Source organism: Pinus tabuliformis, chromosome 3_1 (genome assembly GCF_031772625.1).
Source record: "Pinus tabuliformis cultivar Carrire ecotype Pingquan chromosome 3_1, CPIR1, whole genome shotgun sequence".
Lineage (NCBI taxonomy): Eukaryota > Viridiplantae > Streptophyta > Pinopsida > Pinales > Pinaceae > Pinus > Pinus tabuliformis.
Window position 1 is genome coordinate 98,711,602 of NC_142301.1, and position 72,089 is coordinate 98,783,690.

The window sequence follows — 72,089 nt, forward strand, 5'->3', positions numbered from 1 at the left end:
TTCTTAGAGATAAGCTACTATCGCCTGAGATATCTTATTTACATTATGTTTGTAAGCATAGTTCAATAATTTTATATTAATGAAATGAAGTGTTTTTTTGCTACATCATTGTATTTACGATTATATCTATAAGTTGTTGCATTCCTATGTAAGTTTAATTCACCAAGAAAATGTTGCACTATTGGAAATTGTTCAACAACTGTGAGATAAAATGAACAATTTGAGAGATAAAAATAAAAATTTAAGACAAGAACACGAACGAATTTTAAAAAGCTTATCTAATAAACAAAACGAGCGGGAACCCAACCCCAGCTTAGGTGAAAGAAATAAGACTGAAACCTTTAAATAGAGGCAGGTTCATGTTGAGTCTAAAGGAAGGTCTGAAAATGTCTCTTAGGGAAAAAATAAAATAAGAGACAGAAGATTGAGCTACAAGGGGAATTATAGAAGATTAAACCACTAAATTTTGATGGAGAAGTCAAGGAAGCAACAAAATCCTGGTTGATTAATATGAATAAATACTTCTAGATCTATGAGTATTGAGAGAATCTTAAATCTCGATTGGTGGTATACCATTTACAGGGTAAAGCTACCCTATGGTGGGAAGAAGTTAAAACTGTACAGAAAATAGAGGAACAGGAAGTGACCTGGATAGAATTTCAAAAACATTTTAAGGAAAAGTATCTGACCGAATGATTCTATGATGAGAAGGCAAGGGAGTTTCATGATTTAAGATTGGGTTAGTTGATAATGGATGAGTTCGTAACCCATATCACCACTCTACTAAGATATGTCCCATATATCCAGGAAGAAAAGGTAAAGGTTCAACGTTTCACTAGTAGTTTACCTTTGTTTATGAGAGAAAAAATGGAATTTGATAACCCAAAGACGATGGATGAGGCAATTTAGAAAGCTAGAATCTATTATCATCATATGAAACAAAAAGGATAAGGCATGCATAATGGCTCCTTTAAAAAAGGATAAAAAGGCCTTTTGAATAACATGAATATAAAATTACAAGTGGAAGGAATATTCACCGAAGAACCCAAACCAAATATAATGGGAAAGGCTTCCAAAATATTGAAACTCAAACTGAGAACAAGCAAAAAGAGGTGGTAAGAAAGCCAGAAAATAGCCAGCAGAAAAATCCTCTTTGCAATGTTGGGGGTGTGGAGAACCCCATTATTATAAAAATTGTCCTCATCATACACAGGCTGAACAGGTTGCTAATGTGCAGGAAGCTTCTATAGTGGGTGAAGTCGTTAGAAGCATACCTAGAATAAATGTAGCCTTGAATGATTGTCAAGCAGAATATTAGCCCACCATGGTTGAGATCGAAGGTAAAATATATAACCATTTTGTTTCTATTTTGGTAGACCCAGGTGCAAGTTTGAGTTACATTAGTCCAAAAGTAGTGGAAATCTTTCATTTACAAGTGATGAAATTTAAAAATCCATGGCTAGTGCAATTAGCTACATGAGAAAAAAAAAGAGTAAATGCTATAATTGAAAATTGCCTTGTTAATGTAGGAGGATAACAGAATCAATTGGACGTAAACCTATTACCTTTAGGATCCTGCTGGTCGGAATGGATTGGCTAGAAAAGCATTGGTGTGTGGTAGAATGTAAAGAAAAAATTATTAGCTTCTTAGATGGAGAGGGAACCCGATGAGAAATTTAGGGAATAAAAATAGTTGTCAAGCTACCACCCATTACATCCAACAAGTTGGGGAAATGTATCCAAAAGGGTTGTAAAATTTATTTTCTACAAGTCGGTTATACCAACTCTAAGTATAAGGCCCCCTCTCTAGAAAACCTTCCTATAATACAAGAATTTATTGATGTACTTCTGGAGCAGATACCTGGTGTACCTACTAAACAAGATATTGATTTTACCATTGAATTAGTTCCTAGGGTAACTGCTGTGTTCATAACTCCTTATCACATGAATGTGCCTCAGTTAATAGATCTCAAGATGCAGCTGCAAGAGCTTCTCGATAAAGGTTACATATGACAAAGTGTGTCACCTTAGGGAGCACTTGTTATTTTTGTAAGGAAAAAGGATGGTACACTACAATTATGTATTGATTACAAACAGTTAAATAAGCTCACCGTTAAGAACAAATACCCCATGGAACTTCATAGTTATCATAGTTAGTGTGAGTTTTCAGCAACTTGAAAGCGGGAGTCAAGCTGAAAGTCATCAATGACCAACAATGTCTAGTGGTGTTTTCATCAATGCCAAAAGGGGAGATTGTTAAGTGTGTTCTCAATTGTTGTCATTGATGTCAAGTTCAGTCATTGATTTCGAGCTCAAAAGGAGCTTGTTGAGTGTTCGTGCAATATTCTTATGTTCTTATTGATGTTTTGGTTGTTTTCATTAATAGTATGCTAATTTTATGATGAATTTTATTTTCTTGAGTAGCCTTTCCTGGATATCCTTCTCAGAGAACTTTCCACTGGTATATGACACTTAGTCTAACTCTCTAGGAATGAAGATAAAACTTCAGTTTGTGGTGCTAGCCCTTAAGAAAGACCTAATCATGGTTCCATTGGACAAAATTCTACCTTATCTAGATATCTGATCTTGAGCTGGGCGAATGACCGGTTGACCACGTCGAAATAGTTTCAAGGAATCTAGGAATCCATCCATCTAGGATGGATTAGATTGTGGAACAAGTTGGATACCGAATTAGCCAAATGAATTTCATTTTTGATGAAGTATGGTCTCTTCAAGTTCATTCAGGTATTTGAGCCTTCGGGATAGAAATAGAGAAATACACACAGAAAACTATTGCATCCCAAATTTCCCATCACCCAACACTAGGTGGACCCTAGTATGCCGTGGAAGCACACATGGTGATAGATGGAAAAGACATAGTGAGTGATGTGGTTAGGTTGTTGATGATGGCACCATAAGGTGTGGATATAAGGTAGGTGGATTCAACATTTTTGGGTGGCCAAATGGACACATGGTAGATGACATGTGGAAGGAATTTCACATCGTTGGACACATGGGGGTTCTTGATTGGTTGGCACAAAATACATGGCAATTGAGACAAGATGATGATGACGAAATATAAATGGCCTTAATTTACATCAAGTGCATATCTTGTGCATAGGATACTATGTGGGTTTTCCCACTATAGTTGTGCCTCTTTGTTCCTGAACTTCTGGTGGGGTGGTCGGTTGCAACTTTAACTGTAGCTCAACTATTTGCATTCGAAAATCGAAAGTCACCTTATTGATTTTATCCTTTGAAGCACGCACTCTAGCAGCCAATTTCCTCACTTTGGATTAGGCCTCTATATCCTCGGGAATATTTAGCTCAGGCACTGACTTGTAGGGCTACTCAATTGTTGTTACCAGGTTCTAGCGATGTGTCCGCAATTCCTGCTGTTCCTTCAGCGCCTAAGTTTTTTTGTGAAAAGCTTCTCATTGTTGACTTTAAACTCACTGACGACGGTGAGTGAACATTGTTCCCTAATCTCAAACTCATCTGAGACCCCCTGATGCAGCGCTGGAGATAACGTCAATAATATGAGGAATTGATATCTAATTTCAGAAAAATAAAGCTAAAATCAAATCACATCATACATAGTCCAATAGCTCGCCAAGTAGTCTAAGCTATGGCTCTGGAGATAACGTCAATGATATGAGGAATTTGATATCTAATTGCAGAAAAATAAAGCTAAAATAAAATCACATCATTCATAGTCTGATAGCTCGCCAAGTAGTCTAAGTTATGGCTCTAGAGATAACGTCAATGATATGAGGAATTTGATATCTAATTGCAGAAAAATAAAGATAAAATCAAATCACATCATTCATAGTCCGATAGCTCGCCAAGTATTCTAAGCTATGGCTCTAGAGATAACATCAATGATATGAGGAATTTGATATCTAAATTGACTGACAAGGCAAATGAATAAAACTGATATCAAAGCATAACTGAAATTGAAAAGCTAAGAAAAGCAAAGCTAGCAGAGAGGCTAATCTCATGTCACTAGTTATCATAAAAATTGTATGAAAATGCCCAGGCCTAGCCTATCCTGAAACACACACTGATTAGTGTTAGCAACAATATGCAATGCTTGAAAAATCATGTACAGGACTGTAACGTTAACATCATAACTATCTTATGAAATATACACAGGTGAACAAATTATGAAATATGTATAATGGAAACAAGGAAACAATACATAAAAATTTTACAGCAATAAAGAAAACAAAACCTCAGAGTGCAGGGGCCCTCTACACGGCCTTGGTCAACACGCTATCAGTCTGGAATTACGCTCACACAGTCATATAAAATAGAGTCTTGTTATATTGAAAAACAGAGGAAGACTCCTCTCGTTACAACAGCAAGACCAGTTCACGGCACAGTACAATGATTAACAGCAAAATGACATCAAAAACTAACTAGCTCTATGCATTTGCAAACGCGTTATTTATAAGGGAAATTACGTAACTGTTTTCTTATGAAACACCTTCAACAGAGGACACGTAAAAAGATAGCATCCGTGAGTTTAGCATGATTGTTGTTTAGATCATTCAATTTATCAAAATATGGTTGTTGGATTTGTGTTGTGGAGGCAGTCTACAGCTGTCAAAATGAACCCAGAGATCTAGGAATGGCCTCAGACCCTTCACGTGTTGAAAAACAGAGACCTGTTGCTGTAGGACTCCTTCGTTTGACCACCGTTTGACCACGGATTTCCTTTATGAATCCGGCTAAACCAATAGGACTTGATCCATGTCCAAATCATTCCTGAACTACCCACGTGCCTCGTTTTGCTTGATGACACCTGCAACCTAGAGATTAAAAAAATAGTTGCAGAAAGTTGAATCAGTTGCGGAAAGTGGTTGCATTCCGCAGCTAATGAGAAAAATATAATTCAAATAGCAAACACAAAAACATAGTTAGAAAACCACTTAAATGCACTTTTAGAATCAATATGCAATGATCTTTGATAGCTTATGAGGTACTAGTGAGGGGAAAAAGTCTAGGAAAATGTGTAGGAGAGATGTAGTTTCAAAGCTCAACATACCCCCACTATGAAGGTGTTGCATGTCCCCATGCAACTAAAACTTTGACCATCCTCCCTTCGATTCATGTGTTCTGAGACATCTGCCAACACATCCAACCTTCTTTTCTTCTTTCTTGGGACCACTGTCATCCTCAGCTTCCTCATTAGGCACTTGAATTTGAGGTCGATGAGAGCTCTACTCAACCTCCTGCTCTTTTTCTTCAATTTTCTATTTTTCTTCTGCCACAGCCCGAGATGCAACATGGTGTGGTGTTGTCGTGAATAATCTTATCCAACCTACTCTGTTCTCTCAATGTTTCATTTTCTCTTTTGATGTGTCCATTTAGGACCTCCAGCTCAAAATCTTCCTGTTTTAGTGATTGGATTAGAGCTTCCTGGGCTATATTAGGCTGGGCAGATGACGTGCCTTGATTTGTGGCAGTTTTCTCCATATAAACATACATTTCTTGCTGGGTTGGATCTATCTCAGGTGTAGTCTTCTTTGGGCTGTCCCCAAAATCTGGTTGAGAAGGACTGATCTCAAGATCTAGTTGAGAAGGAATAATCTCAAAATCTGGCTGAGGAATAGGAGTATGGTGTGGGCCACGGCCATGAGGGATTGCTGGAGGTTGTTCCGGTGTTTCCCCTCCTAAATCAATGAAGTGGGGCCCTTTAGTTTGTACTTTCCTCAATTTTCCTTTAAGTCTGGAGCTCCTCCTTAAATTTTGTGAGCTAGTGTCTTCTTTCTCCACACTCTGTTTTTCTTTCCCTTTCCTCTTTGCTGCAGCTGATTGTTCCTGAAGATAAGATAGTCTTTCAGAAATTATTTGGTGGTCCTCTTCTGAGGAAGGTTCTGGGGTTTGATAGACAGCTTCAATGTTTCTTTTCCCCTTTAATTTTCTTTGCTTCCTATCCTCAATTCTTTCCTTCCTACTTTCTGGCAGCTTTTCTTCCTTATTAGTTTCTTTAGCTATGTTAGTAGGAGTGTCCTGAATTCTCACACTTGTTTTCCTTCTCCTACTTTTCCTTGCTGAGCTACTCTCGGGTGTTTCAGGTGGATCTTGAAAGAAGTTTCTAACCAAAAACTGTTCCCAGGTGTCCTTTTTTTCCTTTAACTATTTTTCAATCAAAATTTTCACAAGGCTGTGATGGTACAAGTGGGGTTCTATGTACTCCAGGTTCTTTTGTACAATTATGGACATCTTTTTCAAACTATTCAATAAAAAGTAAGGCAAATTGATGGTTTGATTTTCTAGAAAATTCATTACCAACTGGGTGTGGTACATATACATGGACTCGAACTGTCCCTCACATGTAATAAACTTTTGGATTATCAATAATAAACTAGCCCACTTTTCTTCTAAAGCAGAGACAGGGATTCCACATTTGAAAATGGTTATATCCATACCTGGATTGCATAGGATAACCCTCCAGGCCCTCTCATCAAAGCTTTTGTTTTTGAACTATTATTCCCCTTCCTGTGGGAGTTCCGTTGCTACAGCGATAGATGCCTCTGTAACTGAAAATTTAAGGTCTCCAACCTCAACTTCCATGCCATTAAAATACCTCGCAAATGTCTTCGTAACTTCTTTGTTGTAGCCTCTGAATTTCTGGATGAACTGTAGCCACCGTGCCTTCCTTAGTATGTTTTTCAATTGGGGATACCCCTCCATGAATTTGGGCCCTTCCGGTTCTGCTCTTAGCAAAAGATCCATTCCTACCCCCTGCCTTAAAATATGTCTAAGTGAATAATGGATTGGCGGAGGTGAAATGGCCGTGTTAGCGGGGAATGGCAAAGGTTCGTGGAGGAAAACCAGTAGTCGTAAACGAAAGAGCAGAGAATAGGTAATGAGAATGAGTTCACAGGAGTGTAAACAAGCCGGAAATAACAATCGGGATAGTATGGGAATAGAGTGAGCTTATCTTTTGAGATATACGGCTGTGGAATAAGCGTGAGCACGTTCTCAAAATGGTTACGGAATGTGCGGCGGGATAGAGCCATGATCAAATAGATTACGTCCTCATAATTACCCGGTTTAGCAGGTGGAATGCCAAAGTACAAATAAACACGAGTTAAATTCGAGGGCGGATCATGAGCCTGTTAAAAATTAATCCAAGGTTCATGGAGGAATCATGTAAAGGTCATGGAGCGGTTATGGAGGCTATCAATGCTAATCATTACATATAATGGAGCCATGGTTTCATAACTATATAGAATGTGCTTTTTAAAATGCTATTTGAAATAAATCTTGCTCATACCTTGGAATTTTTGCCACTTTCATCCATTAACCTTTGATTAACTGCTTCATGTTAGTGTTTTAGGTGCTTTATATCTTCAAAATATTTTCCTTTGTCATACCTGCACTTGGTTCTCATCATTATTTGGCTAACATCTAATTGTCACTGCTGAATAACAGAGTGTTAGCTGCGGAATCAATAAACTGGTTGTGGAATCAGTTTCTAGCTGCGGAAACTGAATTCAGCTACGGAAACTGACACAGTGAACATATGACTAAATGGAGATGGATGGAAATGAATGATGACTGAGTGAATGATATATGAAAACTAGTCATGAAAGGAATTTTATTGGAGAAATGAGATAATGAAATGAAATGAGATGAAATGGAGTGAAATGAAATGAAGTGAAATGACATGAAACCATGAATAAAATGAGGAAAGATTTTTTTTGGAAAATATAGGGCGTCAGAAGTTTCTGATTTTCGCCCTATATTTTCTGTATAAGACTACCAATCAGTGATTAGTTTTCAGACTTATACATATTTATTTTTATTTTTATTTTTTTTGAAACAGAAAAGAACAAAGACTAGGCTGGTGGAGAAGAAGGATTCTTCTTCACCAGCCTTATTGCAGAATTATCTTGAAAGATTTTGACAAATTCCTCCTTTGAGAGTGGCTTATGATAGACCTTTAATCTATGGCCATTCACAATAAGAGGAGTTTGATGTTCATCAATGGTTTTGATTCTTACCGCTCCATTGCTAAATATTTTGTCAATCTCATATGGCCCAAGCGAATGAGTTTGAAATTTACTTTTGAAATATTTAAACTTGGAATCAAATAGCAATGCCCAATCTCCTTCTTGAAACTTTTTCTCCTTGATGTTTTTGTTATGCCACTTAGCTCTTTGATATTGAACTAGATTAGTTCTTAGGATTGCTTCTTGTATGATCTCATCTAGCTCATTCAACTGCTTCATTCTATGATTTTGGGCTTCTGATAGATCCATTCTCAACTGAACTGCCATCTTGAAAGTTTTAACTTGGAAATCAATGGGGAGTAGGACTTCTTTCCCATAAAAAAGCTCATAAGGAGAATGTCCTGTTGTATTCCTCCATGTAGTTCTGTAAGCCCATAAGGCTTCAGGAAGCCTTTCTGCCCAATCTCTTCTGTGTAGATGAACAGTCTTGGTAATGATGCCTTCAAGAACTTTATTTTTAGACTCCATTTGCTTGCGGATGGTAAGGAGTATATTTTCTGTGCTTGACCTTGTACTCTTCCATCAGCTTCTCCACCAGTTTGGATGTGAATTGTCCTACCTGATCTGTCACAATTGTTGGGTTGTGTTATATTCTTTCCACGACTAACCAACGTAGTTAAATGGGGGCTTAGAGGGGGGCGGTAGCCCCCCTTCGTTGCGCAGCGGGGGGGTCACAGGGGGGGCGGGTAGCCCCCCTCTACGGGGTCCGGGGCAGCGCCCCGAGAAATTTTTTTTTGGACCCTATATTAGGTTGGGCAAACCTACCTATGGTTTTGTGCATGATTTTCGCACATGGTATTGGACGCGATGGTTTTTCGGTCCATGGTATTGGATGCTTCGGCATGTATAAATATGTATTGTAACATTGAAAGGAACATAATGAAAAATCAAGCTGGTAGTCCCGGTTTGGGATCCAGGGAAAAATCTCTGTGCATATGTGTTTTATGGGTTATGCTCTCGCATTGTTTATTTTCTTTGTTTAAGAATTCGTATGCAGGTAATTTCTGTACAGGGTTAAAACCTACAACAATTTCTCTTGGAACACCAAAGCGAGTAAAAATATCCTCATAAAGAAAACTAACAACTGCATGCTCAGTAGCAGAAAATAATGCTTTGGCTTCTACCCATTTAGTGACATAATCAGTACATACCAATATATACTTTCTTTGTTTAGATGGTGGGTTAATAGGTCCAATAAAATCTAAAGCCCATTTTTCAAAGGCTTCGATGAGTACCTGTGGATGTAATGGAATTTCATTTGAAAGGGTAGGTTTCCCTACTCTTTGGCAGTTGTCACACCTTTTGACATATTGTTTTGCATCTTTGAAGAGGGATGGCTAATAATATCCTAAAGAGAGGATTTTATAGACTGTCCTTTTGTCAGCAACGTGTCTGCCGCATGGTTCATCATGGCATGCTTTGAGAATATCAGGCATTTCATCTTCCCTAACATCTTCTGATCACAAAGTCTCGCCCTGTTTTAAACAATTGATTAGAAATCCATGAATATTTTGAACTCTCCTGAATAATCTTTCTTCTTTCACCAGGAAATAAATGTGGACGTAGCTTCCCTGTAACCAAATAGTTAGCTATATCTGCATACCAAGGAGTCTTAGTAGTTACTGCAAATAAATATTCATCAGGAAACTTGTCCTCTATAGGAGAATCTTCTTTAGTATTCTGAATCCTAAACAAGAAATCATCTACTGTGTTTTGTTTCCCTAGACTATCTAACACAGTAATATTGAATTGTTGTAGAAGTAAGATCCACCTTGTAACTCTACCATTAGTAATGGGTTTGTTCATTAGATATCTAATTGCAGAATGATCAGCATGAATAAAAATTTCATAGCCTGTTATATAATGTCTAAACTTATTGATTTCATGAACAATAGTAAGAACTCTTTTTCAGTCACAGTATAGTTCAACTCCGTAGGAGTTAAATTTTTACTGGTATAGTAAATGGCATAAGGAACTAAATCTTTCTATCCCAATACAACCCCTAGAGTTGTATCTGAAGCATCTATAGAAATATGGAAAGGGAGTTTCCAATTTGGTCCTCTCAAGATAGGCGCTTCAAATATTCTTGTTTTCAAAGTTTCAAATGTTGATTGGCAATCAGAACCCCATTTGAATTCACAGTCTTTTGTAAGCAGTTTGAAGAGTGGAGATGCTATTTTAATGAAGTTTTCTATAAATCTTCTATAGTATCCCGTAAATCCTAGAAAACTTCTAACATCTTTTTGACAATTTGGAATAGGTAACTTGGAGATGACTTCAACTTTTGATCTATCAACTTTAATCCCATCCCCTAAAATATGATGTCCTAAAACAATACCTTCAGTAAAAATCATGAATCATTTTTCATGGCTTAGTGAAAGGTTTGTTTTTTTACATCTTATAAGGACTTTTTCAAAATTTTCTAATGCCTCTTCAAACGAATCACCATAAACTGTAAAATCATCCATATAAACCTCTACACAATCATGGATTAAATCAGAAAAAATTCCTAGTACTACTCTTTAGAATGTTGCGGATGCATTACATAATCCAAAAGGAAGCACTTGATAAGCAAAAGTTCCCCATGGACAGGTAAATGTGGTCTTACCCTGATCTTCAGGTGCTACCTGAATTTGATTATAATCACTAAAACCATCCAGAAATGAAAAATACTTGTTGTCTACTAATGTATCTAATACTTGATCGATAAAGGGCAAGGGAAAGTGACCCTTCAAAGTTACTTTGTTCAATTCCCTGTAATCAATGCATACCCTCCATTTACCATTCTTTTTGGGTACTATAACCAAAGGAGAAACCCATCGGCTATCTGAAATTGGGTAAATGAAATTTACATTGAGTAGTTTTTGGAGCTCTTCTTTCACTATCTCCCTAAGATTTGGATTCATCCTTCACTGAGGTTGTCTGATTGGTCTACTATTTTCCTCGATATAGATATGATGGATGCAAGTCTTAGGATCAATACCTTTCATATCAGTATACTCCCATGCAAATGCAGTAGAATGTTTTTGCAAGATTTTGGTTAGCTCTTCCTTTTGTGACTTTTCCAAATTTTTGTTGATATTCAGTGTTTTTCCTGGAAAAATCTCAATGGTAGAGCTACCAAACTCTTCCATAGAGTAAAGAGACATTTTTCTTGATGATATATATTCAATATCAGAATCTAAGTGAAATTGTGTGTGGTAATATTCTGAAGATGTTTCAAAATTTTCTAATGTGTTCAAAATTTGACTATCTTCACTAATTTCAGAGATAGTAAAGATAGGTTGTATAATATCTTCATCATCGACCCATTGATTGTCTCCTACTTCTGTAATTGCCTTTGCTGGAGGATACATATTGAATTTCTTTGTCGAACTTCCATCAGAAATGTACATATCTCCAGATCTACAACTAATGAAAGCATCAGTTGTGGCTAGCCAAGGTCTTCCTAAGATGAGTGGATGCCCTCCTAAATTACTCTTGGGAGTCAAAATCATGAAATCTACTGGATATTCCCAAGAATCTAAGGAGATTGAAATATCTTCTAGTACACCATCTAGTTTGATTATTGATCTATCTACAAGTTGCAATAAAGTGGGTGTAAAAAGAAGATTAGGAAGTTTAAGCTGTTCCATAGTCTATCTACTCATAATGTTGATAACATCCCCTAAGTCAATCAAAGTGTTTGAAATTTCTATCCCATTTATATGTGTCTTGAAAATTGGACTACTTGGATCTACATACTTCTGCATGGTAATTTTTCCCATCATGATATCTACAATTTTTCCTACCACGTGGATTCTTCTTGTATCTATTGGTTTCCTTCCTGGTCTTTTAAGACTCAACCCCTTTATTGTTTTTGCTAGAATAGGAATCTCTCTAATGGCTTGTAGCAAGGGAATCTTGATACAGACATTCTTTAATTCATCTAGAAAATCATAGTCAAGCAACAAGATTTGTTTTTCCAACCCTTTGTCAATTTGTAATCTTTCAGTGAAAGGAGGCGTGGATGAAGATGCAGGTTGCTCAACTATAGGAGTTGTGGGGGTTGACTCTTTTTCTTTTTCTTTTTGAATGATTGGGTTTTGAAGAGATGCTTCCTCAAAACCTTTATTGACTTTAAGAGAATCCTCCTCAGAAGAACCTTGCTCTTGAACATCTATAGAAGGTTTTTCTAAAACTCTACCAGATCTAAGTTAAACATCATTAGGAGGAACAATCATATAGGTAGGAAATTTTTGTCCTTCTACCACGTAAGCGTTCTGAGGATTTTTGTTGTTGGGATTTGGCAATGGCTAGGCTGGTAGTTGATTTGTCTTTTGTTGAAATGGAAGCAAGAGTTGAGAATTTGGATTTTGTTGAGAAGGTTGTTGTTGTGGGAATGGTAATGAAAGTTGCGGGTTTTGATTTGGAATTGGTGGATTTTGTTGACTTGGAAAAGATGGAGGATATTGATAAAATTGAGCAAATCTCCCATAAGGATTTTGTTGTGCCCATGATTGGTATAGATTTTGAGGTTGGGGCCAAGGTTGTTGCCAAGAATTCTAATTTGGCGGGAGCTAAAAGTTCATAGGATTGTTAAACCCTTGATTTTGTGGCCCCTACTATGGTCTTCTTGAAACAAAACAAAGGGACTCTACTGAATTGGATCTTCCTGAAAGACAGCTTTGAGCCCAAGAATTGAAGGACAATCCTTAGTCTCATGGCTTTCTGAGAAAATCATACATGTTTCTACAACTTTTGCATCCAAGGGTTATTCCCTTAGAGGATGTTTCTTTCTACATTTTGGACAAAATATGGCCAAGGCATCAGCTTCTGCTTTCTTCTTGTTTTGTATTTTAAGGGTGTCTAGTTGTTCACTAAGGCTCCCTAGAATATCAGTTTTGAATTCATCAAGCATATTGCCAATATCTGCCCTACTTATTGATCCAGTTGTAGATTTGTTTTCTCTAATAAGAGAAGGATCTCTCGGCCCTTTTACAATTTTAGATTTTCCCCTTGAGAGATGGACACATAGTTCTGCTATGTCATGAAGTGGAAGTTGAGAAATATCTCCCTTCCCCATCATGTTTAAAATATCTATCCATTCATCTCTAATGGCTTTCAATAGAAGGGCTTTCAATGTTTCCTCATCTAAATTACTCATTTTTGCTCTTTTTAAGTTGTATTGAAATCTTTCAAGTAAATCCTCCAAGTTTTCATCTTCTCTTTGCATCATCTTGAATACCTCATCCTTATGATTGGTGGGCATACAATAATCCAGGTATCTATTCAAAAATGTTTGTTTCATATCGTTCCAAGTCCTAATAGTTTGAGTGACTAATCCCATGAACCATTTCAAAGCAACTCCTTTCAATGTTGAAGGAAACAATTTGAGTTTTTGAGAGTCTTCCGTATAGTCATAGGTTCGGCACAAGACTTTAAACTCAAATAGAAATGTTTCAGGATCTTCACTTCGCAACCCATAAAAGTTTGGGAGAACAGATGGTGAAATGTTTTTCATTGTTGTATGAGTTTCCTCATCAGCTATAGGGAATCCAAATGAGTTATCTCCATCCCTATTTCCCCCATTGTTACCTCTACCTCCTCCATTATTTCCTCTTCCTCTACCTCTACCCCCTCCTCCAAATCCATCTACTACTTCCTCTATCATGATAGTTTCCTCAGAGTCTTCTGGTTCCTTTGTTAATGGTGAACGAGGAAGAGTTTCTTCCTCCTCTTCTTCAAGTGATTCTACTTCTTCGATTACAATATGTTCCCCTGTAGAAGTGAAGAAAGGTTCTTCTCTTAGATCAGATTTAGTAAATAGTGTGGGAGAATCTCCTAATTCGGCTGCTCCTTGAATTCCAGGAATCCTAAGGCTGGGAGTATGAGTCAGAGATGATGGAGGTGTATCTTGTCTATGCCTTGAAGTAGCTGGAGTTGTGAAAATCTAACTTTTGGCCCTAGCTATAAACCTTCCCCTAGAATCTCTTGCTCTATGCATGTCTTTTTTTTTTCTTTTTTTCTTTTTTTAAGTCGGGCTAATAATTCTCTTTTTGGTTTTCCAGGTCACACTAGGTGCAAGAAGATACCATAATCAAGAAATTATTGAACTAATAACTCTCTCTTCTGATCCTCCAGATCACACTAGGTGCAAGAGGAGAGCATACTTCAAGAAGTTATCGATTTTTCCCTTCTATTTTGAGATCGGCTACCTAGTTACACGTCCCCGGCAACGGCGCCAAAATGTTTAGTCAATTTAGTATGTCCTAAATTTCTACATTAATTATCAATCTGGGAGTCGTAAACTGATGAAGTGTGGCACACTGTATGTGTAAGACAACCTCTTTCTTACTTTTTATCAATTTTATCTTGTTTTTGGGGGGTTTTGTCTTGGTTTGTCTCCTAATGCAAATGATAATCCTATTCCTAAGTTTTAAGAATACTTTTAGAAGGCAATTTTGGGTATATATTTTAAGGCAATTGTGTCCTCTATAATGATTTCTAGAACTTAACACTTCAGAAGGTCTTAAAACATATTAGTGATGAAATTAATACTTGAACAAGAATGTGTTGTTATTCAAATCAAACAAATAATGAACTACTGATCATGAAATCACTATCTCTGCTTCTTATCTAAATACAGAAAGAAAAATGAGTTAAGCTACTGCACTCAAACAAATCAAAAACTGCAAAATAACAAAAGTAAAATCAATTCACTTCATTTATAGTCTGATAGCTCGCCAAGTAGTCTAAGCTATGGCTCTGGAGATAACGTCAATAATATGAGGAATTGATATCTAATTGCAGAAAAATAAAGCTAAAATCAGATCACATCATTCATAGTCTGATAGCTCGCCAAGTAGTGTAAGCTATGGCCCTGGAGATAACGTCAATGATATGAGGAATTTTATATCTAATTCCAGAAAAATAAAGCTAAAATCATATCACATCATTCATACTCCGATAATTCGCCAAGTAGTCTAAGCTATGGCTCTGGAGATAACGTCAATGATATGAGGAATTCGATATCTAATTTCAGAAAAATAAAACTAAAATCAAATCACATCATTCATAGTCCGATAGCTCGCCAAGTAGTCTAAGTTATGGCTCTGGAGATAACGTCAATGATATGAGGAATTTGATATCTAAACTAACTGACAAAGCAAATGAATAAAATTGATATCAAAGCATAACTAAAATTGAAAAGCTAAGAAAAGCAAAGTCAGCAGAGAGGCTAATCTCATGTCACTAGTTATCCTAAAAATTGTATGAAAATGCCCGGGCCTAGCCTATCCTGAAACACACACTGATCAGTGTTAGCAACAATATACAATACTTGAAAAATCATGTACAGGACTGTAACATTAACATCATAACTATCTTATGAAATATACACAGGTGAAAAAATTATGAAATATGTGCAATGGAAATAAGGAAACAATACATAAAAACTTTACAACAATAAGGAAAACAAAACCTCAACATGCAGGGGCCCTTTGCATAGCCTTGGTCAACACACTATCAGTCTGGAATTACGCTCACACAATCATATAAAACAAAGTCTTGTTATATTGCAAAACAGAGGAAGACTCCTCTCGTTACAACAGCAGGACTAGTTCACGACACAGTACAATGATTAACAGCAAAACGACATCAAAAACTAACTAGCTCTATATGTTTGCAAACGCGTTATTTATAAGGGAAATTACATAATTGTTTTCTTACGAAACACCTTCAACAGAGGACACGTAAAAAGACAACATCCGTGAGTTTAGCATGATGGTTGCCAAGATCATTCAATCTATCAAAATATGGTTGTTGGATTTGCATCGTGGAGGCAGTCTACAGCTATCAAAATGAACCCAGAGATCTAGAAATGGCCTTGGACCCTTCACGTGTTGAAAAACAAAGACCTGTTGTTGTAGGACTCCTTCGTTTGACCACCATTTGACCATGGCTTTCCTTTATGAATCCGGCTAAACCAATAGGACCTGATCCATGTCCAGATCATTCCTGAACTGCCCACGTGCCCCGTTTTTCTTGATGACACCTGCAACCTAGAGATTAACCAAAACAATTGCGGAAAGTTGAATCAGCTGTGGAAAGTGGCTGCATTCTGCAGCTAATGAGCAAAATCTAATTCAAATAGAAAACACAAAAACATATTTAGAAAACCACTTAAATGCTCTTTTAGAATCAATATGCCATGATCTTTGATAGCTTATGAGATACTCGTGAGGGGAAAAAGTCTAGGAAATTGTGTAGGAGAGATGTAGTTTCAGAGCTCAAAAAGTACCAGTCATCTTCTGAATGAAACACTCTTCGGCTACTACATAATAGTTTGCAAATGAGGGGCACGTCACAAATTATTCCCAGAATGCCTGATTCATACGCGTCAGACAACCAAATGCGCAAGAAACTCTTAGAATGTAAATTGTTCTCTGTTGGACCAAACCACTTAATTTATAGGGGGATTTGAATTCAAATTTGACCATTTCCCCAAATTCAAATAATAAATGTTGCTTTGACGACATATCTTCAAATATTTTCGAAATAAATAACGCCTACATACTCCCCTTAACTGTCGTTTGGCCATCAAATCATGAATAGTAACCCCAACGGTTACATCTAGACCCACCTGCGTGGTACCATCCTCCACGGCGCAGCTCATGCGACACAGTTTCTCCCTTCGAAGTTCTGTCACCCTACACGCAACCTGCAAATTAAGCTTTTCTCCTAGTTAGGAAACATATTTTATAGTCTTGTAATCCCTTGCAACTTCCTGGATTACTGAGACTGTCCTACTGCCATATAGTCATCATACAAGGGCAAGACCCCTTGTGTATAGCTTCAACCTACTTCCGTTTACTTTTCCAGGGAAGGGTTCCCCGTTCAACTTCATGATCTAAACTGTGCCACCATCTGTAATCTCTTTGATGACATACGACCCCAACCAGTGCATTTGAAACTTCCCCAAAAACTTCGTGAACTTTCGATCATATAACAACACCAAATCATTTACCTTGAATTTGCAAAGCTTGATATGGCGATCATGCCTGTGGTGAAGTAAAATTATGAGTGTAGACACAAACAATTCCTATAGCCCGATAATGGGTCTAGCCACAACTAATACATTCTATGGAATATTTCCTTAGGTTAGAACCAATTAAGAGGGCCTTCCACTTAGTATGCTTATCCTGTTTGATGATGTCCTTACTTGCTCGCTCCATCTATCTCTTGTTTCCTTCTTCAAACAACTGAAACAAGTAAACAACAACAAACAACAACCATGATAATAGACAAATTGTAATTAAACATACTTAAAAAGTCAAAAAACATTAAGCCATGAAAATGTAAGATGACACATCATGTGGGAAATCAATTGATATTTTCATATATATTGAATCAAGAAGATATTACAACCATTGTCTTGACGTTTCCGTTCTCATCCGAAAAAACCAGGTTCCCACACACTTATGCTAGCATTCCATGATGGCCTCAACAATGATAGTTTTAAGGCTCTTCCCTTTAGGCTTCACACTAAACCAAATTCACACTTCTCCCTCACACAACTAGAGAGCTACAACTATGAATAGCTTGTTGTTTACTCCAAACATAATTAGCACTAGCACACCAACATTAACACTCCAACACTCGCTTGTGCTTGGGAAAAATGGAGGTTTATATAGCATGAATGGATGGGAGATGGATCCTCTTCCAATGGGGGAAGTTCTTATCTCTTGAGGTAGTTCCATCCTTATAGGGGAAAGGAGCCCAAACTGACATCCTCAACCCCATCTGGCCAAACCATTTACCAAACTTTCGTTACAAAGCTTCTAGAGCTGGAAGCTTTGGCTCTTTATTTAAAAAACTTTCCATAAGAGGATCAACGTGACTGGAAAAAGGCTCAGTCGCTCCTGTCGGTGCTAGGGACAGTGTTAATCCCTGCATATTGGCGTGAGGAGGTCAAGGTTCATTAGTGTCGGACTTATAAACTGGGAACAAAAGAAGATGTTAGGCCCCTATAATACTAGTGATTCCCCCATTACTATTGTCATTGTATCCCTTATTGTTATTATTGTGCCCCTATTGTCCCCATATTGTTATTAGTATGCCCCATAGAAACCCACTATTGTTATTTTTTTGCCCTTATGTTATTACTGTTATGTCGACTTGATTATATTATGACCCCTTAGAATCCTATTTATAGAAGGGAGGTTTAGTCATTTGTATCATCTAAGAATTGTTCATTTGTGTAATGTAAAGGAGGTTTCCCCCTCGAAGAGGCCGAATTATAAGGTGTTGATCTATATTCTCTATCTTTTTGTGAGCTGGTTTCCTAACATTTGGTATCAGAGCTTTGGATTCTAGGGTTTCGTTGCTCCAAACAGGTCATTGTGGCATTTTCGGTATAAATTTTTTTATGAGACATTTCAGAAGCTAAAAAAAAACCCATTTGAGCCAAAATCATTTTGAACTTCGGGTCTAAATTTCAGAGCTTGTCTCGCTATGTTTGTGGAGATATGATCTAAGGAAGTTAAGGTTTTTGCAGACTCCCGAATTAGATTCCAAACAAGTGACCTAGGGAAAATCCTCATAACTATTATTTTGAGAATCAGATTGAAATTTCGTAAGAAGTTTCAAAATGAGGATAGCCTGTAGTTTAATTTGTATCAGTTTTAGGTACTAAGGGCGAAACAGTTACACATGGCACGTCATACAACTTCGCTCTACTGAACTAGTTTATAATCAGGTCACCATGGGAGATTTGGCATAACTCTTCCTTGGAGAATCCAATCTTGATCAGACTTGTGGGGTTAGAAAGAGGACTCAAAGGGATACTGTAATACGTGATTTCAGATATTCAAGATCCGCAGTTACAGAGATACAATAGACTCAATATCGAGCTCTTACAAAGTGAAATAAAAGGTGTGTAGTTTTTTTTAAATTTTTCATAAGATTGGTTTGAAAAATTAGTTCAAAGGAATTCAAAGGGAATAGTGAAGAATTATTAGCATTAATTAATGCGCCAAATAAAGAAAATGGAAACACCTAGTAAGAAACCTAAAAGTTCTAGCATGACTCGTGAAGAAGAGGAAGAAATGCAACATGATATATCAAAATTACAAGACCAAGTACAACAAATTTCACTCTCACTAAAGGTAAATGAAGCCAAGATGAATGGCGTGGAAGCTAATATGAATGGAATGCAAGTTAATATGGAAGCTAAGATGGATGGTGTGGAAGCTAAGATGAATGGCATGGACACTAAGATGAATGGCATGGACGATAAGATGGAAGAATTGAAGATAAATTTGAATAAGTTGCTACAAGAAATGGTCACTAATGGTGAAAGGGTAGTAAAGGAAACTCATGATGAGAACAAAAGAGATGTTAATCATGATTTCATAGACTCTAATGTTGGATTTAAGACCCACTATGTTCCAAAAATCGATATGAGGAAGTTTTATGGCAATGATCCCGGAACATGGATACTACAGATGGAGCAATTTTTCTATCTCCATAATGTGCAAAACACACAAAATGTATGTATTGCAACTTTATATTTGGAACCAAATCAGTTTGTATGGTATCGATGGTTTTTCTCTCGTAAACAAATTGTCACTTGGGCAATTTTTATGGTAGAAATGATAGCACATTATGAGGATACAAAAAGCAACATCTTTTTTAGCCAATTGATAAATCTCAAACAAAAGGGTTCAATGATGGAGCACATTGAGGACTTCCAAAAATTGAACATAAGGGTAAAATATATTCTAGAGGAGCATAGGATTGATGTGTTCATAGGAACTTTAAAGGATAATATCCAACATGAGATTTTCCTTTGGGAACTTGATTCATTGGAGAAGGCATTCAGGTTAGCAAGAAAAATGGAAAGAAAAATTATGGCAACCAGGAAGCCTACCACTCACAACTATAAGGATGGAAGTGTTGTTGCCCCTAGACTTCCACAACCTACAAGGTTGACACCACAACAATTGGAAGAAAAAAGAGCAAAAGTGATTTGTTGTAGTTGTGATATCAAATACACTAAAGGTCATAAGTGTGTTGAGAAGAAATTACTCTACATAGATTGTGAAGAGGAAGAAGAAAAGGAATAAGAAATGTCAAAAGAAGAGGATATACTCCAGGAACAAACCCTAGATAAAGAAGAAATGAATTAGACCATATCTTCTAATGCATTGGATGGAATTACCACTCCTCAAACTATCAAGATAGAAGGACATATCAAGAAGAAAAAGGTAATAGTGTTGATTGATTCGGGAAGTACCCATAATTTTATTCATTGTAAGATAGCAAAGGAAATGAATTGCTTCCTATATCCAGCACCAGAGTGTCAAGTGATGGTTGCAAGTGGAGGAACCATAAATTGCTCTGGAAAGTGCCATAATATCAAGCTATCGATTGGATAATATGTATTTAATAGCTCAATGCTTTCCAATCCAATGGGTGGTGCTGATGTTGTTATAGGAGTCCAATGGCTACAATCCTTGGGTATAATAACTTTTAATTTTCGAAATCATTTCATAAATTTTTTTGCAGAAGGAAAGGAAGTTGAATTAAGGGGTATTGCAGGGAAACCGGGAAAGATAATCAGCTCTAACGGTATGACAAAGCTTCTAAAGAAGGAACAACGAGGTGTAATTACACAATTATGTTCGCTAGAGGTTCCCACATCAAAATTATCTATTTCTCTAGATCTCCAAAAAGTATTGGACAATGACTCCAAGGTATTTGAGACTCCCAAAGGTCTCCCACCTATTCGTGATCATGATCATGCTATTCATTTGATTCTAGGAAGTGTTCCTCCAAACATCAGGCCATACAGATATCCCCTTCCCAAAAGAGTGAAATTCAATGTATGGTTGCAGAAATATTAGAGGTTGGTATAATTCAACCTAGCCAAATTTCTTTCTCTGCTCCATTAGTATTGGTGCATAAGAAGGATGGATCATGGCACATATGTTCGGATTATAGGGAGCTCAACAAGCTCACTATTAAAGATAAATTTCTCATTCCTGTCATTGATGAATTATTGGATGAATTGCATGGATCAATTTACTTCACCAAGTTGGATCTTCTTTCAGGATATCATCAAATCAGAATGAAGAGTCCTGAAAACATTCTGAAAACAACATTTAGAACTCATGAGGGTCATTATGAATTTTTGGTCGTGCCTTTTGGCATTACCAATGTACCTTCTACATTTCAAGGTTTGATGAATTCCATTTTCAAACCCTTCCTTAGAAAATTTGTGTTAGTATTTTTTGATGATATACTAATCTACAACAAGTCTTGAAAGGATCATGTTGAACATGTTGACAGTGTGCTCAAACTATTGGAGGAGAAACAATTATATGCAAAAAGATCCAAATGTTTCTTTGGAGTACAAGAGGTGGAATATCTGGGTCATATTGTATCTCATGAAGGTATTAAGGTAGACCCTAGCAAAATTAAAGCCATTAAGGAATGGAAAATCCCCACATCCATAAAGCATCTGCAAGGATTTCTCAGGTTGACAAGGTATTATCGCAAGTTTGTTAAGAATTATGGGAGAATAGCAGCACCTTGTTGATGCCTCTAAAATCGTTGCATCAACATCGGGGAAAACCACCCGGTCCAGACCTTAGTGAAACTCCTTTTTTGTTTGGTGTGGTGGCTCCGACTAGATATAATGGGACTAGTTTCCCAGTGATGTATGAGTTGATTGGTGATTGTTTTGTAATTTGTAACCAAGGTGATAAGTGTTTTATCCTACAATTCAAAGATATACAAATATAACTAATCTAACCTGGTTATCTTGTTAACAATACGATTTTTTATTATTTATATTAAACAAATAATCATATAGATGGCTTATTCGTAAAATAGAAAGATGCATTCATATAATGATTACTTTGTCTAAGAAGTTAAACAAAGTAATTATAAAAACATTATTGCATTCATCACAATATATCACTGACATATATATCCAAATGATAACAGTTCTAAAACCTTCAGAAATGATATGCTAAAGAATTGTCTGAAAACATATATATATCAATAATAGTAAGTTTTAAGAAATGTTCATTCACATAGAGAAATAAGACAAAAACAAAGATAATAGTACCGTAATCATTTGAATTCTCCCAATGTAAAAAACATTCAAATTCTGCTTTCCTATTTGAGAAAACCTTCAGAAGATCCAAAAGTGCAAGTCTCGCAAAAGCTTCTTTTAGAAAAATGTAGAACTTTTATCCACCTTTTGATATTAAAATATTAGAAGTATAGAAGTGCAACTCCCAAGTCAAGTTTTAATACAAATTGACGACCTTTTCTGAAATACATGAAAGGGTCTTAAATAATAAAAATAACAACTAACTATCAATAAAAATCGCTATGAGTTGTTCTAACTGTAGACATAAAAATCTAGGATTCATTATAAAAATAGCAGTGCAGTAGCGGTTGAATGAATTCATTGTATCAGCTTCTTTTCCTATGATTGTAGTTGGAAGATTGCAAGCATTGGCTTGATTTTTGGAGGTTGACTCATCCTGGAGTGTCGCTGGGTTGTATAGGTGGCATTAGAGAGTTCAGAGATCATGTAGTTGATTGCATCCGAAAGACATTTCATGGCCATCTGTTGGCTATGTGGCCTGACTAGGAAAGACCAAAATGTTTCCCATGTCAAGTTTTGGACTTCTCCAATCTATTTGTCTCTGTTCTCCACCTTCTATTTCCATTGATGTTCCAATGCCTTTGCTTTTGGGAGTTTACTTGAAGAGAAATTGGAGATCAAATTAGACATATGTAAACTATTATTTACTAATTGGATCAAACTGTTTGTTACAGCTCTGCGTCTAGTAGTTTCTCTTTCAGCTTTCATTAGCTAGGACTCCCATTCAAAAAACAGGATTTCCTTGTGTGATTCTTGTATTCTTGGAAATTTGGCAGCCATTCCTTCTATATAATCTTCCCAAGACAGAAAATTGGTTAATCTTTCATCCTTCTTTTCCAATTCAAGTTTAGCATCCACTACCTTCTCAATCAATGATGCAGAGATATCGCATAAGGGGTTGGCCAATGATATGTTGTGGCAAAGAATATTCAACTGTCAGGACAAGGCTTTGGTTATCTCCAAGGCTTCTGTTCTGAATTCACTTACCTATGGATAACCCTTGTACATTTCTATCTGTTCTTGTATTTGTGCAATTTTATCTTCCTTTGCCTTCTTTTCTTTCTCACTTATCATCTAAAGCCTGCTTAATTCCTGAGACAACTCCTATTATTTATGGAGAGTTTGCTCATCAATCCTCTGTTTCTCCAGTTTCAACTGCTCTCTCAGTCGCTCATTTTGATGTCTCTGCTCTGTTAACTGTTGTTCAAGTTGACTAATCTTTTGTTGTCCTTCTGTTGATTGCACCTCAAGTTGAGTAATCCTCCGATCCTTTTCCCTCATCAGATGGCTAACCTCTAAGGCTTTGTCCATTGTCATTGCTATGTAAGCTCCTGCATACTAAGATAACTTTCTTAAATCCTCAGAATGATTGACTTCTGCTTTCCATACCACATTCTTCATTTCTGCTTGAAGAGTTAGAAGAGTACTTTGATCAATTTTCCTCTTTTTCCTTTGTATTTTAACTACAGCCCTATGCATCGGACTATAGAATACATCTAAGGGTGGTATTTCTTCTGTTCTAAGTACAATCTCCTCTGTAGGATTTTCGAGGATGATCTCTATGTCCCGCTAAGTTCTGGGTAGGCCACTTGTCCCTTCAATCAGAATAGCAATAACTTCTGGCTTTTGCACTATAGACAATTTTGGTGTAGTGACCTCTTGGGATTCATTCGGGTTATTTATGATTAGGTTGAGCTACTCATATTCCTTGAGTAAAGTAGGATCAATATTGATATTTTTATCAAGGGGCTCACTAGTTCCTTCCTTTGTTTTCTCCCTTTCTGGGGTCTTTTCCTTTTAAGGAGTTTTCCCCATTTTTTCTCTCCACAGTGGCCTTCTAGTTGCACCATAGGGGTAGTATTTAACAAGTCTAGAAACAATGTTTGCAATCTCTATGTCCTAAACTTGAAAAATTCCTCTAGTACCTCTACTCCCAATTTGATTTTTGCTAGTTGTTTCACTTGAGAAAATAACTCAGCTGAAGCAAACAAATCATCATAATTATCCTTCTCATGTTCAAACTTGGCAATTTTGACATAAGAAGTGAAATTGTAGGGAACAGATTTTGGATCATACTGCCTCTTTGGGATGACTGCTAACTTTAACATTTTAATTTTCTCAGCTTCCTTCTCTGCATGCTTAAAGTCATGTAGCGTGTAAGAACCACATCGAAGGGGTAATGAAGGCCACATCTATTTTTTAGACTCCTTTAAGTTCCTTGACATCCCTTCTATTGTTATCTGATATGCTATTTCTTTGGCAAATAACTTATTAGGGATGTATAAGGGAAGGACATGTGTGTCAGTAGTGCTGCCAAAAAGTCTAGTGTAGGTGAAATTTTATTCACCAAACCAACTACCAATTGATGTTAGGTCGAGACAGGCTTCCTCGGACAACCTAGGAGCGGGTTTATTGAATATAGCATAATAAACGGGGAGGATGAAACCATGACAAATTCTATCAAGATGATTTTTATAATGGGTTTTCGATAATTCCTTATGATAGATATGAATGGGGTTCGGGTCTTGTGGAGTCCATTTCCAATCGAAAATGGGATATTCAGAATTGAAACAGATAGTGTCTAATATATAGACACTCATATAAAACGGGTGTATTACCCGGGTAGGCAGAAACTTGTTTTTCCCATAATCAAGTATTTGGTTGGCCATTTTAACAGACAAAATGGTCACCCAATCCATGATATAAGAGTTGACTGCAGCCTCCATTAAAGGTACCATCTCTATAGAAAACTTGGCCGAATCATGGACTCCAAAGAGTTTGCATATCATAGCACCAACATAACAGTAAAGAGATGCTAATGAGTCTACGAAGTACATACCCGATGATTCATGCTTGTGTTTGTATAGAAAATGCCTCCACTGTCTAATTAGGTCCAATTCCATGACATTTTCTTTGGCGAAAGCTCCCAAAAATGTTTTGTTATATCGCTTCTGTGGTTCAGGAAAATGGTACATTCTTTTGATATCTTCTGCTTTGAATAACCTGAACATTCTTCCATCAACCGTAAAGAAATTTTTGTCTATAATGTTGATACTTTCAATAACCCATCTGAACAAGTCATTATAAGGTAATACTTTGGCATGGGCTGGTATTCTGTGAAGATAGGAGCTGGCCAACTCTTTTAGAGTACTTTCTGACATGTCAGTGGAATCTGTTGTTCTCACTTCTTCTTCAATCTCTTCTGGATCCTCAGCTTCCAGTAAATTGTATATATTTTCCCATGAAGCCTTGCTAAACTGAGGTAGGTAGTATCAAATATCAAGACCTTACTAACTGGTTCCTCTTTGGCTATGACGAGGGCCTTTGGTTTCTTTGATTTCTTGGTCATTTTCGCTAGATTCATCAACTCAGACTTGCTCTACAAAAGAAACAAAAAACCGTAACAGAGAAAAAATATGTTCAAATCCAACACAGAATATAAAAGATTAATGGTAATTGAAGTGTGATAAGCAATACGAAATCTAATATTACCACGGATGAAACCCTCCAAGGATTCAACCATAACTTCTCTATTAATGATTTTCGTAACTTCCAATTGTGATACTTAAATGCCATAATGATATGTCGCATCGCTCATATTACTAACAATTCCTTAAAATGGATCTCGTGACTTTCCCGATCAACGATTAGCGAAAATCGCATATCGCAGATTGGGGGGAAAAAACGTTAAGCTTTAGTTGTTTCCATACGTAGCTCTGATTGCGATAAACAGTGAGTTATCATGGGGAGGCAGGATAATCAATAAATCATTTGTTTTTTCATTTATAATTGATTTAAGGTTTAGACCTGCAAAAATTTGTTTAATAACCTTTTATCGAAAAGCGCACTTTTCCAAAATGAAATCACATTGGCGGATTACAAATATACAATTATGTGTCTCATGTTTACAGCGATGGCCGATTGCGATCGGATTATCGCATCGGGAGATTTGAGTGGACTATTGGAATGTTTCTTTGATATCTTGCGATTTTCACTTTTCGATAGCATTATCACATCGGTGATTGCTGATGAGAGCCTTAAGTCTATCTTTTATACAGAGGGTGTGACACATTATTTTATATTTGTTTTATGAGAAGGTCTTGTTTAATATTTAAATTGGATCGGACCTTTTCATAAAGACTTTCATGTGTTTATGGATTCTGCAAAGTTTGCGATTGTTATTGAATTATTGATTTTAACTAAGTCCTAAAAAAGGGGCCCCATTTCTTGTTAATGTTTTGGATGAAAATTTTGAAATGGGGAGGGTTGTTGTATAGCACAACAATTGGCGATTCACTAGGAGAAATAGTTATCTCTAAAAAAGTAATGCAATATCTATAAATTTCTTAATTTGGAAACCATTGAGGATAAAGAAAACAATCTAAGAATAGTTAGATAAAGATTAACTCTGAATATAATGAAAAAATATTTTTGTAATTCCTTTTCCAATCTTAAAAATAAAAACATTCTGGGCTTATTCAAGCTTTCATTGGTTGGTATAGATAAAGCAGGGGGCTTCTCCAACTCAGCTTTTATGTTTACTCTGTTGTCATAGGTAGTGTCTCTGCTGCTAGCAGACATTTATAGTCTCAATAGGGTTACCTTTTAACCATTAATCATTCATTGTCCCATCCATCTAAGAGTATAACTATTGAAATATAAATTCAAAAAGATATGTTTACACATATTTTTTCTTTTTGTGTTTTCTATTCTTTCAATTTCTTTAAAAGATAAAAAGCCATTGTCCTAGTTTGGTGGCCAGCTATTGACAATGCTATTCATTGGTTGTAATTGAACTAAACAAGCTGGCTCGTGATGAGACCCCTTGTCTTATGATTATAAGCCATTACCCCGTTTTGATATGTAGTATTGGTAATGTCAGTTTAATTAGTTCCCTATGATCATGGTAAGCAGGCTCATGATGAGACCTCTTATCTTTTATATCAGATATAGTTTAGAATTACACTCTGAAAAATCACAACTTAATGGATGGAGCAAATGACTTTCTCCTTAAGAGTTAATGGATGAAAATTTAAGAGTCGTAGATGCTAAGTTTGGAAAATTCTTTACTTTTTTACAAATAACCTCTCTTGGCTCTTTAAAACTTGGAATGATTTACAATATTTTCAAGGCTTTTGAAGATTTTACAAATTTAGAAGAGGTTCTCAAAGTTTTAAATCTAACCTTCTAAAACTGTAGTCTTTTCCTTAAAGGTTTCCATCTATTGAAACTAATTATTTACAATATTTCCTTAAAGAACTTTCCAATAGTAAAATGTCAATGGAAGACTATTTACAACCTTTTTTCTATAAATAAAAATCCAAAATAAACAAAGTTGCATGATGAATATTTATAGGTAAGAAGGGGTTACCTCCTTAAATAAAGAATTTTTTCAAGATAAGCCCATTAACAGGAAGAGAATCTGTCTTTCTTGATAGGTCTTGCAATATGAACGTTGATGAGCCTATCTTCTCAATGATTTGAAATGGTCCAAGCCACATCTTCTGAAATTTAGTATGTTTGCCTTTATCTTCGTGCATTTTGTCCCATTTCAAAACAAGATCACCAATTTGTAAAAATTATGGGCCAGTAGAATTTGTATCAAAAGAAGATTTAATAACCTGTTGATGTTTTGCATATGTAATTTTGGATTTTTTTTCTTTCCTCTTCTAATTTAATGATTTGATCATATCTTAATTGAATAGAAGACGAGGTATTTTCTTTAATAAATTGCACTAGGGATAGAGATGGGAGTGCTAATTTTGTTAGTATTACAACTTCTTTCCCATACACTAAGTTGAATGGAGAAGTACCTATTGAGGCCATCTGAGTTATACGATCTGCCCATAATGCAATCAAAGACTTGTGCCAGTTATTTTGATTCTGGTCAACAGTTCTCTTAATAATATTAATAAGATTTTTATTGGTTGATTCTGCCAAACCATTACCTTGAGAATAGTGGTTGGCAGAATATTTTAATTTAAATCCTCCTTTAAGAGCAAATTAAAGTATGGTATTTCCAGAAAAATAAGATGCATTGTAAAAAATGAGAGCATTAAGTACGCCAAACCTGGTAATGATGAATTGATCAATGAATTCAATGATTGCATCAGAATTGGCTACCTTCAAAGGAATTGCTTCTACCCACTTCGTGAAGTAATCCGTGGTTGTAAGGATATATCTCTGATGCTTGGAAGAATGTGGAACAATCTCTCCTATGATATCCAGTCCCCATTGTTCAAATGGTTGTTCAATGTTGACTGGTTGTAAAGGAAAGGCTGGTTTCCTTTGTCTTCCACTAGAAGTTTGGCATATTTTGCATTTCCTTACAAAGTCATGGGCGTCTTTATTTAAAGTGGGCCAATAATATCCAGCATGTATTATCTTGTGAGTTGTTGTATCACCTCCAAAATGTCCACCTGCTGGACGATCATGTAATTCCTGCAATACCTTTTATGCTTCAGTTTTTTCAAGGCATCTTAACAAAATCGAATCATAATTCCTTCTAAATAACATTTCATCAATGATTTTGAAGTTTTTTTCTTTTAATCTCAATGCAAATTTTCTTTTGTAAGAGAGATTAGGAACATATCCATTTTTTGAATAAAAGACCAGATCTGCATATTAATATTCAAAATTCATTATACTTGTCTCGTTTACTTGAAGAGCATTATCTGAATCTTCATGTTTTGGGATGTTAGAAGCTCCTGCTAATAACCTGCAAAAACCTTGACCTCTTACACTTTTCATTGGTTTAATATCTAAATCATATTCTTGTAATGTTGTAACCCAGTTGGCTCTCTTCTCTCCTACTTCCCTTTGGACTAACAATTGTCTCACTACCGAGAACGGGACTATTACTTTTGTATGAGTCTTTAGGAGGAATGGCCTAAAGAGTTTAATAGATTTGAACACAGTGAAAGCTTGTTTTTTTACTTCAGCATAATCAAGTTCAACAACTTGTAAATTAGAACTGAAAAAGGATATGGGTGCTTCAACTTGTAGATCATTGATTTGTGTTAACACAACTGCATAAGAAGTTTCGAATGCTAAAGTATACAAAATAAAATGATTAGAAAAATTTGGGGTATTCAATGCAGGAGCATTAATGATTGCCTATTTGATTGAATCAAATGCTTCCTTTTCGCTATGTCCCCATTTGAAAACTAAATTTTTCTTAATCATGGTCTATAAAGGTAAAACAATCTGCGAAAAATCAGGAACAAATATTTTTACAAAATTTATTTGACCTAAAAATGATTGCATTGATTTTTTATTGTGTGGCAAAGGAATATTAGAAATCTCCTTGATCCTTTCTGGATCAATGTAAATGACATCTTTAGATATGATAAACCCTAAGAGCTTACCCTTGTCAAGAGCAAAGAATGATTTCTTGGGATTTAATGAAATCTCATACCTTTTACAATGTTCAAAGATTTGTTTCAAATCATGTAGATGATTTTCTCTTTTCTTGGAGAATACAGTTATGTCATCTAGGTATACAACAAATAACCTATTAATCAACCCTTGAATGCTATATCCATTGCTCTTTGAAAAGTAGCTCCAGCATTAATCAAACCGAAAGGCATTTTCTAGTAGGCATAAGTTCCCCATTTGGTTCTGAAGGTAGTCTTTAGTTTGTCATCTGGATGCACCAGTATTTGGTTATATCCAGAAAAACCATCCAAAAAATACATTAATTCAGAACTAGAAACTATATGAAGTATCTACTCCATTGTTGGTAATGGGAAATTATCTTTTTGGCATGCTTTATTGAGATTTGCAAATTCTAATATCATCGTTCTTCTTTCTAACAGGTACTAAGTTAGAAACCCATTTAGAATGTATGACTGGGAAAATTATCTTAGCTTTCAAGAGTTTATTCAACTCTGCTTTGATCTGACTCTCTAGATTCGGATGAATTTTCCTCAATTTTTGTTGCACAGGTTTCTCCTCAGAAATCATTGGAATTGTGTGTTGTATGATAGAAGTATCATACGTTTTTAGATCGTCATAATTCCAAGCAAAAACATTTTTATATTTATTCAACAATCTGATAAAGGAAAATCTTTCTTCTGGAGTGAGCCCTAGTCCCAGATTAATATTTTGTGGTTTGGCCTCAGTGCCAAGATTTATTAATTCAAACCTCAAAGTAGAACTTTGAAGTTTTGAATTAGTGACTTGTTTAAACCTATCCTTGATATCATAAAGATCTTCAAGTTTGACCACAGATTTAGGTATGGAATTCTCATTCTGTTTTTATTTTATTTGAAGATCATGATCATTCTCATCAATAATCTGGTCATCATAAGATTTTTCAGAAGTTAAGAAATTAAAAATGTCTTTGTCATGATTAAATACCCACAAATTGGTGACTTTGTCTATAACAGATGGTCTAAAAATTAATTTGACTGAAAACCTATCAAGACTGTAATCCTCAGATGGAAGGAGCTTAGAAGCAACATTAGCTAATAAATCAATTGCTGCATTCTAAGATCTGGGAATAGGAGAAATATTAAATGCTAGAAAATGAGATATGAGGTCTTGAACCAAAGACTGGTAATGCTTGAGATGTCCTGAAAGGCAATGGATAGTATTCCTTACCTAACTAATGACAATATCAGAATCATTAAATACTTTTAAATATCCAACCTTCAGCCCTATCACTTTATAAAGCCCTTGAATCAATGCCTCATATTCAGCAGTCTTATTTGTACGCTCAAATTCTAGTTTGCATGATAGCATAGCTTTTTGCCCTTTAGGACTAACTAAAATACATCCTGCTCCTACACCGTCATTAGATTTTGATCCATCAAAATATAAAGACCAAAATATAGGCTTATATATAGGTTTATTTACAATTTCTTCAGCAATAGTAACACACCTTTGTTATAGACATTTTTGTGCCTAACAGCATGAAGCATGAAATGTTGATAATCTAAGGGATCCAAAGTCCCTAAACATGTTGTTCCTACCCCTAGAGGAACAAGGTCAGCAAACCGCAGCACTGAAAATCAGTTCTCCACCTGAAAACACTCAAAAACAAGCTATTTCTGGATCATGTCAGCTGCTCCACTGAGCATCTGCGCTGAATGTCAACTGCTCCACTCTGTACCTGCGCTGAATGTCAAAAGCAATGAAGGCTACCTGCGCTGGGCGAGATTGGACAAGTGGCACAGTCATTCTGCAAGGTGTCAAATGCCCAGGAAGCTTCCAAAATGACACTTGGATCAGGGAATTCGCCTTGTGATGAGTAAGAGGATCTAGATCTCCAAGTGGAAGCAAGAAACTCCAAGTGGACTCAAGAACTGAAGTATAACTGAAGTGGGAGAGGACACTAGTCAGCTCCATGCCAAGCTCAAGCTGACTCATCCTTTCTCCAAAACTCCTATATATAGAGCTCTCTCATGAGGTCTATGGAGGCTGGAATCTTGTGAATGTAAGGAAGTGCTGTTGGTTTGAGTATAGAACTATTGGGTGATTTTCTTGAAGGAGGTGAAGAGGAGATTTCTTTCTGCTGGGAGGTGTTGCTGGATTGGGCCTCTTATGGTTGTAACACTCTCAGAACTTTACTTCTTCCATTTAATAAAGCATTTGAGGTTCTTCTATATGCATGTGTCTCTGTGGCGTATTGATACTTGTATATTTGATTTATTCTAATCCTTGAATCAATTATGGATGTATGCTTCTTGTAGTTCCCTTTTCTTGTGCTTTTGCAGGATCTTTGTGTAGCTGGGCCAGTGAAAGAGCAAGGAGCTGGGAGCAAGCAGCAAAGAGGGAAGATTGGATCAACCATTAGCGGAAGATAACGGTTAGTGGATCCCTTTCTCCTCTCTCTTACATCTCATAAAGAAGTAATCTTGAATAGCTTTGCATTCGGTTGTTGCTGAGGTACTATCACCCTTAGAGTGGGATAGGGTCATTCCGTATTGGATACTTTTCCCAACAACAAATTGGCGACTCCACTGGGGAAGTGTATCTTGTTGGTTGTTTGTGTTTTTTGCTATTCATTTCATAAACAAAGGGAGTACCGAATCGAACTGTATTTGGATCCCTCAAATACAAAGTAGAGGGCAGCTACTCCAGCTCAGTTTCTGGGCAAGTTTATGATTTGAAGAGCTGATCCACAAGGACTCTAATAAGCTCTTAGTGATAGCTTTTCATCCTCCTTGTCATCCCTTAGTGTGTCCTTGACTGATAGCTTCTGATTTGAGCAAAAACTGTGAATTTTTGAGCAATCTGTGACCCGGAAACCAAGAGAAACGAAAGTTTCGTTCTTCAGTGCAGGCTGTACAAAGGCTGTCTGCATTTCAGCGCAGTTCCCGAAGGGGCTACCTGCGCTGAAGGTCAAACAGACAGTGTCCCACCTGTGCTGGACCAGTCTTGCTTTGTGCTACTGGGGTTTCCTGTTGTTTCTTGCCCTGTTTTCACTCTTGTTTTGCTGCCTGTTGCCAGTCAATGTGCCTATCTGAAACCAACTTTCCTTGCCACTATTCCGCCTCGGTTGTATAAAGAAACTGTGTTTGTTCTTTGTGTATTTCTTATATCATTTACAGTTTCCCATAACGAAAGTGAACTAGTCTTGCTGTGACCTCTTAGATCTAGACCTGTGATAAAGTGTCGTTTTGATCTTAAGAGTTAGTTTGTTTGTTGTTCATAGCTGATTGAGCTTTTGCTTTCGTCATTTGGTTTGAGTTTATATATTTCTAGTATCGAAACAAGTAAATCTTAAGGTGTCTTTTGATTTTGGACAAGCTTGTTTGCTTTCACTTGAAATTGAATTCAAAATTATACAACAGCTTTCTTTTTGCATTACGCCAACATTAAGAAAGAGAAAAGAAATACTTGCATTGTGCATGTGCATTATGACAGCTTGCATGTTGATTTAGGAAAAGTGCATTAGTGTGTGCTCTATGATCTGTGTGAAAAGATGTTATCTTTCTTTTCCCTCAGTAGTTAAGATTTTCAAAGTTGAAAGATTGAAAAGCTTGCTTATCATCTTAGACTGCATTTAGGAGTGTTATCATACATCTCGTGGTGATCCATAAAGGCAAACTGCTAAACAAGATCAACCTTAAAATAAATTGAATTTACATAACAACGCATTGAAACATAACGCAAACACATAGAGGTCTAAGCTAGAGACGTGTTCCGGCGTCGTTAAACGTGGTATCTTAGCGTTGAGTGGTTGGGTGATTCCTCCACGGTGAAGCGATAAGTATCAATACGGACTTGTGCTCCCACGTACCGTCGCGTATATATTGGGAGACCCCTATAGGAATAAATCCTTTATCCAATAGGAAACCGTGTCGGCCGCCCTACTGATCGCAATGCAATGAACACAGCATTCACGAAGATCGACCACTCGTACCGTAAAACGTATTCTGTGGTTTTGCGAAAAGTTTGGCACACCCTCTGCCTAGAACTTCAGAGCAGTTTCTTTTGGCCTTTTTCAAACTCTATAACTGAAAAAGTCCATCCGAGCATTTGTCACTTCGGGCTCGTTAAAACATCGAAGGAGACTAGAGTCATCTTTAGCTTTTTCTCGACTCTTAAAAAGTGAAAAAGCAAGTTGTGTCTAAGTGTCGTTATAAAATTTATTTTAAACGGAACATAATCACCTCCTATTCCCGCGTTGATCTTAAGTTGAGAACATGGAACGCCCCAACCAAGGAATTCCACATGATGGAAATCCTAGTCCATTCTCCTCTTGGGGAGAAGTTGGTGCACCCCACATGGCCACATTGTCGCTTCCAGGACTGACAATTGGCCTGCCTATTTGGCTATTCTCAACCAATGTAGTTCAGACCACCATGGTTCTTGAACAGTCGAGTCAACAGTTAGATCAGTCTAGAGCTGCCCACCAGCCTTCTACTTCTTATAATTCTTCCTCCAATCCTTCATCTTCGCAGGGTAGAGCCGGAAAAAGCCAAGCTCCCATGGAGAAGAAGGAGAAGAAGAAGAAAGAGAAGAAGAAGAAGGAGCCTAAGGCGACTGGGGGCAAGCAAAAGACATCTGACAAAAATCCACACACAGCACAGACCGGGCCTAAATCACCATGTGTCATATGTAGACGAGACCACTTCCATAGAGATTGTCCCTGTATTCCCCGGATACTAAGGGACTGGTCCCCTCGCTTGCACAATTCGGGAGCATCAACCTCTGATAGCCATGTTGATTGCTTACCGTCAACCAGCGAAAGTGAAGGTTCAAGACAAAGAGGGGGAGCAAGATCCCCCTGCAGACTGTGTGAAGGCGATCATGCCATCCACCGTTGTCCCTTCTTAGACGAAGCGAAGAGAGTTTTGGAAGATCGCCCGGTTTCACCGTTGGAACTTCCTCCTGGATACAAAAAACTCGTGCCAAGTCCTTCGTTGGTTGAAAATACAGCTGGCCCGCTCAAGTGGTCAGCTGAAGCGTCAGTCATTGAAAATGAACCTACTGAACCCAGACCAGACGAAAGTCTAAAGGTCGATACGGCAGTTGACCCGGTTCTTCCTTCAGAGGTTTCATCCTCAAATGACACCCTCACTGAAGAGAATAAGGATGACACCATCCAGATTCTTTTCATCAACACAGATTCTGATGAGCATCAGGGCAATGCGCCCATTCCTTTATCGCAGGAAGGAACATCGTCAGGGTCACATCCGGCAGTATATTCGGTCCCACCACCAAGCAACCTGGTTGTGTCCTTTGATTGGAACCAACTAGGCAGACCCCGGTTACCAGCCAGTATACCATTCAGAATCATAGTCCAAATCTACAGAATGGTAATGGCTGGAACTATCATTGATGAAGGGGCATCTGTGAGTATCCTTTCCTCTATTGCTTGGAAAGCGCTGGGTTCCCCAGAGCTTTTGCCTGAGATAAGAAATCTCTCGGGTTTTGATAAAGGAACCAGTCGACCATTAGGGATCCTCCCCAATGTACCTGTTACGTTGAAAGGGAAGACCGTTCAGATGAACGTGATGGTTGTTCAAGGACCCTTGGATTATAACCTACTCCTTGGACGAGACTATATATATTGCATGGGAGCTATAGTCTCCTCACTCTTTAGAGTAATGTGTTTTCCACACGAAGGAAGAATGGTCAAGCTCGTAGACCAACTTTCATTTCCGGGATCACGCATCGCAAATAGTCACATACCAACCCTCAATGGTCTATTCACCCAAGAAATGCCTCCACCCCCAGTCCTCCTTCCCGATGAGTGCAAGTGATTCAGAAAGATGGGATTGGAACCCAGGGGGCATGCATCCTGGTCTGCTTTGGGCAGAGAAAACCTTGGGTATAGAGTAAATTTCCACGGAAGAATATGACTAGTCCGTACCCCGTCCGTCTAGGAAGAGGGGTTGTTCTGGAATAAGATTCTTTTGTCAAAGTTATGTGAGTGAAATAATCTGTTTTTCACCCACCTTTATCTATTTCGGTGGACATTTCCAAAGAAAGAGATTGATTTGCGACAGCAAATAGAACCATCTTTGGGTAACCAGAAAGAGGCAAGCCTCACCCTTTAAAACAAATGTTTTATCGGATAAGTAGGGGCAGCCTTGAAATTGTATTTTATACCTGGGGGCATGCAAACCTTTTGGAGTGCAAGCAAAGACCGGCTATTTATCTGTTTTTTGGATTAGTCGTTTCCTAACTTGCGTAAAGAAAGGATGTGGGGCAAAAGTCAAGATTCGCCAAATTAGGAGCATAGCTTCGTGAGATAAAGCTCCATAAAAAATAGCTATCTCACAGGAGACATTCTTATCTTACGACTGGTATAATCGAGCAGTTTTACCGTGGAATTTATGCTCGTTAAAAAATAGAAAAGCGAGATCCGAGCAGTTTTAACGCGGAATTCATGCTCGTTAAAAAATAAACATAAGCATTGAGCAGTGTTTTGGCGCATTCAAGCTCATTAAAAAATGAACCCATCTCGGTAAATAACCACTGTGATCGTAAATTTATTAGCCATAAAAGCCTTGGTCGTGTTTACACCCACCACCTCCATTTCATTTGGCCAATCGTTCACCTCCATATGATTGTTTACCCATTTTGAGGAACAGCTGCGAAGAGTGATTTCACTTAGCCATCCTTGTGACACTGCCGTGATTGGAAAATTCCAACCTGTACCTGGAATCTGCTGCTATCCTTGTTTATCACTCGTTCCTCAAAAGACGAGTCTTCTTTGAGCTCTTTTCATCTGACTCGTAAAATATGAAAAGTTTGCCGAGTTATGGCCTTCCAGCTCGTTAAAGTGACCAGAAGAGCTATCCCTCCTCTAGATTTTAATCTTTTTGGACCTAAGGGATTATTGCACAAAAAGGTCGAGCGCTTGTTTTATTCGGCTCGTTAAAGTTATCGAAAACTCATCCCTTCTGTATTGTTTTATACTTTTTCGGATTTAAGGGATTAGATGACGAAAAAGGAATTTTGGAGTTAACTTTCTGTACCTTTTCAGACTCTCTAAAAATGAAAAGGACCGAGTTTTCCTTGTCGTTAGACTCGTTAAAATGATTAAATAGCGACAAACTTGTCTTTAGACGAGAACGAGTTTCCCTATCGCTAGGCTCGTTAAAACATAGCGATGGGCTTGCCCGAAGGGCAGGTTATAGAACAAGCATATGTTATCCTCCTCAAGCTTGACAAAAATAAAGAGGTACTGGTCAGAAATGACTGGGGAAAAATTGGGAGAACCTCAAAGCTTTAATGGTAGCAAGTCGCTCTTGAACATGACACTTTTTCCTCCGTATCACATCGGGTTGGGTTGTTTCATTCACCGGTCTCATCACCATGGTCCTCGCCAAACCATCCACATTTGGGGTAATGCTACCGATCCATCACATCAGTGTCGTTATATGTTCAAGAGATGTTGTTCAGAAAGAGTCAACCGTGTCCCATCCACTGCCATACATTATCCTTCATCCACCCATGATCGCCACCCTGAATCATATTTCACAGATTGTTTTCGCCTCCACTAAAATCATTAGCTCCGTTCCGTGTCATTGATGTGGGATTCATTAAGGCCCTCCTTTGACGGATCGCTTCTTGTCGACTTCAGCTCATTATCCAAGAAGTTGATCTAGGAACAACCCCCCCAGTACTTTGAAGCTTGCATGCCTCAATGGCAAGTTTCTCACTTCCGGCGACAGGTATACATCAATGACCTTCGACCAGAAGATTTTGCGTGGTGTTCGACGCCAAGTCCTTTATTCACACCACGTGAATTGTACTGCAGTACCTTGAGAGTCATTGTCATTATTGGTGATTCCTCTCGCGCTTGTTAACAGTTTACATTATTGACCGGTAATCAAGCGATGTCTTTCCATGTTCGACTTCAGCACAATTCTCACATGGATCGACTTGTACTTAGAGTGAAGATCGAACGAGTTTGAAGACCCCGGATCTAGTTTCATCCATCCGGGCTGCGATATATATTCAGGATATAAAGACATTTGTTATGTACATCATTGCAGCAGATGATCATCCTACTCAAAGGATGATAATTTCAGCAGATAATTATCAGTCTACCATCAGACGATCGTCTGTTCTATGTACCAAAATGAATTTATAAAGCTGAGCATGGGAATGCCCGCCTCAGCTAGATCATGAAAGCAGAATGAAAAATAATGTATTGTATTGTATTTTATTACAGGGCACCTCTCAGCGATTGAATGAACTTCGGATCCTCCTGATAAAGCATTTCACCCGATAAACGACCTCATACTTTAGGGGGCAACTGTTATAGACATTTTTGTGCCTAACAGCATGAAGCATGAAATGTCGATAATCTAAGGGATCCAAAGTCCCTAAACATGTTGTTCCTACCCCTAGAGGAACAAGGTCAGCAAACCGCAGCACTGAAAATCAGTTCTCCACCTGAAAACACTCAAAAACAAGCTATTTCTGGATCATGTCAGCTGCTCCACTGAGCATCTGCGCTGAATGTCAACTGCTCCACTCTGTACCTGCGCTGAATGTCAAAAGCAATGAAGGCTACCTGCGCTGGGCGAGATTGGCCAAGTGGCACAGTCATTCTGCAAGGTGTCAAATGCCCAGGAAGCTTCCAAAATGACACTTGGATCAGGGAATTCGCCTTGTGATGAGTAAGAGGATCTAGATCTCCAAGTGGAAGCAAGAAACTCCAAGTGGACTCAAGAACTGAAGTATAACTGAAGTGGGAGAGGACACTAGTCAGCTCCATGCCAAGCTCAAGCTGACTCATCCTTTCTCCAAAACTCCTATATATAGAGCTCTCTCATGAGGTCTATGGAGGCTGGAATCTTGTGAATGTAAGGAAGTGCTGTTGGTTTGAGTATAGAACTATTGGGTGATTTGCTTGAAGGAGGTGAAGAGGAGATTTCTTTCTACTGGGAGGTGTTGCTGGATTGGGCCTCTTATGGTTGTAACACTCTCAGAACTTTACTTCTTCCATTTAATAAAGCATTTGAGGTTCTTCTATATGCATGTGTCTCTGTGGCATATTGATACTTGTATATTTGATTTATTCTAATCCTTGAATCAATTATGGATGTATGCTTCTTGTAGTTCCCTTTTCTTGTGCTTTTGCAGGATCTTTGTGTAGCTGGGCCAGTGAAAGAGCAAGGAGCTGGGAGCAAGCAGCAAAGAGGGAAGATTGGATCAACCATTAGCGGAAGATAACGGTTAGTGGATCCCTTTCTCCTCTCTCTTACATCTCATAAAGAAGTAATCTTGAATAGCTTTGCATTCAGTTGTTGCTGAGGTACTATCACCCTTAGAGTGGGATAGGGTCATTCCGTATTGGATACTTTTCCCAACAACAACCTTGATGTATCTGTATAAGAAAAATTTTCTATCTGTGATGTGAAACTATTAATAGAAAAAGGTGATGATTGAACATTAAAATTACCAAAGAATGATTCGGCTGAGTAATTTTTGAGAATGTTATTATCGAAAGCTATGGGTTGATTTTCCTGCTCAAACTCCGTTACAATATGAGTCATGTGTTTCTCCTTATCGATTTTAATTTGATTTGGTTTCCCTTTATAGGGAAGCCACATATGAGACCAATCAGTAGAAATGTAACCATGGAGTTTCTCAGACCAATCCCTGCTTAAAATTAACCCATAAAACTCAGGGATGTCAGCAATCAATATATCGATTCTCTGGACTACTCTAGGATCAGCTGATAACCTAATGGTGATTGAATTAATCTCTCCTAATACTTGAACCTTAGTTCAATCTAACTGAACAATATGTACTGCAGATTTTTGGGGCTCAATGTTTAATTTTGAGCAAACCGAGGCTGGCATTATGTTTGATGAAGCCCCTGAATCTATTAAGCAGTTGTGTAGATTTCTGTTGTAGATTTCATAGGTCAAGAGAAAAGGAGGAGTATGAGAATTAGATCTATCTCCAATAAAAATAACATCAGTAGCATCTACTTTATCGGATGGTGGCTTACCTGTTCCTTTAGCCGTCTTGGATAATATAGCATTTGGAATAGGAGAAGAAGGTACTACATTTAACTCTTTGAGCAACAATTTATGTTGATGTTTGAGCTTACTAATCTCGAATAAAGAAATATTCGCTTTAGTATTCTTCATGTCTTCAATAATGTTGTAATCCATAGAGTCAGAGACTACCAATGTCTTAGATGATGAGGGTAGATTGGAAGATGATGGCTAATTTTGAGTTGGCAACACTGGAGATTTCTTCATGGGAGCCTTATTTTTGGTAGTAGGGCTTGCATTTTTCTTCTTTTGATTTGATTAAACAGGCTTTGCAGCAATTTTACTTCTGGTATTGACTGGGAAAGCTTCCTGTTCATTTTCAGTATCAGAATTAGGCAAAATGAAGTCCCACATACCGTGACATTCAACTATCTCATCTTCTTCTATTTCCTCGAATGAAAAGACTGTGTCTTCATCCTGATCATTATCTAGATCTGATTCTGCATTAGATATGGCATTAGGTGGTTTCGATTAAGCTCTTTTGAAATTCCTAAATGGTTTTTTAGTGGAGGTTTCAACTACCTGTTTCTTTATCTCTACCATTTCATTGGACATGGTCTTCAAAACTTTTTGCAAACCCTCCATATCGTATGGATCTTTAGCTACTTTCTTTTTCGAATCATCTTTAAAAGTAACTTTTTTGGACTTTCTTTCCTCAAGAGCAGTTTTCTTTTCTAAATCAATAATACGTTTCTCAATGGCAATCACTTCTTTCATATTCTCTGCTAAAGTTGGCTTTGCAGCTCTATCAATGAAGATAGCTATATTTGAAGGTAAAGAAAAAATATACCATTTGCTTCGGACCTCTTCACTGGGCTTAGACGTAGCAGGAATTTTACTTAAGAGCTTATTAAATCGCGAGCTGAAATCTTTAATGGGTTCTTTTGATTTATTTTTAAGATTAGAGAGATCATTTATTAATGTCGTTATGGACCTATCATCTCCGAACTTAGTCAAAAACTGCTCTTGGAAAGCATTCCAACTATTAATGGATCTTAGTGGTAACGAAAAATACCATGATCCAGCTACTCCCTGTAAGGTGTACGGGAAAATCCTAACAACAACATCTTCTTCTATCACACCATTTAGGTTTATTGACAACATAAAGTTGTTTATGTGTTCTTCTGCTAGTGTGCCATTATCCGGTTTAAACTTTGGCAACCAATTTTCAGGGTGGGCTAGTAATTGACTCAAGGGTGCAAGCATTGTCACTGCCCCTAGATTTGTCCATGGCCTTGGTTGTAGTTGATTATGTGCCATTGTTGCACTAACAGTAGAAGAAGATGATGATGTAGTTGCAAGTGATTGGGTAGGGGATGTCGGAGTACCTGTACCCTGTTGAACTACGATATGAAGTTGTGGAGTGGATGGTTGACTTTGCAATTGATTGGATGAAATGGATTATGATGATGAAAGAGTCTCACTGTTAGACTCTAAAGGTGTCTTCCTAGCTCTTTTCCGACTAGGCAGAGGGAATTATGTTCATTCAACATCAAGCTTTTCGCTCTGTAATCTTGTAAGAGGCAGAGAAGGAATGTATTGTGAAGTCACACTGCCTTGGGATAACTTAGACTGCTCTTTAGATATTGAAAACCCATGAAGTTTATGAATTAAACATTGAACTTCAGGGGTTTCAATGGAAGACTTGTCCGATATGTTCAAGTTTTCAGCAGTGGGTGTTGTATTATCAACTTCTCGCTTGAGAATTAGAGATTTGGAATGCGAGGGAGAAATTGGAGGAGATGGTGAGGGAGATTTACTCTCAGAATGGGCTATGGATTTAGATTTGATTGACAGTTCATGCCCTCCTTCTAGCGCCAAAAATGTTGATGCCTCTAAAATCACTGCATCAACATCGGGGAAAACCACGCGGTCCAGACCTTAGTGCAGCTCCTTTTCTGTTTGGTGTGGTGGCTCCGATTGGATATAATGGAACCAGTTTCCTAGCGATGTATGAGTTGATGGGTGATTGTTTTGTAATGTGTAACTAAGGTGATAAGTGTTTTATCCTACAATTCAAAGATATACAAATATAACTAATCTAACTCGGGTATCCTGTTAACAATACGATTTTTTATTATTTCTATTAAACAAATACTCATATAGATGGCTTATTCGTAAAATAGAAAGATGCATTCATATAATGATTACTTTGTTTAATAAGTTAAACAAAGTAATTATAAAAACGTTATCGCATTCATCACAATATATCACTGACATATATATCCAAATGATAACAATTCTAAAACCTTTAGAAATGATATGCTAAAGAATTGTTTGAAAACATACATATATCAATAATAGCAAGTTTTAAGAAATGTTCATTCACATAGAGAAATAAGACAAAAATAGAGATAATAGTACCGTATGCATTTGAATTCTCCCGATATAAAAAACACTCAAATTCTGCTTTCCTATTTGAGAGAACCTTCAGAAGATGCAAAAGTGTAAGTCTCGCAAAAGCTTCTTTCACAAAAAAGTAGAACTTTGGTCCAACTTTTGATAAAAAAATATTAGAAGTACAGAAATGCAACTCCCAAGTCAAGTTTTAATACAAATTGAGGACCGTTTCTAAAATACATGAAAGGGTCTTAAATAATAAAAATAACAACTAACTATCAATAAAAATTGCTATGTGTTGTTCTAACTATAGACATGAAAATCTGGGATTCATTATAAAAATAACAGTGTAGTAGCAGTTGAATGAATTCATTGTATCGGCTTCTTTTCCTGTGATTGCAGCTAGCAGATTATGAGCATTGGCTGGATTTCTAGAGGTTGACTCATCTTGGAGTGTAGCTGGGTTGTATAGGTGGCATTGGAGAGTTCGGAGATCATGTAGTTGTATGCATCTGAAAGACATTTCATGACCATCTGCTGGCTATGTGGCTTGACTAGGAAAGACCAGAATGTTTCCCATGTCAATTTTTGGACTTCTCCAATCTGTTTTTCTCTGTTCTCCAGCTCCTGCTTCCATTGATGTTCCAATGCCTTTGCTTTTGGAAGTTTACATGGAGAGCAATTGGAGATCAAATTAGACATATGTAAACTGTTATTTACTAATTCGATCAAACCATTTGTTGCAGCTCTGCATCTAGAAGTTGCTCTTTTGGATTTCATTAGATAGGACTCCCATTCAGAAAATAGGGTTTCCTTCTGCGATTCTTGTATTCTTGACAAGTTGGCAGCCATTCCTTCTGTGGAATCTTGCCAAGGCAGAAAATTGGTTAACCTTTCATCTGTATTTTCCAATTCAAGTCTGGCACCCACTTCCTTCTCAATCAATGATGCAGAGATGTCGCATAATGGGTTGGCCAATGATATGTTGTAGCAAAGAATATTCAACTGTCGAGACAAGGCTTTGGCTTTCTCCAAGGCTTCTATTATGAATTTACTTACCTATGGATAACCATTGTAACTTTCTATATATTCTTGCATTTGTGCAATTTGATCTTCCTTTGCCTTCTTTTCTTGCTCACTTATCATCTGAAGCCTACTTAATTCTTGAGACAACTCCTATTGTTTATGGAGAGTTTTCTCATCAATCCTATATTTCTCCAGTTTCAATTGCTCTCTTAGTCGCTCATTTTGTTGTCTCTACTCTGTTAACTACTGTTCAAGCTAACTAATCATTTGTTGTCCTTTTGTCGATTGCACCTCAAGTTGAGTAATCCTCTGATCCTTTTCCCCCATCAAATGGCTGACCTCTGAGGCTTTGTCCATTATCGCCGTTGTGTAAGCTCCTGCATACTGAGATAACTTTGTTAAATCCTCAGAGGGATTGACTTCTCCTTTCCATACCACATTCATCATTTTTGCTTGAGGCGTTAGAAGAGGACTTTGATCAATTTTCCTCTTTTTCCTCTATCTCTTAACTACAACCATGTTCTTTGGACTGTAGAATACATCTAAGGGTGGTATTTCTTCTGTTCCAAGTAAAATCTCCTGTGTAGGATTTTCGAGGATGATCTCTATGTCCTGCTGAATTCTGTGTAGGTTTCTTGTCCCTTCAATCAGAACAGTAATAACTTCTGGATTTTGCGTTGTAGGCAATTTTGGTGTAGTGAGCTCTTGTGATTTATTTGGTGTTATAGACATTTTTGTACCTTGCAGCATGGAGCATGAAATGTCAATAATTACAGGGATCCTCAGTCCCTAAACATGTTGTTCTTACCCCTAGAAGAACAAGGTCAGCAAACCACAGCACTTCCCATCAGTTCTCCACCTAAAAACACTCAAAAACAGGCTATTTTTGGATCATGTCAGCTGCTCCACTGAGCATCTGCGCTGGAATGCAACTGATCCTCCTTGTACCTGCGCTGAAAGTCAAATCTAATGAAGGCTACCTGCGCTGGGCGAGATTGGCCAAGTGGCACAGTCATTCTGCAAGGTGTCAATTGCCCAGGAAGCTTCCAAACTGACACTTGGTTCATGGGATTCGCCCTGTGATGAGTAAGAGGTACTTGATCTCCATGTGTAAGCAAGGATCTCCAAGTGGACTCAAGAACTGAAGTTTAACTGAAGAGGGAAGGGACACTAGTCAGCTTCATGCCAGCCTCAAGCTGACTCATCCTCTCTTCTTCTCTCCTATATATAGAGCTCTTCTATGAGGTCTAAGGAGGCTGGAATTTTGTGCAAAGCAAGGAAGTGCTGTTGGTCTACAGTTAGAGCTATTGGGTGATTGCTTTTATAGAGGTGAAGAGGAGATTTCTTGCTGCTGGGGAGGTGCTGCTGGATTGGAGCCATTGATGGTTGTAACCTTCTCAGAACCCTTTTACTTCTATCAATAAAGCTTTGAATGTTCTCCTATATACTTGTATTGCATTGATGTATTGTATTTACTTGTATATCTGATTCACTCTAATCCATGCATCAGTTATGAGTACATGTTTCTTGTAGTTTTCCTTCTCTTGTTTGTGCAGGATCTTTGTGTAGCTGGACCGGCAAAGGGAGCAAGGAGCTGGGAACAAGAGACAAAGAGAGAGGATAGGATCGACAAAAGTGAAAGACACCGGTTGGTCAATCTTTTCTTCCTTCTCTGTACTTTCATAAAGGAAAATATCAAAGCTTTACTTTCAGTTGTTGCTAAGGACTGTCACCCTTAGAGTAGGGATAGGGTCATCCGAGTTGGATACTTTTCCCCACAACAAACTGGCGACTCCGCTGGGGAGCCTAGTATCTTGTTGGTGTTTGTTGTATCTTTGCTATTCATTTCCTGAACCAAAGAGTACCAAATCGAAAAGCTTTTGACTATATCAAAAGCGAAGTAGAGGGGCTGCTACTCTTGCTCATTTACTGAGCAGATTCATGATTTGAAGAGCTGATCTACAAAAGACTCTTGTACTCTTTGTGATAGCTTTTCATCCTCTTGATCATCCCTTAGCTTGTACTTGACCTATAGCTTTTTATTTCAGCAAAAACAGTGAATTTTTGAGCTTTTTATGACCCGGAAATCCTTGTAAACGCAACTCTCGTGTCTCAGTGCAGGCTGTCCACAGGCAGTCTGCATTCCAGCGTAGGTACTCCCTTCGGGAACTGCGCTGAGAGTCAATTTGACAAACCAGAGCCTGCGCTGATCCAGTTAGGCTATGTCCTCCTGAGGTTTCCCACTGTGTCTGAGCCCTGTTTTCACTGTTATTTTGCTGCTGATTGCTTATCATTGTACTTGCTGTAAACCAACTTTCCTTGACATTATTCCGCCTCAGTTGTGTGATGAAACTATGATTGTTCTTTCAGTATTTCTTGCTTCAGTTACAGTTTCCCATTGTGAAAAGTGAACCAGTATAGCTGTGGCCTCTTAGATCCTGAACTGTATAAGTGTCTTTGTGATCTTAAGAGCTAGTTTTATTACTGTTCATGGCTGTTTGAGTTTGTTTGTTTTTCATTTTATGGTTTGAATCTATACATTTCCAGTGTCTAAACAAGTCGATCTTAAGGTGTCTTTTGATTTTGGACAAGCTTGTTTATTTTCGCTTGAAATTAGATTCGAAGTTATACAACAGTTTCCTTTCTGTCTTACATCAACGTTAAGGAAAAAGAAAAGAAATATCTGCATTGTGCATTTTGCATTTGACTGTGTGCTTGACGATTTAGGAAAATTTGCATTTTAGTGTGTGTTCTATGATCTGTGCGAAAAGTTGTGTCTTTCTTTTCCCTCAGTAGATTAAGGTTTTCAAAGTTGAAAGATTGAAAAGTTTTGCTTCTCATCTTAGATTGCATTTAGGAAGTTGTATATATACATCTCGTGGTGATCCTTAAAGGCAAACTGCTAAGCAAGATCAACATTAAAATAAACCCAATTTACATAACAACGCTTTGTAACATAACGCAAACATCTAGAGGTCTAGGTAGAGACGTGTTCCGGCGTCGTTAAACATAGTGACTATCGATCTCTACGAAGGTGGGTGATTCCTCCTGAGAGTCGGTGGCACTAATACGGACTTGTGCTCCCGCGTACCGTCGCGTATATTGGGAGACCCCTATAGGCATTTATCCTTTATCCTTAGGAAGCCGTGTCGGCCGCCCTACTGATCGCGATGCAGTGAACACAGCATTCACGAAGATCGACCACCCGTACCGTAAAATGTATTCTGTGGTTTCGCGAAAGGTTTGGCACACCCTCTGCCTAGATCTCCAGAGCAGTTTCTTTTGGCCTTTTTCAAACTCTATAACTGAAAAAGTCCAACCGAGCATTTGTCACTTCGGGCTCGTTAAAACATCGAAGGCGACTAGAGTCATCTTTAGCTTTTTCTCGACTCTTAAAACATGAAAAAGCAAGTTTGTGTCTAAAAGCGTCGTTAATAAAATTTATTTTAAGCGGAACAAAATCACCTGTTATTCCCACGTTGATCTTTCAGTTGAAAAGTATGGAGCCCACCAACCAAGGAGGCAACCTTGGCGGAAGTCCAAATCCCTTCTCCTCTTGGGGAGATGTTGGTGCGCCTCATATGGCAACATTGTCACTTCCAGGATTGACAATCGGCCTCCCTGTATGGCTCTTTTCAACTAATGTAGTCCAGATCGCCACTAATCCTGAGCAATCGAATCAACTGTCAGACCAATCTAGAACTACCCACCAGCCTTCCACTTCTTACAATACTTCCTCTGATCCTTCATCTTCGCAAGGTAGAGCTGGCAAAAGTCAGCCTCCCAAGGAGAAGAAGGAAAAGAAGAAGAGAGAAAAGAAGCAGAAGGGGCCTATGGCGAAGGCGACTGGGGGCAAGCAAAAGACAGCTGACAAAAACCCACACACTGCACCGACCGGGCCTAAATCGCCATGTGTCATTTGCAAAGGGACCCACTTCCATCGTGATTGTCCTTGTATTCCCCGGATACTAAGGGACTGGTCCCCCAGGTTGCACAATCCGGTAGCATCAACCTCTGGTAGTCATGTTGATTGCAGTCCATCAACTAGCGAGAGTGAAGGACGAAAAGGGAGACCAAGATCACCCTGTATGTTGTGTGAAGGCGATCACGCCATTCACCGATGTCCATTCTTAGATGAGGCGAAGAGAGTTTTGGAAGATCGTCCGGTATCACCGTTACGACTTCCTCCTGGATACCAAAAACTCGTGCCTAATCCATCGATAGTTGAGAATACAGCTGGCCCGCTCAAGTGGTCGGCTGAAGCGTCAGTCATTGAAAATGAACCTACTGAATCCAGACCGGACGAAAGTCCAAAGGTCGATACGGCAGTTGACTCGGTTCTACCTTCAGAAGTTTCATCTTCAAATGACACCGTCGCCGAAGAGTCATCTTCACGCGACACCATCACTAAAGAGAATAAGGATGACACCATCCAGGTTCTTTTCATCAGCACCGACTCTGATGAGCGTCAGGGCAATGCGCCCATTCCTTTATCGCAGGAAGGAACATCATCAGGGTCATATCCGGCCGTATATTCGGTCCCACCACCAAGCAACGTGGTTGTATCCTTTGATTGGAATCAACTAGGCAGACCCCGATTACCAGCCAGTGTACCATTCAGAATCATTGTCCAGATCTATAGAATGATCATGGCTGGTACTATCATTGATGAAGGGGCGTCTGTGAGTATCCTTTCCTCTGTTGCTTGGAAAGCACTGGGTTCCCCAGCGCTTTTACCTGAGTTAAGAAATCTCTCAGGTTTTGATAAAGGAACCAGTCGACCATTAGGAATCCTCCCCAATGTGCCTGTTACATTGAAAGGGAAGACCGTTAATTTGAACGTGATGGTCGTCCAAGGACCCTTGGATTATAACCTACTCCTTGGACGTGACTATATTTATTGCATGGGAGCGATAGTCTCCTCACTCTTTAGAGTAATGTGTTTTCCACACGAAGGAAGGATGGTCAAGCTCGTAGACCAACTTTCATTTCCGGGATCTCGCATCGCAAATAGTCAAATACCATTCCTAAATGGTCTGTTCACACAAGATTCGCCTCCACCCCCAGTCCTCCTTCCCGATGAGTGCGAGTGATTCGGAAAGAAAGACTGGAACCCAGGGGGCATGCACCCTGGTCTGCTTCGGGCAGAAGAAACCCTGGGTATAAGGTAGAATTTCCGCAAAAGAATATGACTAGTCCGTACCCCGTCCGTGGATGGAAGAGGGGTTGTTCTGGAATAGTATTCTTTTGTTAAAGTTATGTGTTTGACAAGGGAGTCATTCACCTTTGTCTAAAGAAGTGGGCAATGCCCAAGTAGGAATTCCCTTATTGCAACAAGCAGTAACCATCTTTGGGGAAAAGCAAGCCTCACCCATTAAAACAAATGTTTTGAAGGATAAGTAGGGGCAGCCTCCAAAGAAAGAGATTCTATTGTTGTGACAGAGGGTAACCGTCTTTGAGTAACCCAATGATAGACATCGCCGAAGAAAGAGATTGATTTGCGGCAGCAAATAGAACCCTCTTCGGATAATAAGAAAGAAGCAAGCCTCCCTCAATAATACCAATGTTTTGTCTTTGAGTAGTGTTCTTCTCTTGTCACAAATAGCTGTTCGTTAAAAGTTGGGCCGACGAGAAGCCTGAGTACCGCATAAGACCCCTTAAAATAACGAGAAGACTAGTATCGTTGACATTAGATTGGCAAGATGACAAGTAGCTGTGAACACCCAAAGAAAAGCAGAGGTAGGGGAGAGGAGGGGCCGCCTCAAAATTCTATCCTATGTCTGGGGGCATGCAAACTTTTGGAATGTAAGCAAGGGACGACTATTTATTTTTTAAATTTTTAGGTCCTCCCTTTAAACCTGTAGGTCTAACCCTTTAAACTCGTAGGATTAGCCGTTTCCGACCTTGCATGAAGAAAGCCTGTGGGGCAAAGGTAAAAACTTGCCAAAATTGGAGCATAGCTTCGTGAGGTAAATCTCCTTAAAAAATAGTTATCTCACAGGAGGCGTTCTTATGACTGGTATATCGAGCAGTTTTAGCACATAGTTCATGCTCGTTAAAAAATAAACGCAAGATCCGAGCAGTTTTAGCGCATAGTTCATGCTCGTTAAAAAATAAACATAAGTTTATGAGCAAGCTTCCCTTCAGAGTTCAAGCTCATTCAGAAAAAATGAACCGGTAAATAACCTTTTGAGATCGTAAATTCATCAGCCATAAAAGCCTTGGTCGTGTTTGTGCACCGTCACCTCCACTGTTCATTTGGCCGATCATTCACCTCCATTTGTGTGTTTACCTCTTTTGAGAAACAGCTGCGAAGAGTGATTTCACCTAGCCATCCTTGTGACACTGCCGTGATTGGAAAATTCCAACCTGTACCTGGAATCTGCTGCTATCCCTGTTTATCACTCGTTCCTCAAAAGACGAGTCTTCTTTGAGCTCTTTTCACTGACTCGTAAAATATGAAAAGTTTGCCGAGTTTTGGCCTTCCAGCTCGTTAAAAGGACCGGAAGAGCTATCCCTCATTTAGACTTTAATCTTTTTGGACCTGAGGGATTATTACACCAAAAGATCGAGCGCTTGTCTTGTTCGGCTCGTTAAAAGTACCGAACACCCATCCCTTCTGTATTGTTTTATACTTTTTCGGACTTAAGGGATTAGATGACGAAAAAGGAATTATGGAGTTAACTTTATGTACCTTTTCAGACTCTCTAAAAATGAAAAGGACCGAGTTTTCCTTGTCGTTAGACTCGTTAAAATGATTAAATAGCGACAAACTTGTCTTTAGACGAGAACGAGTTTCCCTATCACTAAGCTCGTTAAATCATAGCGATGGGCTTGCCCAAAGGGCAGGTTATAGAACAAGCATATGTTATCCTCCTCAAGCTTGACAAAAATAAAGAGGTACTGGTCAGAAATGACTGGGGAAAAATTGGGAGAACATCAAAGCTTAATGGTAGCAAGTCGCTCTTGAACATGACACTTTTCCTCCGTTCCACATCGGGTTGGGTTGTTTCATTCACTGGTCTCATCACCATGGTCTTCGCCAAACCATCCACATTTTGGGGTAATGCTACTGATCCATCGCATCAGTGTCGTTATATGTTCAAGAGAGGTCATTCTGAAAGTGTCAACCGTGTCCCATCCACTACCATACATTATCCTTCATCCATTCATGATCGCCACCCTAAATCATGTGTCACAGTTTGTTTTCACCTCCACTAAAATCATTAGCTCCGTTCTGTGTCATTGATGTGGGATTCATTAAGGCCCTCCTTTGACGGATCGCTTCTTGTCGACTTCAGCTCATTATCCAAGAAGTTGATCTAGGAACAACCCCCTCAGTACTTTGAAGCTTGCATGCCTCAATGGCAAGTTTCTCACTTCCGGCGACAGGTATACATCAATGACCTTCGACCAGAAGATTTTGCGTGGCGTTCGACGCCAAGTCCTTTATTCACGCCACGTGAATTGTACTGCAGTACCTTGAGGGTCATTATCATTATCGGTGATTCCTCTCGCGCTTGTTAACGGTTTTCATCATTGACCGGTAATCAGGCGATGTCTTTCCATGTTCGACTTCAGCGAAATTCTCACATGGATCGACTTGTACTTAGAGTGAAGATCGAACGAGTTTGAAGACCCCGGATCATCCATCCGGGCTGCGATACATATTCAGGAAATATAAAAGCATTTGTCATGTACATCATTGCAGCAGATGATCATCCTACTCAAAGGATGATAATTTCAGCAGAGAATTATCAGTCTACCATCAGACGATCGTCTGTTCTATGTACCAAAATGTATTTATAAAGCTGAGCATGGGAATGCCCGCCTCAGCTAGATCATGAAAACAAAATGAAAAATAATGTATTGTATTGTATTATATTACAGGGCGCCTCCTCAGCACTGGAATGAACTTCGGACCCTCTAGATAAAGCATTTCACCCGATAAACGGCCTCATACTTTAGGGGGCAACTGTTATAGACATTTTTGTGCCTCGCAGCATGGAGCATGAAATGTCAATAATTACAGGGATCCTCAGTCCCTAAACATGTTGTTCTTACCCCTAGAAGAACAAGGTCAGCAAACCACAGCACTTCCCATCAGTTCTCCACCTGAAAACACTCAAAAACAGGCTATTTTTGGATCATGTCAGCTGCTCCACTGAGCATCTGCGCTGGAATGCAACTGCTCCTCCTTGTACCTGCGCTGAAAGTCAAATCTAATGAAGGCTACCTGCGCTGGGCGAGATTGGCCAAGTGGCACAGTCATTCTGCAAGGTGTCAATTGCCCAGGAAGCTTCCAAACTGACACTTGGTTCATGGGATTCGCCCTGTGATGAGTAAGAGGTACTTGATCTCCATGTGTAAGCAAGGATCTCCAAGTGGACTCAAGAACTGAAGTTTAACTGAAGAGGGAGGGGACACTAGTCAGCTTCATGCCAGCCTCAAGCTGACTCATCCTCTCTTCTTCTCTCCTATATATAGAGCTCTTCTATGAGGTCTAAGGAGGCTGGAATTTTGTGCAAAGCAAGGAAGTGTTGTTGGTCTACAGTTAGAGCTATTGGGTGATTGCTTTTATAGAGGTGAAGAGGAGATTTCTTGCTGCTGGGGAGGTGCTGCTGGATTGGAGCCATTGATGGTTGTAACCTTCTCAGAACCCTTTTACTTCTATCAATAAAGCTTTGAATGTTCTCCTATATACTTGTATTGCATTGATGTATTGTATTTACTTGTATATCTGATTCACTCTAATCCATGCATCAATTATGAGTACATGTTTCTTGTAGTTTTCCTTCTCTTGTTTGTGCAGGATCTTTGTGTAGCTGGACCGGCAAAGGGAGCAAGGAGCTGGGAACAAGAGACAAAGAGAGAGGATAGGATCAACAAAAGCGAAAGACACCGGTTGGTCAATCTTTTCTTCCTTCTCTGTACTTTCATAAAGGAAAATATCAAAGCTTTACTTTCAGTTGTTGCTAAGGACTGTCACCCTTAGAGTAGGGATAGGGTCATCCGAGTCGGATACTTTTCCCCACAACATTTGGGATATTGATGATTAGGTTGAACTGCTCATATTCCTTGAGTAAAGTAGGATCAATATTGGTATTCATATCAAAGGGTTCACTAGTTCCTTCCTTTGTCTGCTCCCTTTCTGGGGTCTTTTCCTTTTCAGAAGTTCTTCCCATTTTTTGCTCTCCACGGTGGCCTTCTAGTTGCACCATAGCGGTAGTATTTAACAAGTACAGAGGCAATGTTTGCAATATCTTTGTCCTGATCTTGAAAAATTCCTCTAGTCCTTCTGCTCCCAATTTGATTTTTGCCAATTATTTCACTTGAAAAAATAACTCGGCTGAAGCAAACAAATCATCATAATTATCCTTCTCATGTTCAAACTTGGCAATTTTGACATGAGAAGTGAAATTGTAGGCAACAGATTTTGGATCATACTACCTCTTTGGGATGACTGCTAACTTTAACATTTTAATTTTCTTAGCTTCCTTCTTTGCATGCTTGAAGTCATGCAGCATGAAACAACCACATCGAAGGGGGAATGAAGGACACATCTGTTTTTTAGACTCCTTTAAGTTCCTTGGCATCCCTTCCACTGTTATCTGATCTGCTATATCTTTGGAAAATAACTTATCAGGGATGTATAAGGGAAGGACATGTGGGTTCGTAGTGCTACCAAAAATTCTGATGTAGGTGAAATTTTCTTCACCAAACCAACTACCAATTGATGTTAGGTCGACACATGCTTCCTCGGACAACCTAGGAGCGGGTTTATTGAATATAGCATAATAAACAAGTTGGATGAAACCATGACAAATTCTATAAAGATGATTTTTATAATGGGCTTTCCACAATTCCTTATGATAGATATGAATGGGGTTTGGGTCTTGTGGAGTCCGTTTCCAACCTAAAATGGGATATTCAAAATTGAAACAGATAGTGTCCAAGATATAGGCACTCATATAAAACGAGGGTATTACTCGGGTAGTCACAAACCTGTTTTTCCTATAATCAAGTATTTAGTTGGCCATTTTATTAGACAAAATGGTCGCCCAATCCATGATATAAGAGTTGACTGTTGCCTCCATTAAAGGTACCATCTCCATAGAAAACTTGGCCGAATAATGGACTCCAAAGAGTCTGCATATCATAGCACCAGCATAACAGTAAGGAGATGCTAATGAGTCTACGGAGTACATATCCAATGATTCATGCTTGTGTTTGTTCGGAAAGTGCCTCCATTGTCTCATAGGGTCTGATTCCACAACATTTTCTTTGGTGAAATCTTCCAAAAATGCTTTGTTATATCGCTTATGTGGTTCAGGCAAATGATACATTCTTTTGATATCTTCTACTCTAAATGACCTGAACATTCTTCCATCAGCCGTGAAGAAATTTATGTCTGTAATGTTGATACTTTCAATAACCCATCTGACCAAGTCATTATAGGGTAATACTTTGGCGCGGGCTACTATTCTATGAAGATAGGAGCTGGCCAACTCTTTTAGAGTACTTTCTGACTTTTCAGTGGAATCTGTTGTTCCCACTTCTTCTTCAATCTCTTCTAGATCCTCAGCTTCCAGTAAATTGTATATATTTTCCCATGAAGCCTTGCTTAGACCGAGGTAGGTAGTATCAGCTATCAAGACCTTACTAACTGGTTCCTCTTTGGCTATGATGGGGGCCTTTGGTTTCTTTGATTTCTTGGTCATTTTTGCTGGATTCATCAACTCAGACTTGCTCTGCAAAAGAAACAGAAAACCGTAACAGAGGAAAAATCTATTCAAAGCCAACACAAAATATAAAGTATTAATGGTAATTTAAGCATGATAAGCAATACGAAATATAATATTACCACAGATGAAACCCTCAAAGGATTCAACCATAACTGCTCTATTAATGATTTCCATAACTCCAATCGTGATACTTAAATGCCATAATGATATGTCGCATCGCTCATATTACTAATAGTTCTTTAAAGTGGACCTCGTGACTTTCTCGATCAGCACTTAGCGAAAATCGCATATCGCAGATCAGGGGGCACAAACATTAAGCTTTAGTTGTTTCCTTACATAGCTCCAATTGTGATAAAAAGTGAGTTATCATGGGGAGGCGAGATAATCAATAAATCGTTTGTTTTTTCATTTATATTTGATTTAAGGTTTAGACTTGCAAACATTGTTTAATAACCTTTTATCGAAAAGCACAATTTTCCAAAATGAAATCGCATTGAAGGATTCCTAATAGACAGTTATGTGTCTCATGTTTACAGTGATGGCTGATTGTGATCAGATTATCACATCGGGAGATTTGAGTGGACTATTGGAATGTTTCTTTGATAACTTGCAATTTGCACTTTCTGATAGCATTATCACATCGGTGATTGTTGATGAAAACCTTAAGTCTATCTTTTATACAAAGGGTGTGACACATTATTTTATATTTGTTTTACAATAAGGTCTTGTTTAATATTTAAATTGGATCGGACCTTTTCTTCAAGACTTTCATGTGTTTATGGATTTTGCAAAGTTTGCGATTGTTATTGAATTATTGATTTTAACCAAGTCCTAAAAAAGGGGTCCCATTTCTTGTTAAAGTTTTGGATGAAAATTTTGAAATGGGGAGGGTTGTTGTATAGAAAAACACACCTCTAACAACATTATTGAATAAATATGCATTTTCATGGACTCCATAAGCAACAAAGGCCTTCGAACATATTGAAGAGGCAATGTGCCAAGCACTAGTCTTAGCTACACCAGACTTCACAAAAACCTTTATTATGGAATGTGATGCTTTAGGAAATGGAATTGGTGTTGTTTTAATGAAAGATGAAAAACCCATTTCTTTTGAAAGTTATCCAATCAAGGGAAAGTATTTACACAAATCTATTTATGAGAAGGAAATGTTGGAAATACTACATGCACTTAAGAAATGGAGACCCTACCCAATGGGAAGACACTTCAAGGTAAAAACAGATCATGATAGTCTTAAATACTTTTTAGAACAAATATTATCCTCTGAAGAGCAACAAAAATGGGTCACAAAGATGTTGGGTTATGATTTTGAAATCATCTACAAAAAAGGGAAGCAAAATGTTTTAGTAGATGCACTCTCAAGAAAGGATGAGGATGTGGAAGCATTGTAGTGTGTCATTTCTATTATCCAACCAGATTGGATAAATGAAGCAAGGGACGAATGGAAGAATGACGAAGAAGTGTGGGCACTCATTCAAAAGTTACAACAAGATCCCAGTACATCTAATACATTTAGCTGGAAAAATGATTTGTTATGTGTTGAAGTCCTGAAAATCGGGTCTACAACAAGGGGGATACCCACCCGATCCAGACCTTGGTTAGCATCTCCTTTTCCATTTGGTATAGTGGGTCCGACTGGGGATATGGGACCAGTTTCCCAATTTATGTGTGTGTGTGTGTGTGTGAAGAATTGATATTTCTCTTTCTAACAGTTTCTAAATGGAATACTTTTATTCTAACTCTAATCTAATAATAAGGAAATTATATTCTAATAAGCAGAAATATCTAAGTCTACACTAACTCAGGGTGTAATCTTTCCGTTATGCAATCTAAAATGATTTCAAATAACAACTGGTAATAAAGATCATTCAATTGTTATGAGAAAAGAATTCAATAAGGATGAACCACTTCGTATAAAAAGTTAGACGAAACAGTTGTGGAAAACATATCGCATAATAAGCTACTCATACATCAAGCATAAATAAATAGCTACCACCATACAAAAGTGCCAAATGATAACTCAGGAATTCATGCATCAATATATAAAAAACTGAACATGAATATCACTTTAACACAAATGCAGAAATAGTTAAGAGAGATAAGTACCATTTATAACTAGTCCTACTCATGAGCTTCCAGCGATAATGATTTATCTCTTCTTGATCTAACATCCACTAAGAGTACAAAAGTGCAACATCAGTAGCAGATATCAAATGCAAATATCAATAAATCCTGTTCCATTCATTCATCAAAACCTCCTTAGAGGTTACAGAAGTGGATGTTCTGGGGATAAGTTTTTGACAAATTTCAGGACCCTTCTCTAAATGCATGAGAAGGGTTTAAATACTATTAGCTAAAATCTAAAAATAACCTATTACAAAAATGTAGGATGCAGTTTAAATGACCATCCTCATTTCAGGCAAAATAAAACAAAATTAAAACTAAAATTAAATCTAAAATTAAAACTACTTCTGTATCTGCTCCTTGAAATCGCACACATTCAACATCTATTTGAGAAGAGTCAGCTAGCTGACTTCTGATTTTAGCTGAGCTGAGAAAACAGAATCGACAAGAGCTGGCACCATCTTCTCGGCAGAATTGATGATACACTTGAGAGTCATCCACTGGCTATGTGGCTTTACCAAGTATGCCCAGTAATAATCCCAGTTCAACTTGGTTAACCCTTGGATTGCTTCTGCCTTTTCTTGAGCCTTCTGTTTCCAGTCTGTTTGTAGTTGTTGTACGTTAGGTAAATACCTTGGAGTGGTTTCTGCGATCAAATTTTCCCTGTGAAAATTTTCATTTACACAATCAATAATATTGTTTGTTGTCGTGGCTGCTCCTTCTGCTGCTTGCTCTTCTTCCCTGATTTGTTCGTCCCATTTGTTAAAGAGCATTTCTTTGTGAATTTCATTGATCATTGGTGCACCTCCTCTTTTTCCCTCGTCTGTTTCTTGCCAAGCCAAATATTTAGTAACTCGTTTATCAACTAAATCATAATCACTTCGTAAATATACAACTTGATTAGTGGTTTTATCACTTATTTCACAATAATAGTTCCACTGCGATATTTTTTGGCCCAATGCTTCCTGCTGCTGCAGTAATTGTTCATTCAAGGAAATGGATTCTGTGATGAATTCTGTAAGTTTAGGATTATCCTTGTGCATCTCCTGTAAATCCTGTAACTTCTTTTCTTTCTCATCCAAACTTTTCTGGTAGCCTATCTGCATTTGTTGGAAGTCCTATTGTAATATTTCAAGCTATTTTTGTGCTTCATTGTTGGTGTTGGCTTGTTGCAACTGTTGTTGCAAAACTTGTATCTGGTATTCCTTTTCTTTTAGCAGTTGCTGTACCTCAGATGCTTTATCAATAGTCGCAGAGGCATACACTCCTGTGATCTGAGATAGTTTGGTGAGATTCTCAGTGGGATTGGTAGTGGGATCTTGCCATAGGACGTCTAATTGTTCTGCGTCATGAGAAAGCACATTTTCCAATTTACTTTTCTTCCTCTATCTTCTCACTACTGCTTTGTGATGTGGGCTATAAAATATATCAAGAGGAGGAATTTCTTCTATTTTGAGCATAAGCTCAGAGGATGGGGCAATAGGAATATGCTCCGTATTTGAGACATTGCTAACTATTCTTGTGACTACTTCTTTTATTGCCTGTGCATTGCTCATAGGTGTCTTTATGGTTTGTCCTTCAAGATTGATCAAGTCACTGAAGGTTTCCCATTCTTTATCTAGTTTGGTTCTAACTAATGGTGGCTGAACGACGAGAGGGGGAGGATCTATTTGCAGGGAGGTAAAAACCTGTTGTTGTAGAAGTTTCGTTGACTGGGCAGTATCCTTTACTAACCCTTCACTCTTATCCTGTTCACTTTCGGATCTTTTAGAATGTTCAGATGTTTCTTTTCCAGACTTGGATTTAGATCTATTTGTGCTTGAACTTCCACTAAGACTAACACTTGGAGTTGGTTCCTTTACGGGTTCTAGGCGTAGTTTTTCCAAAGGAATACTGGCTAACCTTCTTTCTCTGTATATTTTGAACTATTGAAATTCTTCTGGAGAGAATTGCATTTGGGCTACATGCATAATTTCTTCAAGTGTGCTTTTCTGTTGGAATATGTCATTGAACAGATCATCTTCTCCAGAAAACACCTTTATCTTGACTGCAGTAGTGAAATTCTTAGCAATATCATGAGGGTCGAACGGTCTTCCTGAAAATTTGAATAACTGTAAACACGTTATGTTTTTTACTTCTGTGAATGCATGGCCTACATCAAATAGTGAAAAGGCCCCACAGGCTACAGGAAATTGTGGCCAGATAGCCTTCTTTTTGTCTTTCAAATCTTTAGTCAAACCTCCTTCTCCACAGGTTTGATAAGCAATTTCTCGAGCCATGAGTTTATCAGGGACATACAAAGGTAGGACGTGAGGGGAAGCAGAACTTTTGAATACCCTAACATAAGTAAACAGTTCCTCCCCGAACCATCTCGCGACAGGGAGTATGTCTACCTCTGCTTCAGGAGAGCATCTTGGAGCATCTTTATCATACAACATTTTGTATAGGGGCAGCATGATTCCATGACAAATCTGGTAGAAGTGCGGAGCGAACTTAGAGTCCCACAATTATTTATGATAGATATGAATGGGTAAGGGGTCTTGAGTTGTCCATTTCCAACCCATCATAGGAAACTTAGAAACATAACATATCGCATCCATTACATACGCAGATAGGTAGAAAGGGGGATAAATTCTCTGAGAAATAGTTCTTTTAGATTGGTAATTTACAATGGCCGTGACTAGGTTATCAGACAATATTTTAGCCCAATCTACAATAGTGGCATTGGTGGCGACATCCAATAATGGTAGCCATTCATATGAAAATTTGTTAATGTCTGGCATTCCAAACAGTCTACAGAGCATGGTAGCAGCAAAGCAATATGGGGAGGTCGGCTTGTAAGGAGGTATCCTATTATCCTTTTGCGATGCGATATTTCCTAAGGAAAGATTTCGTCTTACCTTATCATAAAACTTAGATTTTTTAGATTTTTCAAGGGGGTCTTCCTAAGTTTATGATGGTAAGTTTTATTAGGAAAGGAAATTTAAGCACTAACTCATTTTTAAATTTTTAACTAAGGGTCCCCACTTATTTAGTATTAGGAATAACACTAAATAAGAAGGGGGGTTGTTGCTGGCCACAACATTATGGTACAAAGATCGCTTATACCTATGTAAGAATTCCCAACTCAAACAAAAGATTCTTATGGAATTGCACACTTCTCCCTTAGGAGGGCACTCAAGATTTTTAAAAACTTACCACAGGGTTAAGAAGGAAATTTTTTGGGATGGCCTTATATTGGATATTCAAAATTTTGTGGCAGAATGTTTGGTTTTCCAAAAAAATAAAGTTGAAACAATTAAGACCCCAAGTCTATTAAAACCTTTATCCATTCCAAGCCAACGTTGAAAGGAGGTTTCAATGGATTTTATCACAAGTTTACCCAAGTCCAAGGGAAAGAGTGTCATCATGGTGGTAGTTGACAGACTTACCAAGTATGCACACTTTTGTGCATTATCACATCCATTTACATCCAACATAGTTTCTACTGCATTTATGGAAACAATTCAAAAGCTACATCGAAACCCAAAGATTATTGTAAGCGACAGAGATCTCATTTTCACTGGAAATTTTTGGACAGAATTATTTTCTTCCAAGGAGGTTTACTATTTAAAGGTAAAAAATTATGCATTCCCAAATATTCTATGAGGGAAAACATAATGAAGGAGAAACACAGTGGAGGATTATCTAGTCACTTTAGACAAGGCAAAACCTTTGCTCAGGTAAATGCTTTTTACTATTGGCCAAAGATGCAAACTGATGTTAAGAGATTTGTTGAGAAGTTCAGGATATGTCAGCGTGCTAAAGGGAGTATCCAAAATATAGGATTGTACCATCCATTTCCAATACCAGACCGACCATGGGATGCAGTTAATATGGATTTTGTTTTGGGATTACCTAGAAATCAAAGAGGGAATGATTCCATTTATGTTATGGTAGATAGATTTTCCAAAATGGCACATTTCATTGCATGTAAAAAGAATAGTGATGAAACACATATTTCTAATCTGTTTTTTCAAAAATTGTAAGGTTACATGGATTGCCTATAAGTATTGTGTCTGACAGGGATAGAAAGTTTGTTGGGCATTTCTGGAGAACTCTTTGGAAGAAACTAGGTGCCAACCTTAGTTTTAGTTTAGTACACCCTCCTCAAATAGATGGATACACCGAAATGGTAAATAGAAGCTTTGGAAACATTTTGAGAAGTTTAGTGTATAACAATCCTAAACAGTGGGACTTAGCACTTGCTCAAGCTGAGTTTTCTTATAATGACACTCCAAACCGAAGTACTAGAATGAGTCCATTTCAGATTTTTTTTGTAATGAATCCAAGAGGTGTGTATGAACTCAAAAATTTGGGTAAACAGGAGACAAGAAGTGAAAAAGTTGAAGAGTTTGCAGAGTAGATGCAAAGACTACAAGAAGATGTGAAAGACAAATTGTAAGAAAGCAGTGGCAAATACAAATAGAGAGCTGATATGAAGAGGAGAGAAAAATAATTCCAAAGTGGGAGATCTAGTGATGGTATACTTGAGAAAAGAAATATTTCCTGTTGGGACTTATAATAAACTAAAGATGGAAAACATAGGACCATGTAGAATTGTGAGGAAGTTTTCAACTAATGCTTATGAAATTGAATTACCAGAAGGAATTGGAATATCACCTATTTTCAATGTTGTAGATTTGTATCCATACAAGGAGACAGAGTCAGAGCTACAGAAGGAACCTGTAGGAGATGAAGTTCAAACTTTAAATTGGGAAGAACAAATGCCAAAGACAGTCAAGAAAGAGGTGGAAGTTGTTTTGGAGAAAAGAGTATCCAAAAGAACCAGAGGACAGGTTTATTTTTAGTATCTAGTCAAATGGAAGGGACAACCAGTGGAGGATGCTAGTTGGTTGACAACAACAGAGTTGTAGAAGTATGGAGTAAATCCTGAAAGTTTGATGAAGAATTCTTTTCTTCCCTGGGAGTCTGATGCAGGAGCATCCAGACTTAGCCAACAATGTGATTGTATGTTCACATGTTGTGGCTAACAAGAGATGAGTTTCATGGACCTGAGTGGTCAAAATCAGTTTTAGTAGAGAGGGTTGGATCTCTCAAATATTATCTTTATCTCAATTATTGTAATAATTAGAATATTGTATTATTTTTAGACTAAGAGATAAGTTGTTAGTATAGGTGTGCCTCAAAGCATGGAAATAGGTATTTTATTATTAGACTGATAAAAATAGGAATCGAGTTGTCAATGCAGTTAGGATAGGATTTAATTCATAAAAGGAAAAAGAATGTAATGACAAAAGATTAGATGATTGAGAACATAGTGAGTAAGTGAGTTTGTGTGACAGAGATAGGATTTGAGATTGAACAGAGGTCAAAAAACTATTGTAATCCAGTAGAGAGGGCCAAGACTCTGTAATTTCCATTTTGTTGAATAATTGATTGACGTGTGGCGTTGGGTGTTAATCCTAGCGCAGAAGTTCATTGTATCTATGTATCGGCGTTCTGGACTTAATTAGTATTTTCCTTTGTTCAAACACTTTATTTATAAATCATCGTTAATTAGTGTTAATTGTAATATTAAGCTTAAAGCGTTAAACCTTTCCTTAAGCGCTTTTTCTTGAAGAATGAATTAAACATGTGGGTTGTATTTGACAAGCGGGAAGTGGTATCTCGCGCACGTAAAAGGTTGTAAATGGCATTGGGAAATTTCACACGATTAGCTTCAGCAGTCGACACATAGCATGAGAAAACCACTTTTCTCACGTCTCTCGACCTGATAGCGTCTGTGCAATAATTTGCGCGAGATTGCACAACAATCATTCGATTAAATGGGTCACTTCAATGGTGGAGATCGTCTGGCTAGTCTGTGAGCGGACGATACGATATCTGTTAGATCTGGGGAAGTGAGATCAATAGTGTAGATTGAAGCGCTCGGTCTGTGGAAAAGTCAACGAGGGACCGATAGTGATTGGGTAGAAAAGCGAGACCCTCGAAGGGAAAATATACGTATAGAACCTATTTGCGCACATTTGATTGGCTTCTAAAGCTAAATAGTAGTCGTCTTATAGACTACCTTCTCATTTTCGTCAACCTCCTGCATCAAGTTATCTATGAGTAGTGGAATTTAGACTTGCAACACTTTCAATATTATTCTTTTTTCATTTTCTTATTTTGGTGGGGTTCAATTTTTCTTCTTTTTCAATATTTTGTTTTCTCTATTTTTTTTTTTTCTTTATACCCTCTTTTCATTTTTTATTCTATTTTTTATTTTATTTGGAAATCATTGGTAGATTGACAAGTATTTACAAAATTGGATTCCTCAGATATAACACTCAATTACCTTGAGATCCTATAAATTATATGACCCTAATAGGAAGAAATTTATATGAAACATTTGAAAGGATTCAAGGTAAAAGGTAAATAAAATCTTGTCTACATGAAGAAAAGCCTTTATGGTCTGAGACAATCACATTGCCAATGGTACAAGAAATTTGATTCATTTATGTTGGAGCATGGCTTCAAAATACTAGAGGTTGATCATTGTGTCTATATTAAGTGGTATGACTATGAAAATTATATTATACTACTATTGTATGTGGATGATATTATAATTGCTGGACATGATAAGAACATGATCAATAAGTTGAAGAAAAATTTGGGCAGTCAAATTGCAATGAAAGATTTAGGTCCAACACAACAAATATTGGGGATGAGGATTATACATGACAGAAAGAACAAAAAGTCATTTCTATAACAAGAAAAATATATTGAGAAGGTGTTAGACAAATTCAATAAGAAGGGTGCCAAACCAATTGGTACACCCCTAGCATCACACTTCAAACTTAGTGCTAATTTGTTCCCTTATGATGAAAAGAAGAAGAAGGAAATGAGTAAAATCTCTTATGCTTCAACGATTGGTAGCTTGATGTATGCCATATTATGTACACGTCCAAATATTTCTCACTTAGTGGGATTAATGAGTAGGTTCCTTACAAATCCATAAAAACAACATTAACAAGTGGTAAAGTGCATTTTGAGGTATCTCAAGCATACTAATAATTATTTTTTATGTTTTGATAATAATAACATTGTTCTTGAACGTTATATAGATTCAAATATGGATACTATAAATTCCACCACTAGATATCTATATGCTTTTTTAGGTGTAGTGCAATATCTTAGATGCCTAGACTGCATAAATTAGTAGCCCTCTCCACAATAGAGGTTAAAATTGGAAACTAGGGCCAAATTCCACGTGGGTCATCTTATTTATGGAAGATGATATTTTTCCTGGACTCCTCTCATCGAGAGGTGTAGGATTGATCTAAATATCATACGATTCTGATAAGTATTCATGGAGTTATGAATTCGTTTGTGTTATAAGACAATTCGTCAAGGTCGATCAGCAACCAAATAACCCCCACATGTCCTCAACGTTTTAGTATAAAAAGAGATGACTTGAGAGTCATTTCAAACACACTTCACTCTTGATTTCTCTCCACTCACTTTGGGTTTTAGTGGAAGATAAATCTAGGAGAGGAAGCCCTAAACGCAAGAGGGAAGGAGGTTGATCGACGTTGCCTTAATGGAGATCAAACCACAGTTATGGAAGGGACCTATACGCTAACCTAAAGAAGATGTCCTTACCATTGACGTAGTCATGGAAGGAGTGTTAATGCATCTATGAAGGAGGCTAAAAAATCTGCCCTTTCTGCAATCCTAAAAGTCTACCTAGCCATAATCAAGGAGGGTTACATGATGCCCTAGCCACAGGTCCATGATGCCCTAGCTGCAGGCCACTTCAAGTGACCGAATTGATGGATGGAGGGCCAAGGTTATAGGACCAAGAGGGAAAGCTCCTAGGCTGAGTAAAGGAGGAACCTAACGTTGTATGGAGAGGCCTAAACATAGGCCTAATGTTGTTGTCCTAGAATACCCTAGACATAGTCATTCACTGCCATACGCTATTCTAAATGAGGTTTGTTCATACTTATAGGGAGACCGAGTTTGGAAAGGAGAATTATGAATTGTTTGAGGGAAAAAAATGGTAAGGTAAGACTATTTCAGAAGGTTGTTATTGTGCAACAAAGGTCTGTGGTAGGCCACTGACCTAGACACTCCAAAACAGGCCAGTGTGGAAGTGTTAGGGGCTACCATATGCTCAGAACAACAGCATGAGGAAGCAACCATCTACATTGACTAAGCCGCAATTCATTAATGTTGTTCAAGTTATGTTTTGGGGCATGATTGTTGGGTTGTTGTAGGTTACAATGGGACAACAGCAAGCACAGTGCTACAAACACAAATGGGACAACAAGCAATCATAGGAGAAGCAATGACATGTGGCAGCCAAAGCACATTGGGACAACAGTAGCAATGCTAAACAGTGGGATAGCAGCATGGTAAGTGGTACAGCAGGACATGGTGCTTGTTGGAGCTTGGTACTTGGGACATCAAGCTATGACATGCCACAACAATGCTAAACAGTGGGACAACATCAAATGCAATCATGGTGGAGCATGGTAGATGGGACAACAAGGACATGGTGCTTGCATGGGACTGAAAGCAATCATGGTGCAGCACTGTGATGTGTGCATCATGGTAATGAGGTACATCATAGTGATGATGAGTGCAACAAGATGTAGCATAGTGTGGTGTAGCATGACGATGAGGTGCAGCACTATGATGGGTGATGGAGTCACCTGGGAGAATCAGTTGAAGCAACATGTCTTCAACTGAGTCTAGCTACCTCATGTATCATCCTCTTAGAGATGATATATTCTATTATAAGTCAAACTGTTGACTTCTATTTTAAATGTACTATCTCTCTCTCTTTCTCTCTCTCTCTCTCTCTCTCTCTCTCTCTCTCTCTCTCTCTCTCTCTCTCTCTCTCTCTCTCTCTACTGAACTATTGAAGAACATATAAGAAGAATTGATCAAGGGTTCCCCACATTAGGGTTTGTCCCTAGCTAGCGCCACATATTGTGTTCTCTTGTCTTGGCCTGTTTTTTGGGATCTATGTTTATGTTTTATGTGCGATTTACTTTAATGATAATGTGATTTCTAATCTCGATAAGATATTGAGCTAATTATAAAAATTGAAATAAATTTCTCTAAGCATAGAACATACCTAAACTTAACATGGTATCAGAGCTGAGGTGAAGACAAAGCCCAAGCAAGAGTGAGAGAAATCACCAGAGAGAGTTGGGAAAGGACAAAAGGATCAATGGATTCATCATCCCTCTTCGAATTCACCAAGGGTGAAGTCGAAGCAGAGAACATTATTAGAAAGGCGCAACAGAAGCTTCTAATGGCCTATCTAAAGATCACTTCAATGGGAAGTCTAGGTCTAAGGGTGGAAGGAAAGGTAGATGCCTTGTTTGTAATAAGTTTGGCCATTATGCGAAGGAGTGTCTGAATAGTAGGGACACATCACTTGATGAGGATAAAGATCATTCTAGAGACATCTTCAATGATCGAAGGAATCACAGGTAATGTAGGTCATCAAGGAAATAGCTAAATATTCAAAGAAATTAAGGAACCCCAGGTATGAAGAATCAAATGTTGCTTCTAATAAGATAAAGAAGCATTATCTTATATTGGCCCTCTCGTCCAGACTCTTTTGTAATATGGCTTATTAATTGTAGTGCTTCAAGGCACTTCATCAAATAGAAGGGTGCTCTCTCTAATTTGGTAGAGATGGAAACAATCATGGGATTATCTTAGAGTGAATGCCACCTATCGCATAAAAAGTGTAGGGAATGTTAAACCTCAATTGGATGAGGGTAGCTCAATTAATTTACAAGAATCTATTTTATGTACCTGATCACAATAAGAACCTAGTGTCCATTTCGAAAATGGAAGTCAAACGTTCCAGGGTGACATTCATCGATGGAAAGGTACGTGTTTGAAAATAGAATTTTCAAAGATGCTTTTACTCATGGGTTCAGGGTTGGAAATTTGTATCAAGCTACAAGAAGTCCATTATGGACCATGTCAATTGACACATCTCATCTATGGAACTGGAGGTCTACTTATTATGGGGCCCTACTCGATGTAAGTTAGATGGTGGCATGGATGCCTGAATTCAAGAAGAGCATGAAGGTACATGTTTGAGATGTACCAAAGGAAAACTTACAAGGGAACCACTCCCCTCATGTAGCAGGTCCATAGGTTTGGAATAACCCAAGGGGTTTGAGATTCATGATCGAGAATCTCATGTATGAAGGTGGAAGAAAGCCCTCTATCTCTTGAAGCCAAACACCCCATGCTTAGTATGAGAGGATTGATAGCTATTTGATGAAGTTGAGATTCACCAGGAGTGAAGTCAATCCAATCCATTGCTTGAAGGTTGTGGATGATAGACCTCTCATATTGGCACCTTCTGAGGACGACCTCTTTCTAACAGGTGAAAAAAACCTCTCATTTGCAAAAGTAAGAGGGTGTTGGATTCTAGATTTGGAATGGTAAACTGCAAGCCCACGACTACCTCGAGGTTCTTAACTTTCAGAAGTTATGTGGTAGTAATGCTGAACCAGATTTGGGAAATGCCTCTGAGTTTAATAAACACATTCGTGTTGATGTTCTTGGTGAAATTTCATCCAGACATATGTTTTGCAATTAGCATGATGAGCTCATATATGGTTGAGCCTCACTGGATTGGTGCCAAGAATATTTTGAGATATCTTCAAGGCCCAATCTCTCATGGATTGAGATACACTGCCGGAAATATGAAGTTGCATGATTATTCGAATGCTGACTAGGTAGGCAGTGTGAAGGATTGCAAGAGCACTTCTGGGTGTTGGTTCTCTTTCGGTTCTTCTCGATATCTTGGATGAGCTTGAAGCAGGATATGGTTGCTTTGAGAACCGTTGAGACAGAATACATAGCTACGATTATGATCTCGTGTGAAGTTGCTTGGTTATGGAAGCTCTTCAGTGAGTTGTTTGTACACATGATGGATATCAACGTGATTTTCTGTGTCAACCAGGGTGGGGTTCAATTATTGAGGAATACAATATTCTATGATTTCTCTGTCATATATACATCAGATACTACCTTATTTAGGATATTATACATCGATGGGCGAGAAGGCTCCATCACATTGAGACTGATGTACAAGTCGCAGATATTCTATCGAAGCCCTAGGGAAAGGTCAAATTTGTGACTTTCCTGAATGACTTTGAGTCATTGAGAGACCCTCTTATGAGGGTCCTGCATGATGCATGCATTGAGGTCTGGGAGCTCTGGGGGTTTTGGGGTACTTCTTGGAGAAACAAGTGACCATAGGGTGACTCACCCTCCCCTAATGATGCGTTGTGTACAGGGTGAATGGTTCAGCCTTCCCCTGTGATACCCCATGGTGACTTATGGAAAAGATGAGTGGTTCTTTTGTCGAGGCATCCTACCCATGCAATTTGGGACTCATGGGATGTACCTCTCATCTGGCCAATGACTAGGGAAATGGGGTTAGGGACCATAGTAGTACTATCAATGGATGCATTATTGTATCTACCATACTCCCTATGCTAGGATAACCTCTATTGATCTAGGATCAATGAAACTAATTTGGGATCAATATGAGTGGTTTGAGACACTCTCTTTTGATATTGATCTGGGATCAATGAAACTGATCTGGGATCAATATGAGTGGTTTGAGACACTCTCTTTTGATATTGATTTGGGATCAATGAAACTGATCTGGGATCAGTATGAGTGGTTTGATACGCTCTCTTTTTATATTGATCTCAGACCAATGAAACTAACTTCGGGTCAGTAAGAGTGATATGACTCACTCTCTTGGAACTAATCTAGGATCAGTAAGCATGGTATGACATTCTCTCTTCATATGGAACTGACTTCGGGTCAGTAGAGAATGGTATGAGACATTATCGATAAACTATTCTTCTTCATGGTTCAACAGAGCAATGCAGGGCACTAATGGCAGAGATAGTACAGTCTCGTAGATGGATCAACGGATGGAGTTCTCCCTATTTGAGAGGGAGTGTTAAAATTGGAAACTAGGGACAAACACCATGTGGGTCATCTTATTTATGGCAGCTGATATTTTTCCTGGACTCCTCTCATCGAGAGGTGTAGGATTGATCTAAAGATCATCTGATTTAGATAATTATTTATGGAGTTATGAATTTATCTATGTTATAAGACAATTCGTCAAGGTTGGCCAGCAACCAAATAACCCCCACATGTGCTCAATGCTTTAGTATAAAAGGAGATTACTTGAGAGTCATTTCACACACACTTCACTCTAGATTTATCTCCACTCGCTTTGGGTTTTAGTGGATGATCCAAAATGGATCCAAAACACTCTCTAAGTCTTCAAAGTCTACTTAAAATCATTCAAAGGATCAAAACCATCAGATGGGATGAACCCTTAGAACCATCGGGAAACACCATCGCAGCCAAAAACATAAAGAAATCAGTGAAAACATAGCTATCGGTGCTTGAACAGTGAATGCACAGGAGCTGTCAGATCTAGCCGATCAACGGTCCAGATCTGACCAGCAAATCACAATCGGCGGTGGCAAAGGGAGGCAATCGGCAGAGACCCCATGACATATGCGACTATGATGAGCGGGTTCAACGAGGACCGTCGATCAAGCGCGCAGATTGTTATAGACATATTTGGGCACTGCAACCCCAATCACATATGTCCATAAACCAAGGGCTTCTAAACCCCTAAAAGTGTTGTTTCATACCCTAAAGGAACAAGGTCAGCTGATTACATCATTTCCCAGAATTTCTCCCTGAAAAACTGCTCAGAACTGGTCAAAACTGGACCATACAGACTACTCCATGCTGAGGGTGCGATGCATCTCACCTATTACACATGGGGGGTGTGATGCATACTGAAAATCCCTTCTGTAGGGTGTGATGAGTGAGAGCAAACAAATGGCAGAAGCAGTTTGCTAGGTGGAAACTCAAAGAATCTTCTAGAAACTGCTCATATGACACTTGCCTCTCTGAATTCGCCCAAGGATGAGTAAGAGATCATGAAATCTCCAAGTGGAACCAAGAACTATCAGTGAAATGACACTAATCAAAATCCCAAAAGCTAACTCACTCTCCTGCAAACATCTATATATGGATCCCTCATCCTAGAGATCCAGAGGCTGGAATTTTGTAATTTGTAAGGAAGTGTTGTTGGTTTCTCTTTGAGACATTGTATTGTTGGGTGATCTTGCTTTTTATGAGGTGAAGAGGGCTTTCATGTTGGGAGGATGATGCTAGATCAGACAGCTTGGTTTTAATCCTCTCTTCTACTACTTCTATCAATAAATCTATTTGAGTTTTCCTCCATATGCTTGTATATCTATGAATCTTGTATTTGTATATGCATTTGTATGGTTAATGTACATCTGATCCTACATTGTTTATGGTTATAGATCTCTATGCTTTGATGTTATTTTGCTACTTTGACTCTACAAGTGTTCTTTGAAGTGGGACAAGTGAGAAAGGAGTGGTGAAAGCTCTATCAAGGGAGAGAGGAAACAAGCAAGGAGACTAGCGAAAGACTAAGGTTGGTACTCTCTGCTTCTCTCTCATCTATCTCTCATAAAGAAAAACACAAGTAACTTTAGTTTGTTTGTTTCTAAGATAGCTACCCGTCTTAGTGGGACTAGCATCTCTGAATGGACACTAGGTGAGTTCATTTTTTAATGAGCTTAAACCCTGGTGGAACATATGCTCTTTGCTAGGTTTATTTTTTAACGAGCTTGAACTTCGCGTAAACCTGCTCGTGCTAGTCGTATAATAAGGATGTCTCTTATCAGGTTCATTTTTTAGGGAGCTTGCCCTATGCGAAACTTTGCTCCAGAGCCTTTTGTATGGAAGCTAGGAATGACCATCCTACGAGGTTAAAGGGTTGAGAGCCTACAAATTAAGAAAATAAAAGGTCATTTTTCACTTGCATGCGAAAAGGTTTGCATGCTCCCAGGTATAAGGAGAAGTAGAGGTGATCACGGTGGGACTCTTTTCCAGTCTTATCCCACTTTCCTAGATGGACAGGGGCGTCAGACTTAGTCATAAATCCTACGTGGAAAACCTACCTTCTCTCTAGGGTTTTCCTGCCGAAGCAGACTAGGGCGCATGCCCCCTGGATTTAGTCACAATCACCAAATCACTCCTGCTCATCAGGTGGACGGACTGGAGGTTGAAGAGAAATTCCTTGTGCAAAAAGACCAGTTAGGGATGGCATTTGACTAGTAGCTGTGTTTGAACCAAGGAATGAAAGCTGGTCAACTAGTTGGACCACTCTGCCTTCATGCGGAAAACACATCACTCGAAAGAGTGAGGAAACAATAGCTCCCATGCTGTAAATGTAGTCACACCCAAGGAGTAGATTGTAATCTAAAGGCCCTTGGACTACCATCACGTTTAGATGAATGGTTTTCCTTCTTGAAGTTATAAGAAAATTTGGAAGGATCCCTAACGGTCGACTGGTTCCTTTGTTGAAGCCTGACAGATTTTGAATCTCAGGTAGAAGCGATGGCGAACCAAGCACTTTCCAAGCAATTGAGGAAAGGATACTCACAGAAGCCCCTTCATCTATGATAGTACCAACCATGATCATTCTGTAAGCTTGTACTATGATTCGGAATGGTACATTAGATGGTAGGTGGGGTCTCCCTAGTAGATTCCAATCAAAGGAAACGACTAGATTGCTTGGAGGAGGGACCGAATAAACGGCCGGATAAATCTCTGATGAACTTCCTTCCTGCGGTAAAGGAATGGGTAGATTTCCCCCTCCTCTATATTTTAATATTTTTGGACCTGAGGGATAATTACACAAAAAGATCGAGCATTTATCTTGTTTGGCTCATTAAAACTATCGAAAAGTCATCCCTTTCATATTATTTTATACTTTTTCGGACTTAAGGGATTATATTATGAAAAAGGACTACTGGAGTTGCCTTTCCGTCTCTTTTTAGACTCTCTAAAATTGAAAAGGACTCAGTTATCTTTGCGTTAAACTCGTTAAAATAATAGCGACAAACTTTTCCATGCAGACAAGAGTGAGTTTCACTGTCGTTAGGCTCGTTAAAACATAGCAACAAGTTTGCTCGAAGGGAAAATTATAGAACAAGCATATGTTATCCTCCTCAAGCTTAACAAAAATAAAGAGGTACTAGTCAGCAATGACTGGGGAAAAATGGAAGAAAACTTGAATAAATTCATTGGTAGCAGGTCGCTCTTGAACATGACACTTTCACTCCATCACCATGATTGAGTCAGGTTGGGTTATTCCGTTCACCGGTCATATCACCATTGGTCCTCTGTACCATCCATTTTGGGGTTAACGCTACCAATCCAGTTCAGTGTCGCCGATATGTTCAAGAGAAGTTACTAAGAGAATTCACCAACCCATCTAACGCCTCATCTGCTGCAATCCCTTCACTCTCCATTTTTCATGACCGCCACCCTAAACCTTGTATCATTAGATTGTTTTCACCTCCACAAAATCATTTTCTCCATTCAATGTCGTAGATGTGGGATTCATTAAGGCCCTCCTATGACGGGTCACTTCTTGTTGACATCAGCTCATTATCCAAGAAGTTGACTTAGGAACAACCCTTTCAGTACTTTGAAGCTTGCATACCTCAATGGCAAGTTTCTCACTTTCGGTGACAGGTTTACATCAATGGACTTTGACCGAAATATTTTTCGTGGTGTTCGACATCAACTCATATATTCACACCATGTGAATTGTACTATAGTACCTTGAGGGTCATTATCATTATCTGTGATTCCTCTCATGCTTGTTAACAGCTTACATCATTGGCTGGTAATCACGCAATGTCCTTCCATGTTCAACATCAGAACATCTTTTCACATGGATCAACTTTTACTTCGAGCGAAGATTGAATGAGTTTGAAGACCCCGGATCTAGTTTCATCCATCTGGGTTGTGATATATTCAGGAAAATAAAAACATTGAATGTACATCACAGCTACACAGATAATCATCCAAACTAAGGGATGATGGCTCTACTAGAATCATCAGTCTGCCACACAGACGATTGTTTGTCTTATGTACATGAAAATGAATTTATAAAGTTGAGCATGGGAATGCCTGCCTCAGCTAGATCATGAAAATATTATGAAGATAATGTATTGTATTGTATCTTATTACAGGCCACCTTCCA